This window comes from Grampus griseus (genome assembly GCF_964374135.1).
Source record: "Grampus griseus genome assembly, chromosome: 19".
NCBI lineage: Eukaryota > Metazoa > Chordata > Mammalia > Artiodactyla > Delphinidae > Grampus > Grampus griseus.
In genome coordinates this window covers 38,871,959-38,942,988 of record NC_139013.1, presented here as the reverse complement: position 1 = coordinate 38,942,988, position 71,030 = coordinate 38,871,959, and the positions used below count along the sequence as shown (strand labels likewise).

The 71,030-nt window shown below is 49.4% G+C and overlaps 1 protein-coding gene across 1 annotated transcript; it reads right to left on the bottom strand.

Annotated features, from left to right (window-relative positions):
- Positions 1–17,698: 17,698 nt before the first annotated feature.
- CDH5 (cadherin 5) lies at positions 17,699–54,391 on the bottom strand. The gene is made up of 12 exons (XM_082677018.1): positions 54,293–54,391; positions 42,706–42,919; positions 35,571–35,859; positions 34,487–34,603; positions 33,364–33,528; positions 32,341–32,528; positions 30,384–30,634; positions 26,831–26,973; positions 25,201–25,325; positions 24,735–24,843; positions 22,441–22,686; positions 17,699–19,775 (listed from the first exon to the last, which is right to left on the bottom strand). Exons 2-12 carry the CDS (start codon positions 42,898–42,900, stop codon positions 19,261–19,263), a joined length of 2,343 nt encoding a protein of 780 aa, XP_082533144.1. The 5' UTR covers positions 42,901–42,919; positions 54,293–54,391; the 3' UTR covers positions 17,699–19,260.
- Between the last annotated feature and the right edge of the window lie 16,639 nt (positions 54,392–71,030).

The following is a 71,030-nucleotide window of genomic DNA, read 5'->3' as shown; positions in this document are numbered from 1 at the left end:
TTACAATTGTTATATCTTCTTCTTGGAGTGATCCTTGGATCATTATGTAATGTCCTTCTTTGTCCCTTGTTACAGTCTTTGTTTTAAAGTATATTTTGTCTGATATAAATATTGCTACCCTGGCTTTCTTTTGATTTACATTTGCACGGAATACCTTTTTTCATTCTCTCACTTTGTCTGTGTGTATCTTTAGATCTGAAGTGAGTCTCTTATAAGCAGCATATATATGGGTCTTGTTTTTGTATCCGTCCACCCAACCTGTGTCTTTTGATTAGAGCATTTAGCCCATTTACATTTAAAGTAATTATTGATGAGTATATTCTTACTGCCATTTTGTTCACTGTTTTGGGCTTGTTTTTATAGTTCTTTTTTGTTCCTTTTTTCTTCTTTTGTTCTCTTTCCTTGTGATTTGACGCCTACCTGTAGTGTTATGTTTGGATTCCTTTCTCTTTTTTGTGTATGTATCTATTATAGACTTTTGGTTTGTGGTTACTGTGAGGTCAGGCTGTCTATCTATCTGTCTATCTATCTATGATTATTTTAAGTGGCTGATCTCTTAATTTCAAACACATTTTAACAACCCTGAAGCTTTACTGCCCTCCCCTCATGATCACTGTTTTTGACATATTTTCCATCCTTTTGTCTTGTGTTTCCTTCAGCTGATTATTGTGGATATAGGTGATTTTACTGCTTTTGTCTTTTAACCTTCCTACTAGCTTTGTGCATATGGTTGATTTACTACCTTTACTGTATATTTGCCTTTACCACTGAGCTTTTTCCTTTTATAATTTCCATGTTTCTGGCTGTGGCCTTTTCTTTTTTGCTTAGAGAAGTCCCTTTAACATTTCTTGTAAAGCTGGTTTGGTGGTGCTGAACTCTTTTAGCTTTTGCTTGTAGGTAAAACTTTTGATCTCTCCCTCATATCTGAATGAAAGCTGTGCTGGGTAGAGTATTCTTGGTTGTAGGTTTTTCCCGTTTCATCACTTTAAATATATCATGCCACTCCCTTCTGGCCTTCAAAGTTTCTGCTGAAAAGTCAGCTGATAGCCTCATGGGAGGCCCCTTGTATGTAACTTGTTGCTTTTCCCTTGCTGCTTTTAATATTCTCTCTTTTTAAAATTTTTTTTGCCATTTTAATTACAATGTGTCTTGTTGTGGTCTTCTTTGGGTTGGCCCTGTTTGGGATGCTGTGCTTCCTGGACTTGGACGTCTGTTTCCTTTCCTACATTAGGGAAGTTTCCAGCTATTATGTCTTCAAATATGTTCCCTGCACCTTTCTCTCTCTCTTCTCTTTCGGGACTCCGTAATGAGAGTGTTAGCATGCTTTATGTTGTCCCAGAGGTCTCTTAAACTGTCCTTATTTATTTTTATTCTTTTTTCTGTTCAGCGTCAGCGATTTCCACCACTCTGTCTTCCAGCTAACTGATCTATTCTTCTGTATCATTTAATCTACTGTTGATTCCTACTAGTGTATTTTTCATTTTAGCTGTTATATTCTTCATTTCTATTTGGTTCTTCTTTATATTTTCTAATTCTTTGTTATAAACTTCTAGCTTCTCACTCTGTTTATCCATTCTTCTCCTGAGTTCTTTGATCATCTTTATGATCATGACTTTGAACTCTTTATTGGGTAGGTTGCCTATTTCCACTCCACTTGGTTCTTCTTTTGAGGTTTTATTTTGTTCCTTCATTTGGAACATGATCCTCTGTCACCTCGTGTTGCCTCATTTGCTGTTTTTATTTCTGTGTATCTCGTAGTTGGTTACATCTCCTGACCTTGGAGAAGTGGCCTTTTGTACCACACATCCTGTGCATCCCAGCAGCACACTCCCCTCCAGTCCCCAGAGCTCTATGCTCTAGTTGTGCCCCTATTTGTATAGTGTGGGTCCTTCTGTTGTGGCAGGCTGACAACTGTGGGTGGTCTGGTAGGCACGGCTGATCCCCAGGCTGGTTGGTTGCCAGGCCCTGTCTTAAGCAGGGGGTAATTTTCAGAGAAAGTGGGGACCTGTGAGGTGGGCAACACCCCCAAAGTGGTCTCCTATGTTATCTCAGGTTTGTTGAGAAGACTGAATAGGATAATGAATATAAACATTTGGCACAGTTTCTGGTGTATACTTTGGGCTCTATAAATGGTATCTGCTATTATTCATTCATTGACTTATTTAATAAGCACTTTTTTTTTAAATTTCAAGCATGGACGTGTTACTTTTTTAAAAAAATTAATTAATTAATTTTTGGCTGCCTTGTGTCTTTGTTGCTACTCACGGGCTTTCTCTAGTTGCAGTGAGTGGGGGCCACTCTTCGTCACCGTGTGTGGGCTTCTCATTGCAGTGGCTTCTCTTATTGCAGAGCACGGGCTCTGGGCGCGTGGGCTTCAGTAGCTGTGGCTCACGGGCTCTAGAGCGCAGGCTCAGCAGTTGTGGCGCACAGACTTAGTCGCTCGGAGGCATGTGGGATCCTTCCAGATCAGGGCTCAAACCCGTGTCCCCTGCATTGACAGGCGGATTCCTAACCACTGTGCCACCAGGGAAGCCCCTTATAAGCACTTTTTAGTGTATGGTTTGTATTAGATCCTACACTAGGTGCTGAGGGCAAAGCTGTAAGTTGTTGCTGGGGTTTTTGTCAGGATTGAAAGAAATAGTACATACAAAGTGTTTAGTACCGTTCCTGACACAGAATAAAGTTTCAGTAAATGTTGTCTGTAAATGTTGAATGTCTAATTGCAAAAGAGTGAAAAAAATTCTTTTTTTTTTCTATATGTTTTTTGGTCCCTTGGCCGTAGGACTAAGACATGTTTCATGACAAAAATGGATTTTAGTGATCAAAGTAATGTCAGCTGCCAGACTGACAGTTTTCAGATGCTGTGTTTAAGTCAAATTTAGGAAAAGTTTAGGAAAATGACATTGGCATCTTCCAAACTCAAGCACTTAAACAAATCATTAAGAGTTAACTCAGTTAAAAATACCCATGTGCAACCTGTGATTGTCTTTATCTTCCTGACCAAGGATGGATGGACCTGCCCATCTGCAGGAGACTAAATTGTGGTATAACCACACGACAGAATTCAGCAATGAAGATGAACATACTATGGCCACAAGCAATGTATGGGCAACTCACAAACACAGGGTTGAGCAAAGGAAGCCAGACACTGAATGATTCTATTTATGTAACTTTCCGAAACAGGAAAAGCACATCTATGGTATTAGAAGTCTGGGCAGTGTTTGCCCTTGGCAAGGTGTTGGCTGGGAGGGGCCTTTAGGCTATGTTGGTAATGTTGTTTCTTGATCTGAGTGCTGGGTACACAGGTGTATTTTGTAAAATCTTACTGAACAGCACACTTAATGTGCATTTTAATGTATATATGATCTAGTTTGATAAAGTTTTAAAAACAGAAGAAAGAGTGCCTCATCTTTATGCACCTGCCCAGCCGAGGCAGGTGAGGCAGGCTCCCCACTTGGTGACTGAGAAGGAATTAGATTTCTAGGCAGAGGGGGCAAAGGGAAAGGAGCTCATATTTATTCAGTCCATGGGAGAACCTGGTTTCGAGGCTCAGTAACAAACATAGTTTCACTTCTTCTGAACAATAATTTTTTCCTTTTTACTTATTTCAACATATCTCTTGAATATTCTGTAGAGGGTGCTTCCCTCTACAGTGGCTGCTACTGAAAGTCAGTTTTGGACTCCACCTCTTACAAGTGCAGGAATTGTATCTTTCATTGTCATCCTGAGATTTTTCTTTTATTTCCTATCTTTATTTTTCCTTTGTCCCAATTCATTTACTTATTTTAAAAAAGTTGAGATGAGATGTGTGTATGTTTCCTTTGCCCCTAGTTACTCACTTATCAGAGAAAACATGATAGTATGTGTGTGTCTTTAAGTGGCTTTGATTCTTTTTGGAGGAACATGGTGTACGAATAAACAAAACAGTGCAGAAAACATTTATAGCAGCCTTACGTGTGTTGGGTATTTCCACCATTTATTTCAGGGGATGTTACAGGGGAAGGGTGTGGTTTGGAGGGGCTGGCCTGGTACACAGTAGGTGCCCAATGCACTTGTGGGGCATTGGCCAGTGAGGGATGGGGATGGAACACAGAGGACCGCATGAGGGCTCTGCTTTCTCCAAGTACCAGAAAGCAGAGAGAAATTCACTCTGGTCTGGGTCAGGAGCTTTGGGCTTGGAGGCAGAAAATCTGGGTTCAATTCTCCTCTTTTTCACCTGCTGTGAGTCCTGGGGTGAATCCCTTGTCCTTTAAGAACCTTAGTCCAGCAGAAGGGTCTCCATCAGGTACCACCTGGGGCCTGGGTCTTCTGTCCAGCATCTTCAGACTGTGGCCCCCTCCCCTGGAGCATCTGTTGAGTGTGAAGGGGACTCTTTTTTTAAATTGAAGTATAGTTGATTTACCAAGTTGTGTTAATTACTGATATATATATATATATATTCAGTTATACATATGTATGATTCAGTTATACACATATATATAGTGGTTCAGTTATATATATATGTAAAGTGGCTCAGTTATACATATATATCTTCTGTTTTTAATATTCTTTTCCATTATGGTTTATTATAAGATATTGAAGATAGTTCTCGGTGCCTTGTTGTTTATCTATTCTATATATAAAAGCTTATATCTGCTAACCTCAACACTCCCCCAACTCCACTCCCCCTTGGCAACCACCAGTCTCTTCTCTGTGCCTGTAATTCTGTTTCTGTTTCATAGATAGGTTAATTTGTGTCATATTTTAGATTCCACATATAAGTGATATCATATGGTACTTGTCTTTCTCTTACTTCACTTAGTATGATAATCTCCAGTTGAATCCATATTGCTGCAAATGGCATTATTTCATTCCTTTTTATGGCTGAGTAGTATTCCATTGTATATATGTACCACATCTTCTTTATCCATTCATCTGTCAACAAACTTTTAGGTTGTTTCCATTTCTTTAAAGAAATTTTTTTTCTTTTTTGGCTGTGTTGGGTTTTCGTTGCTGCATGCGGCCTTTCTCTAGTTGCGTTGAGCAGGGGCTACTCTTCATTGTGGTGTGTGGGCTTCTCATTGCGGTGGCTTCTCTTGTTTCAGAACACGGGCTCTAGGTGCATTGGCTTCAGTAGTTGTGGCACACGGGCTTAGTTGCTCTGCGGCATGTGGGATCTTCCCGGACCAGGGGTCGAACCTGTGTCCCCTGCATTGGCAGGCGGATTCTTAACCACTGTGCCACCAGGGAAGTCCCTCCATGTCTTGATTATTGTGAATAGTGCTGCTGTGAACACAGTGGTGCATGTATCTTTTTGAATTAGAGTTTTGTCCAGGTATATTGCCCAGGAGTGGGATTGCTGGATCATATGGTAATTCTTTTTTTTCCCCAAGATTTATTTATTTATTATTTATTTATTTAATTTATTTTTGGCTGCGTCAGGTCTTAGTTGCAGCACGCGGGATCTTTGTTGAGGCATGCGGGATCTTTCGTTGTGGCATGAGGGCTCTTCGTTGTTGCACGTGGGCTTCTCTCTAGTTGTGGCACGTGGGCTCCAGGGCGTGTGGACTCTGTAGTTTGCAGCACGTGAGCTCTCTCGTTGAGGCGCACGAGCTCAGTAGTTGTGGCATGCGGGCTTAGTTGCCTGGCGGCATGTGGGATCTCAGTTCCCTGACCAGGGATCGAATCCGTGTCCCCTGCATTGTAAGGCAGATTCTTTACCACTGGACCACCAGGGAAGTCCCTGGTAATTCTTATTTTTAGTTTTTTAAGGAACCTCCATACTGTTTTAGTTTTTTAAGGAACCTCCATACTGTTTTAGTTTTTTAAGGAACCTCCATACTGTTTTCCACAGTGGCTGCACCAACGTACATTCCCGTCAACAGTGTAGGAGGGTTCTGAAGGGGACTCTTAACCCTGCCTCTCCTTTCTGTCCTGGTCCTCTCCACCAGAGTTTCTGGGGACTCTTGGTAACTCGGGAACATCCTCATGCCACCTGCTCACATCCACAAATTTCAAAAGAACAGGAAATCCCAGAACCCGACAAGATGGCTGTGGGGAGTTTCACTGCCCCCTGCATCTGCTCCTCTTAAAGTAGGCTTAGCAGCTCAGGAACCTAGGAGAGCTGGAAACAGGACTGGCAGAGACAGATGGGCCCCTTTTTTGCCATCCCTTAGGAGGCAGTCTGTCTGCTGTTTGTTTTGAGCTGACCAGGGTGGACTTGAAATGCTGCTGGGAGAACTTGTCCCTGATAAGTATGTTAATCATGTCTCCCGAATGCAGTACAGAACAGTTTACACCCCCAGCCTGGAGTAGCTGAGCCTTTGCACTTGGGAAGAGGCAGCGCAGCGGTCCTGCAGAGTCTTGTGAATTTGACCCTGTGGGGAATAAGCTGTTTCTCAGCATCTCTGTTTGGACTGTCACCTTGTTCATTTTCACTGGCATACAACGTGCTACAAGCATCCCGCTCCCCCTAGAGCACGGCACAGGCTGCCCTCAATGTAACCTTTTCTCAGCTCCGTCTGGAAGAAAGGACACCCTTCCACTGCAGCCTTGGCACTGCCTTAAATCAAGCCACACCCTTGCTTAAGCCCTTTAATAGTTACCCGTTGCTACACGGTCAGGTCCACACTGGAAAGGACAGTCAGGGTCCTTTCTGATCTGGTCCCTGCCCACCTCTCTAGGTTCTATTCCAGTCACTCTCCCCCTCACCCCTTGGGCTCCAGCCATCTCTAACATCCAAATGCCCCCTTCTTCAGCCGCTTCTCTGACCTTGTTTTCCCTTAGGTTGAATTAATATCTCCTTCATCTGGGACCCCATGATACACTTCACATGTCATAATGATAGAAATTGCATAAGATTTTTCTGTGTGTTTGTGCATACATGCCTCCCTATTTGTGAGCCTTTGGAGGGGAAGAACAGAATCTTATTCATCACTGTGGGCCCAGCTCAGGGTCTGGCACAGGGCTCCATAAACATTTGTTGCACCAGTGGAGTTAGATCATAAAGACACCAGCGACTGTGCTGGAACAGGGGGCTGCCTCTGGAGGGCCCCATCTGCCCTTGTGGTGTTCTAGTTCTTTCTCCCTCCCTGCCCCTTCTCAGTGTGTTACTTCTAGCTGTCCTCCTCCTTCCATTTGATACTTATACGCTTCACAGAAGAACTGTAGGTTTCTTGAGAGAACAGTATCCATGGTTGCTAAATAAATAAGCTACATTCACTGACAATTCAGCAAAACCACGTTTGGTGAGAATGACTGACTGCATTCTTACCAGGACACTGCTGGCTGCATAGCAGTCCTTGAGAAGACAAAACACTCTTTTTATTTTAAAAGAATTTTAGAAGAATTGCAAAAATGGAGCTCACGTATATCCTTCACCCAGCCTCCCCTAATGATAGCGACTTATATAACCGTAGTACAATGATCAAAACCAGGAAATTAACAGTTGGTACAATATTGTTATTGTATCCTATGTGAAGTTCACTAGTTTTTACCTAATGTTCCTTTTCTGTTTCAAGATCTGCTTTAGGATCCCACCTTGCTTATGGTTGTGTCTCCTCAGATTCTTCCAGTCTGTAACAGTTCCTGATTCTTTCCTTGCTTTTGTGAACTTGACATCTCTGATGAGCATTGCTCAGTTACATAGAAGTTTTTTATTTGCTTCTGGTTCCTGGTTGGTTTCCAGGTGACTGAGGTTCCTGGAGGTGTTGTCTTTAGGGTTAGTTCTGGATAACTGCTTCTTCTTCCTTTCCCTTCTCATTCTGCTTGATTCCCTTGGGATTCTCTGGAGCAGGAGTCAGAGGAGGGCGGCATTCTGTGGAGGTGATTAGCGTCACAGTCAGCGCTCCCGATCACATCTGCAGTCAGTTATACAATTAGCCGAGCACAGTGACCTTGCGATGGTCCAGATTCCTTCTTGCTTCTCCTCCTTTTCTGCATATCTTACTTTGCTCCTCCCCTCTCCCAGTTGTCCCTTGTTGGTAATCGATTAGAGGACGCTTCAGGACTGGCACCCCAGTGCACACACTTTCCTGGAGTTACACTCTCTGGGACATCTCTGCCAGGTCTGCTGGGGGAACTGGGTGGTGTATTTGGGAAGTGGGACCATGTGCTGGGTCTTATGGCCCCCCTGCACTCACCAGTGATGGGGTCACGTGGCCCTTGAGGTTAGGGACAGGAGCAGAGGCCTGGGAGAGGAGTCAGCTGTGGTAACAAAGTGTCAGTCAGCTCAGCCCCATTACATTCAGTCACTCATCCTCTGATGGGAAGCCTGGGCTTTCTGAGGGATGATGTAAGAACATGCTAGAACCCAGTCCCTTAATTCATTCACTCAGCTATTCATTCACCCGTTTATTTGACCAGAGTAAGGCCTGGTTGGTTATTATTATTGTTTTTGTTGTTGCTGTCATTATTATTAAGTCCTAGGAATGAGACTTCCCTGGTGGTCCAGTGCTTAAGACTCTGCACTTCCACTACAGGGGGCACGGGTTCGATCCCTGGTTGGAGAACTAAGATCCTGTATGCTGCATGGCGCGGCCAAAAAGAAAAAAAAAGTCCTAGGTACGAGGACATAGAGATGAATGTGACTCAAGCCCAGCCCTCAGAGTGCTCAGAGAGAGAGAGAGAGTGAGAGAGAGAGCGAGCGAGCGAGCTTGGAAGACCTCAGCACCATGTGACAAGGGCTCTGTTGAAGGGATGTGTTAAGTCTGTGGGAGCAAGGGAGAGGGAGTGACTTAATTGTGACAGGGATGTGCAGGGGATGGGGCAGCTGATGCTGAAGGATTTGGAACAGTTAGGCCGGCAAACTGGGAAGGGGCTGATGTTCCAGGTAGGGAACTGTTTGCCTGTGCAAAGGCCTGGAGTGCGGAAAGTCTGTGGCTAGCTGAAGGGATAGAAAACTCTCCACACCTTTACTCCTTCATTTATTCGTCCACTCATTTGTTCTGGGCCAGGCTCTGCTGGGAACAGGGCCACCAAGGTGAGGCAGACCTGGCCCTGCCTAAGGGTCTCATGGTGGGGGGGAGTCATACAATTATTATGAGAGCAGAAATATACGTAGATGCCTTAGGGAGGATAGAGAGGTGGGCAGGCAAGCTTTCTTTGAGGAGGATATCTCTGAGGTTTGATTTGAGGAGTAGCTGGGCAAGTGAAGAAGCAGAGGTGGTCATTTTTTACAGAGAGAGAGTAGCATGTGCAAAGGCCCAGGGGTCATCTGTTTTTTCATTCACTTATTTGTTCATTCTACAGATATGTATTGAGTGCCAGCCCTGTGTCTGTACTATGCATAGAGGTTACAAAGTGAACAATTATGAAGCTTACATGGAGAGTTTTAGTCACCTTAGGCTAAATTATGCTTTGGTGACAACCTGAAAATCTCAGTGGCTTACAACAGTGAAGGTTTATTTTTCACTCAAGTTATGTGTTCATCGCTGGTGGCAGGGAGAAGAGAGGTAGTGGAACCATGAGCTGGCTCTTAAAGTTTCGGCTCCAAAGTGGCAAGTGTCTCTTGCATTCGTATTTTATTTGAGAAAGTGCATCACCTGGCCAAGTTTGACATCAGTGGGTGAGGGAATGTGTAATCCTCCCACAGAGAAGGGCAGTGCATATTTTGACCAGTAAGACAACCTACCAAATGTCTGAGGAAAGGTAGCTTAATATGACTGGAGGCTGGAGACAGGAAGAGCAATTGGGAAATTTTGGAAATACCATAGTAGAGAGAATGAAGAGGGCCCCAACTAAGGTTGGAACAGTAAGAGGAGAGGAGGAGAGGGCTTCAAGAAATGGCAGGAGTAGAATGAAGGGAATTTGGCACATTGTTCAACAGATAACTTAGAGAGAAAGAAGGAACGAGTAAGTGTGTGTGCCTGGACCTTGCACACCAGTGAAGTAACCAATAAATCGATCACTTATAAAGTGAGACAGACCTTGATCAAATATCTCTCCATTAAAAAAATTGTTGATAATTAAAAAAATTTGGGGGGGCTTCCCTGGTGGTGCAGTGGTTGGGAGTCTGCCTGCTGATGCAGGGGACACGGGTTCGTGTCCCGGTCTGGGAAGATCCCACATGCCACGGAGCAGCTAGGCCTGTGAGCCATGGCCGCTGAGCCTGCGCGTCCGGAGCCTGTGCTCCGCAACAGGAGAGGCCACAACAGTGAGAGGCCCGTGTACCGCAAAAAAAAAAAAAAATAAAATAAAATAAAATATTTGCATACAGTAACATTCACTTTTTTGGAGTATAGTTCTATGATTTTGACAAATGCACATTGTGTAGCCGCTACCACAATTAAGATACTGAAAAGTCTCTCTCATGCAGCTTCTCTTTGTTAATCAAACCATCCCTCCTCCCCAACTCCTGGAAACCCTGATCTATTTTCTGCTGCTGTAGTTTTGCCTTTTTCAGAATGTTGTATAAATGGAATCATACAGTATGTAGTCTTTTAAATCTATTCTCTTCCACTTAGTGTAATGCATTTGAGATTCACTCAAGTTGTTGCATGTATCAGTGTTTCTATTACTCAATAGTATTTAATTGTATGGCTGTACCATGTGCATGGTTTAAAAAAAAAGCCCCTGGTCACATTTTGTTATTCTCTACACTCTGCAAAATGTTGGCTGCTTTATGTGATGCCCCAGGCAGGGTTTTTTCTGTTTCTTGCCGAGCACCCTATGCCTGTAGGTCTCCCTCTGCTCAGTCAGGAAAAGCCTTCTCTGGTTCCCTGGGCTCAAAGGTAGAATTTCATTTTCTTCCTTTGATGTAAAGACTCACTTCCTGCTCAGAGTCCCATATGAAAACAAAACCCCTTTGCGCAGCTTCCTGTGTAACATCATCAAACATCCCACCAGCAGCCGTTACTCAGGAGCATCAGAGGTTAACAGCACTTCCTACACCTTATGCTACAAAAGCACATTGCAAAGTTCTGTGAAGTCCCTGAGAGTTGGTGGACACTCAGCTTTCCGAGACATCCCCAGGTGGTCTCTGGATGGACTATGGGAAATTGGTCTCCGCTTTTTCTCTTATATGTTTGAGTAATGTAGTATAAGAGTAATGTAGGATATTTCTCTTTTTAAAATTAATTAATTAATTTTGGCTGCATTAGGTCTTTGTTGCTGAGCACGGGCTTTTCTCTAGTCGTGGTGAGTGGGGGCTACTCTTCGTTGTGGTGCATGGGCCTCTCATTGCAGTGACTTCTCTTGTTGCAGAGCACAGGCTCTAGGCGTGTGGGCTTCAGTAGTTGTGGCACGTGGCCTCAGTAGTTGTGGCTCGTGGGCTCTAGAGCACAGGTTCAGTAGTTGTGATGTATGGGCGGGCTTAGTTGTTCCATGGCATGTGGGATCTTCCCTGACCAGGGCTCGAACTCGTGTCTGCTGCATTGGCAGGTGGATTCTTAACTACTGCGCCACCAGGGAAGTCCCTAGGATATTTCTGTGCATTGTAGAATCCTGTGGGGTCACTTGGCTGGAAAACCAGGTTTTCCTCATCCCATGGACTATAATAGTTCTGATCCAGAAAGTTGCTGGAAATCTGAGGTTAAAAAACTCCAAAGGCTAAGAGATGAAGATCCCACAGGACCAAGTTCAAAGGAATGATTTTAAAAAAAAATCAACAACTTGTTTTGCTGGGTTCAAAAGCAATTAGTTAATTTAAAAAAAGTATCTGTTGCATTAATAGATAGTAAACCAAAAACCTTTTTTTTAAAAAAACAAAAACTTTAAATGATATGTGGGGACAAATTTTGCTTATCAAATTTACTGTTTTTCAATGAGAAGGAAGTGTTTACAAGTTAACATTAAAATAACATTCTTTTCTGATTATAAACATAATGCATGCTGATTATTGAAAATTTGGGAAACACAGAATTAAAAAGAAAAATTATTCATAATTCCCAAGCCTGGAGATGGATATCTGCTAGAAAAAGTTGAGATCTGACTGTAAATAATGCATTGAGTTCAGCTTTTTTGTTTGACCTTGAGATCAACTCAAGGTCACCATGTCACAACTTAATGGCTGCCAGTGTTGTTTTATGGATCCTGCCGTATTTTACCTACGAGTCTTTTATTATTGGGCATTTCTGTTGTTTCCTATTTTTTGATTTGTATATACCTGAAATTAACACTGTGGCAGATACGTGCTGTACTTGTCTCTTAGGCTATGTCCTTAGGAGGGGAATTGCTGGGTGGTCTGGAGTTTTGGTTTTGAAGATCAGAGATTCAACCTATCATTTCGAGGACAGTAGAATTTATGGTAAGGATTCTTGACCTGGGCGATGCCTGGAACCAGGGTGCTCAAGGATGGCGGCTCTTTCTGGCCCAGAGCCGATGCTCCAGGATTGGCTTGGCGAAAGCAGGCTGTAGCAGAGCAGGAGGGCTGAGTGTGGACACTGAGGCAGGGGACCCTGGTGCAGGAAAGGATAATGGGGTGCACATGCCCAGGGATCCCACAGCCAGGGCCAGCTGCTCCCTCTAGTTGAGATTCTGTTGTCATCAGTGCTGCTGGAGACCACAGGTACCTATGGGGAACTAGGTACCTGCCTTTCTTTTCCCCATCAGAGACTGGCAGGAGGGGAGGTGCAGAGTGAGTTGTGGGGCCAGACCCCATGGTTGCCTCTCTGATCTGGGTTCTGCCAAGGTCCAGGCCCCTTGGAACCTGAGGTCTGTGTCAGGATACCGTGGTGTTCCATCCCCGGGACGCTATCGAGTCCTGAGCACGTGTTGAGGCCGCGCACCCCCTAGTGGTCATTTTCTCCATGACTAGCACAATGGGCGTGGAAGATGTTTCTTGGTCCAGCCTCCAAGCCCCCAGGTCTGAGGAGGTCTCCCGCAGATCCACATTTTCCTGGGAGCCAGGAGGCGGGTGCTACTCCCAACTCTCTCTTTAACTCGCTGTGTGGCTCTGGCCACTTTTTATTGCACAGAGCCTCAAGGTCAGCCAGAGAAGAGAGCTTAGGGCCTTCCCAGAAAGGCAGAGTTCCAGAAAGATCCCTTTCTGGGTCTCACTTTAGTCATCTGTGAAATGAGGAAGGTCATGCTGGCTTCATAGGTTTGAACTGGGGAAGGGCTCAGAGCCTTTGCGGCTCCTGCCCACTTTGGCCAGGTGGGGGGCCCATGGACCGAGCAGGTATGTGCAGTGTGGTAAGCAGATTCCAGGGAGCACTGGGTTTGTGCCCTTTCCTGCTGTCCACTAAAGGTTCCAAACTGAGAGGTGAGCCCTTAGCTGTCATGAGGATCACTCTTCCCACCTCAGGGTAAAAAGGAGTCAGAGAAGATGTGGCCAGGGTGGCGAAGTGCTCAGAGCTGGGCCCCTCTGGGAGGGTTGGAGGGAGAGGGACTGCCTGATTTGGGACCGCCTGGGAGGCTTCTTGGAGGAGAAAGTAGTGAAGAGATCCCATGGGCTTCAGGGATTGGAAAACTGTGAGTTCAGAGGGCAGGCACTTCAGACAAGTAGGAAAATAGAACACAAAAACCATCCTGAGGGGGTGACATCAGCAGAAATGGAAGAATAAGGAAATCCTCTCTTCCATAAAAGCAATGAGAACACTGGAAAAAAAATATCAAAATCAACTTTTTCAGAACTCTGGAAATTAAGCAAAGGCTTGAAACAATCCAAGGAGTATTCATTAGAAACAATCAGCTAAATCTTGGTAAGAATAGTGAACTTTGTAGTGTTTTAACTTTCCATAGTCCCATTCCCCTCTCTCCAGTCCTGTAGTAGCCTTGAAACCCAGTAGCTCCACAATTAACAGTGAAAACCAGCAGCCTGGAAGCCATTGGAAGGGGCAGAACAGAATTGCAACTCCTCCAAAGCTCAATTTCCCAGGTAACTGTCCTCATTTGACCCATCTGGTGGTTCCCTAGATGACCTCCCTTGAAAGGTTGTGTTTATTTGACCTGGCTTGAAGCTTGCTTAATGCAAGCAAGCCTTTTTTCCTGGGGGCATTTGTTGAAAATAATGGCAATCATTTAACATCACAGTTGCCTGAGGCAATGATAACAACTAGGGCAAACAAGGAGCTAACCAAAAGTCTTAAAGGAAGAGTTAGGGCATGAGCTGTCCACAGAGGGCTTTGAAAAACTTTGGCATATTCCTGGGAATCTAAAAGGCCACTCACGTGTGCAGGGATGTGCACATTCTCAGAGAAGACCTGGGAAGGCCCTAAGCTCTCACCTCTGACTGACCTGGAGGCTCTGTGCAACAAAAAGTTAAGGCTAAGGCAGATTTGTAGACTGCCTGCCTGAGTATCAGAGGAGTTCCCCAAAATACAGAACTCCTTGGCAAATGCTGAGAGACTTATTCATTCCAGGCATTTAAGGGACTCTGTCCAATTGCTAACTGACCACTACCAAACAGAGACTTCAGTGACCGCACACAACAGAGAGTACAAACTTTACAGCATTAGTTTAGGAAAGTCACTAAACAAACTGCAGAAGCAACAAAACCCAGCCACAACAGACTCTGGGGGTCAGGGATCTGGTTTCTGCAGTTGCCATATTGTATTATTGAAATATCCAATTTTCTATAGAAATTACGAGACATGCCAAGAAATAAGAAAGAATGGCCCATTCACAAGAAAACAAGCATTCAATAGAAATTATCCCTAAAGAAACCCAAAGGTTGGACTTACTAGACAAATACTTTAAGCCAGTTATTCAAAATCTTTTCAAAGAACTAAAGGAAACCATGTCTAAAGAATGAAAGAGAAGTATGAGAGTGGTGTGTCAACAAATAGAGAATATCAATAAAGAGGTATAAAAAAGAACCAAATAGAAATTCTGGAGTTGAAAGTACAATAAGTGAAAGGAAAATACACTAGAAGACCTCAACAGCAAATGTGAGTTAGCTGAAGAAAGGGTCAGCAAACTTGAAGATAGGTTAATTGAGATAATCTAGTCTGAGGAGCAGAAAAAAGAAAATTAATAGAGCCTTAGATACCCATTGGACATTAGCAAGCATCCTAATACATGCATAATGAGAGTCCCAGAGGAAAGGAGAGAGAGAAAGAGACAGAATATTTGAAGAAATAATGGTCCCAAACTTCCCAAATTTGATAAAAATATTAATCTACACATCTAAAAAGTTCAATGAACTCCTAAGATCAACTCTAGACACATCATAATGAGACTGTTGAAAATCACAGACAGAGGGAATATTGACAGCAGCAAGAGAGAAACAGCTTATCACATAAAACGTTTCCTCAATAAGATTAACACTGAGTTTCTCATCAGAAGCCAGGGAGGCCAGAAGGCAGTGGGATGACATGCAAAGGGCTGAAAGAAAAAGCCTATCAACCAGTAATTCCATACCTAGCAAAACTATCCTGCAAAAAATAAAGGTGAAATCAAGACTTCCCAGATAAAACAGATTCCTCACTAGCAGACCTTCCCTACAAAATATACTAAAGGGATCATTCAGGCTGAAATGAAAGAAAATAGACAGTAACTTGAATCCACATGAAGAAATAAAGATCAGCGATAAAGGTAACTGTATAAGTAAATATAAAAGACAGTATAGGGCTCCCCTGGTGGTGCAGTGGTTAAGAATCTGCCTGCCAATGCAGGGGACATGGGTTTGTTTGAGCCCTGGTCCAGGAAGATCCCACATGCCGTGGAGCAACTAAGCCCGTGCACCACAACTACTGAGCCCGTGCTCTAGAGCCTGCGAGCCACAACTACTGAAGCTCGCGCGCCTAGAGCCCGTGCTCCGCAACAAGAGAAGCCACCACAGTGAGAAGCCCGCGCACTGCAATGAAGAAGAGCCCCTACTTGCCGCAACTAGAGAAAGCACACACGCAGCAACGAAGACCCAATGCAGCCAAAAATAAATAAAATAAATACATTTATAGAAAAAAAGGCAGTATATATATAGTTTGTAACTCTTTTTTCCCTCCTATATGATTTAAAAGACAACTGCGTAATGCAATAATTATAAATCTATGTTGATGGGCATACGATGTATAAAAATGTAGTATGTACAACAGCGATAGCACAAAGGAGCGGGGAGGGAGTGGATCTATTAGGGGCAAAGTTTTGTACACTACTTAAATTAAGTTGGTACAAATTCTAACTGGATTGTTATAAGTTAAGATTTTAAATATAATCCTTAGGAGAACCACTAAGAAAAAAACATAAAATATAGTCAAAGAAACGTCAAGAGAATTAAAATGGTACACTATAAAATATCTATTTAACATAAACACGGCAATAATGGGGTAATAGAGGAACAAAAAAGACATAAGCCAAAGAATACAGATAGGAAAGTGACAGGCATAAACCCTACCTTGTTGGTAATTACATTAAATGTAAAAGGATTAAACATTGCAATCAAAGAGAGATTGGTAGAATGGATAAACTGCCCTGATCCAACTATATTTTGTTCACAGAAGACACACTTTCTATTAAAAGACACAAATAGCTTGAAAAGAAAAGGATAGAAAAAGATATACCATGTAAACAGTAACCAAAAGAGAGCTGGAGTGACTATACTAATATCAGACAAAATAGACTTTAAGATAAAAATTGTGACTAGATGTAAAGAGGTACGTTTGATAATGCTCAAAGGGTCAATCCTTCAAGAAGATATAACAATTATAAGATTATATGCCCGTAACAACAGAGACTCAAAATATATGAAGCAAAATCTGACAGGAGTTGAAGGGAGGAATATACAATTCAACAGTAATAGCTGGAGATTTTAGCATTAGACTTTCAATAATTGATAGACTCACTAGACAGAAGATCAGTGTGGAAATAAAAGTCTTGAACAACACTAACATACCACTATAGAACACTCCATCACAACAGTAGAATACATATTCCTCTCTAGTGCACATGGAACATTCTTCAGGATAAAACATATGTTAGGGTATAAAACTAGTATCAGTAAAATTACAAGGATTTAAATCATAAAACGTATGTTCTCTGACCACAGTGGAACGAAATTAGAGATCAATAATGGAAGGAAATTGGGAAAATTCACAGATGTTTGGAAATTAATACATTTCAAATAACCAATGGATCAAAAAAGAAATCCCAATGAAATTAGAGCAAAATTGGAATTAAGACAAATTGCCCCCTGAGAGCTCCAGGAACGTGTGCATCCAGAGCACAGTTTGCAAAATCTCATCCCTGGGAGACACGCTGCCCAGGAAATCCTGCAGGAAGTGAAGGAGCGGGGGCCTTGCTGCAGTGAGCTTCATCTCCCACCTACCCAATTCAAGTCCCAAGTCTGGCAAAGAGGCTTCCTGTTCTCATTTTCGATCGTGAGGTTTTCCAGGCAGGACCCCAATGTTGGGGTCCACACACCCCACTAAATGCCAGCCGTTAAATCACTGTTGTCAACCAGCTAATTAGACTGATTTCCTCCCTCACTGCTGATGTGTATCACTCGTCTGGTTCATTTCTCAGTTGGAAAAGGTGTGGCAGCTCCAGCTTCCAGAGGCCCTGCCTGCTGTGTAGAGTCGGGGTGGGATTGGGGGCCACGTACAGAGGCTGAGGGAAGGCATGGGGCTCTGAGAGGAGACCGGGATGGACTAGGTGTCCCTCTGCTGCAATCACTTTCCTGCAGTGTGTTTCTGAAATCCTGACTGCAAATGTCGCCTTGCACCCTGGGTTCCTCTGATGGTGGTGGTGGTGTATGTGCTTGTGTTTCACATGAGCTCGCTCAGCTCTAGAAAGAGAAGTATTTCAAGATTTTTCTTTATTTAGTTATAAAAAAATACAGTATGTCCCATGCACCAGTGTAGCCAATATATATATAGTCATTATCACTAGAGCAATTACTACAATGATAGGAAATAGAAGGTTACAGGAATTTGTTTATCCAACTAAAAAACCTGAATTAAAATTGTTAACCTAAATAGCAACCTGCTTATTATGCATAAACCCTTATTCTATATGTTTGTGAGAGCTAGAAATGTATAAGTATTATTAGTAAAAAAAAAAAATATGAAAAACTCGTTATTGGTTAAAAATAAAAAGTCAGTGTTATCTACAGTCCCCTGAATTGAGGGGCCTTGCCCAGAGCAGGAAACTTGGTCCATGACAAATGGTGAGTCAGAGAGTTTGCCTCCTTCCCCGCACCCCCGTTGAGTGATGCCACTTCCCTAAGGTGTGTTTGCAGTGGAAAGTTCCGTACGTGGCTGAAAGTGGAAGAGGAACAGGTGACCACTGGGCCTGAGCAGGGGCCTTGCCTTCTGTAGGGATGGGGCCCTGCTGGGGTTCCCTGAGATGTGGCAACAACGAGGTGTAAAGGCAAATGGCACAGCTGTGTTGTGCAGTCATGTTTGGGTTTGGACTTTGGCCAGAGTTGATGTGGGTCACACCTTAAGTGCCTCTAAGTCGAGAGATCAAGAGTAGATGGAGAGAAAGAAAAAAGAAAGAGCATGAATGAGGGACCGGGCGAGGCAGGGAGAGGTCTTCTGCTCCGGGAACATCTGCCCTGCTTCCCAGGCAAAACTGGAGGGGTGTCGTGAGTGTCAAATTGGGGTCACAGCGACTCCTGGCCCTCTCTGGATAGAGTGGGTGTGGAGGTGGCCCTCACCCTATGATCTGTGGTCTCGTTTGGTCTGCACTGTCCCTCCAGGATGAATTCACAGTTGCTTTAAAGTTCAACGAGCCATTTCCCTGACCTTGGATGAATTTTCAGTACCCAGTACAGCATAGTTACAGGCATGGCAGGCCAGCGAGGTCACCTCAAGACCCAAGGTCAGGAGATGTCAAGAGGCCCTTCCTCCCTTTTGACAGGCCTGGAGAGAGGCTGCAGAATGCTGGGGGTCTTGGGAGGGTGTGAGGAAGCTAAAGCAGGGCAGGCCTGGGGGGCGGGCCCAGTCTCCTGGGGGACCGGGCTACAGAGAGTCTCGCCCCACAGTCATGCCATCCAGCCCCTTGCCTCCAGGTGACAGGCACCAGGACCCCCCCCACCAGCCGCCCCCCGCTAGGGGTTCAGGGACCTCAGGGGAAGACCTCCCCCTGGCAGTTGAGCATAATCTGCTTTGAGAAGACTGAGAAAGTCTTTGAGTTGAACCCGTAGTCGCAGGTGACAGGGTTATGTGGCTGTCTCAGCCCAGACAGAACACCAGCCTGGTGTTTTCCAGCGTTTTGGGAGTAGCCATCACTGAAGTACGTTCCTGGACATTTCAGGGACTTGGATTTTGCCATCCAAGGTGGTGAGGTCTCTGGGACCCATGAGGAAGGGCTGTTAGGCTGGGACGTGAGTGCTGTGATTGGAGGGCTCAGTGCCCGTGTCCGACTAGCCTGAGCTACCCAGGCCCAGAGGCCCACGGTCCCCTAATACACCAGCTCCTCCCGGGGGTCCGAGCCATACAGCTCGGCCAGCATCTTGAACCTGGGCCCCCAGTCATTGAGAAAGTCATAATCGATGTCCGAGTCAGATGAATCGGTGCCCAGGGAGCTGAGGGACTCGGCGATGGACTCGGCGCCCTCGTAGCCGTAGATGTGCAGCGTGTCGTAGGGTGGGCCGCCGCCGTCGTGGTCCGCCTCGTCCTTCTTCACCTCGATCATTGCGGCCATCTCCCCGGGCCCGTGCGCCCCGGGCGCGTGCCGCGGCGGCTTCTGCACCTGTGCGTAGAGGGACGGCCGCGTGTCCAGCGCCGGCCGCGGGGGCTTGGTCCCACCGTGGCGCACCGAGTTGAGCACCGACACGTCGTAGCTGGTGGTGTCCATCTCGCCGCCGCCCTCCTCGTCGTAGGTGACCAGCTGCTCGTGGATCTCCGGCACGCTCTTGCCGTGGGCGCGGGCCTGCTTCCGGAGCCGCCGCCGCAGGATGATGAGGAGGGTGATCACTGCGAACAAGCGAGCCAGAGCTGGTCAGCCATGGCCCAGCGGACCGGGGGACTCCCCCCCCACCCCCCCACCCCCACACACACCCCCGCCTTGAGGTTTACCTGCACCCTCCCCTCCTCCCTGGGAATCCCTGGGCCAGCCCAGCTCCCAGTGACAGCTGGGCCAACGCAGAAGTTTTGGTTTGGTCTAGATATCTGGTGGGTCCACCCTCACTCCCACTCCAGAGTCATCTCCACCCCACCCCCACCCAGGATCCATCCTTGCTGGTGTCCTGGCCACAGTAGGGCGGGGGGGGAGAGCAACAGAGCGGGCCTCCCTCAAGTTCATTCTCTCCTGCCACTCTCCTCCCCATCTACCCGCATCCTCAATTCCTCCCTCCTCTTAACCACTGTGGCAAATCCTTCTGTGTCTTGTCCAAAGGCCAGGAGGCCAGAGGTTGGGGCAGAGGTGGGGAAAGGGATGGAGTTGGAATTTGGAGTGCAAAGATTCTGAGCCGTGATGATGATGATGATGACGATGATGATGGTGATGATGATGGTGATCATGATGGTGATGATGATGATGGTGAAGATGATGATGGTGAAGAAGATGATGGTGATGATGATGATGATGGTGATGATGATGATGATGGTGATGATGGTGATGATGGTGATGATGATGATGATGGTGATGATGATGATGATGGTGATGATGATGATGATGATGATGATGACGGTGATGGTGATGATGATGATGGTGAAGAAGATGATGGTGATGATGATGGTGATGATGGTGATGGTGATGATGGTGATGATGGTGATGATGATGATGGTGATGATGATGATGATGGTGATGATGATGGTGATGACGATGATGATGATGACGGTGATGATGGTGAAGATGATGATGGTGAAGAAGATGATGGTGATGATGATGGTGATGATGGTGATCATGATGATGATGGTGATGATGATGATGGTGATGGTGATATGATGATGATGATGATGATGATGATGATGGTGATGGTGATGATGATGATGATGATGGTGATGGTGATGATGGTGATGATGATTATGATGATGATGGGTCATGGTGGTGCTGGTAGACATGGCACCCGTTGCAGTAGCAGCAGCTACTCTTGAGCACCTACTGTGTACATGCTGGCATGGTATTGGCACATTTTCATGTTCTTTTACTCAAAGTAGGTATTAATATCCCATTTTACATGAGCAAACCGAGCTCAGAGCAGCTGAGTGACATGCCCAGAGTCCCATGATCAGGCAGCGGTGTGATGTTGGCCCTGCTCAAAGCTCTGAGGTGTGTGACTGCATGACGGTTGCCAACCCCTAGGAGGGGTGGACCACGTGGGGCAGAGAGCTCCTAGAAGTAGGCTCAGAGCATTCCTAGACTCTGTCGTTCTAGCCTCGAGTGACTTAACAAACTGTTCCATACATAAGAAAAGCCAGGATGCCCTCTCTGAGCCTCTGTTTCCTTGCCTATAAAATGGAAGTGATGACTCCTCTGATCTGTTTATATTTGATAAGGTGGCTATGAGGTTAAGTGCAATTCTGTGTGTGGTGGTGATGCCAGTATATCATTATTACTAATTTTTATTGAGAGGAAAATCTGGGTCTGGACTCTTTGCCACAGAAGCCCCAGAAGTGGGGGCACTGCCAGGGGGCCTCTCAGGGAAGCCACTGGCAGAAAAGGCCTGGAGCAGATGATGTGGGTCCCTCACTGTGTCCCCCGGTCAGTCCTGTCATTGTAGTGCACAGAGTGACCTCTAACCACCCAAGGGCTTCCTCTGTAGGGCCAGCCCCTGCCCCAGGTGAAACGCAGAACTTACACCTCTGGGAGGAGCCCCACCATCAGCTGGTGGGCATCGTTGGAAAAACATGGGCTGTGAGTGCCGCCACCCAGTCTCCAGTGAGAAGAAGCTCCAGTGTCCCATGGTGGCAGCTTGTGTGACAGCTTGCCCTTGATTGGCTGCCTACCTTTCCAGTCTCACTCCCCCTCTTCCTTCTGGGGCTTCTTGGGAGTGCCTCTCAAATAAACCATGTGCACCCCAATCCTGGTCCCAGGGTCTCCTAACTGGGGAGCCCAAAGTAAGGCAAGGCCTAAAATGCTCCTAAAATTTCTGAGGCCCAAACAAGAGGAAAAGAGATGTCAAGCCTGGAGAAATCCTAAAAATAGAAAGAAATCCACTGGCGATAATCTAAACTAGAAATTTTAAACTTTCCGTTTCTCTCCAAAAGAAGAACTGGATCCTCTTCTTTCAAAGCAGGTGCGACTTGTGGGATCTTAGTTCCCTGACCAGGGATTGAACCCGGCCCCTTTGCAGTGAGAGCGAAGAGTCCTAACCATTGGACCGCCAGCGAATTCCCTCGGAAGAGGTTTTATATAAATAAATGCCTAGAACAGTGCCTGGCACACAATAAGTGCTCAAAATACGTCAGTTGAATGAGTGAATGTTATATATAAAGTATTTTAAACTGGGGAAGGAGACTTGAGTCCCCCCCTTCTTCCCCCCCCCCATCCCCACAGTTAGGCACCCAAGGAGGTGAAGCTTACACCTAGCACAGGCCTGCACTAGGGCCTGGAGGCAGGGCTGGGCCTGGATCCCTGGCCTCTTCCTTCTCCTGTGTAGCCCCCTCAATGTCCCCTCCCATCCTCCTGGGCACTGACCTGTGATGGTGAGGATGCAGAGGAAGATAGCTACCAGCGCCTGGATGCTGACGCCCACCTGGGCGGCCACCTCCTCACACAAGGTGAACTCGCCGCGTTCGTTGCACTTGCACACGGTCACATCCAGCATGCTGGTGCCTGTGAGGCTTGGCCTCCCGTTGTCCGAGATGAGCACGGGCAGGTGGTGGACCTTGGCGCGCTCTCGGTCAAAATACCCATACTTGACTGTGATGTTGGCCGTGTTATCTGGAAACACCAAGTCCTCGGAGTCAGGCTCTGCTGCCTGGAGTGCCCATCCTCTCATCCACACTGCCTGCCACCTCCAGGAAGCCCTTGGTAACTGCACCAGCCCACGTGCTGCCTGGGCTGTGTCTCTGCCCTTGGCACCCCCTGCCTCAGGTTTTAGCCATTTGAGCGCAGGTCTGTTCCTCCAGAGAGGGGATGTTTTGGGCAGCTGCTTCGACCTAGCCTCTAAGAAGGACTTGGCCAGAATGTAAAACCCTTGCTTTCTGTTTCTGTGGGCGAATGATATGCCTGACCCCTAACTCTACTTCAATAAAAGGTGACTGTCAGCGAATTAACGCATTGTTTCAAGCTTTGATGAGCAATCAGGGGGAAATAAAGTCTTAAAAAGTCTTTTAGCATCGGGCTAACTTCTAAGGCTGTTTTTGCTATCCCTGAAAATCCATTAGAAAGTAAAAACAATGCACAGTTCCCTGGGGCACTGAGGGAATGATTGCATATGTAATTGAGGATTCCCCGGTCAGGCTGGAATTGAGAATGTGCTTTGGCCCAAACATAGGCTCTCCCTCTCAGCTCCAATCAATCCTTGTACAGAATTCCCCAGGGAGATTTTTTAACATGCTGGTTTTTCAGAACCGCCCCCCTCCACTCCTCCTTCCTTTTCCCCCTCCCCTCTCCCGCCTTTCTGATTCAGTGGCTGGATAATCTGCCCTTTGTTGTCTCCTAGGAGATGATGATGGTTAGAGGGTCCAGGGACTCCCTGTTCCAGGGTTTACCTAGCCGTGCGGGGTTGGTACACTCAGAAAGCCAAAGGCAAAGGAGGCCATCTTTTAGATTTCAAATGGAAGCCAATTACATTTCATTATTAAGTAGCCATGTCTATTATAATTGAAAATAATAACAATATGGCCACTGACACTGTATGAGGAAAATTAGAGATTTCTCACTATACTCGTTTAATATTGTAGCAGGACATTCATGTTCTAAGTGAATCTGAGATCAACAAGCTAGTCTCCTGGTCACATATGGGGTGTCTTTGGGTTGCTGTTTAAGCTTTCTTCTCCACAGCAGCCCTCCTCTGAGGCAGGATTGAGGTGGGCACTGGGGATGGGGTGACACATATTTTTTCCATATTATTTACTACTAAAGACAGCGGAACGTTGAATGGTCTGTCATTGACTGTCCGCGCATCGTAGCCACCATCCCCATCCCATAGGAGGCTCCTTAAGGACAAGTCTGTGGCTGATCCCCTGGGTCTGCCTCTCGCTCTCAGGGACCCCACTCCCTGACCTTCCTCAGAGGTGGCAATGGCTGTTTCTATACAGGAATCCTCACCAACCACAGTGTTGCCAGTTAGGGATGGGCAGGGATTCCACCCCATTCTGAGTGAAGGATTGTTCTGTTTAGACCCAAGGGGGATTTTTTTGTGTTTTTCTCAGGAAGGTGCAGAAGCCATGGAAGCCTGTCTGCTTTTGGCTGGAATTCAGTCAACTCAGCACTGACACTCTCGGAAGCACATACTCATGAGAAACTCTGATTGGCCGCTACTGACATCACAGGGCTCTCTAGGCTGTGATTGGTGGACCAGATCCTGCCCGAGGACACCTGCTGGTAAGTAGTCATTGTAGCCAAATTAAAACACTGTATCCTTGGCATTTCGGGTTCCAAATGTCCAGTTTTGCCTCTTTGGAAGCAACCTCAAAGTTCTATGTCATAGAGCAATTTGCAGCTGTGCTGAGCGCAGGAAGGAGTCTTTGGCTAGTTTGTGAACCGAGCTGTCTACACCGCATATCTGTTCTGTGCTCCTCAGTAACCTGAGCATCTTATGGGGAAGGGCAGGCCATGTGGACTTAGCAGTGTGCCAGGGTGGCTCTGACCATTGCACAGACCAGTTAGGTATGTGGTGGGAATTGTACAAAACCTCCTGTAACTTGAAAGCCCCACTGAGGGCCTGCCCCCAGTTCACTGGCTTGGTCCTTGACCCTGGCTTTTCAAGACTCAACCCCGTCCCTGAGCCCCGCAAGAGCCAGCCTGACTGCCTTGAGGCGCACCGTGATTATCCGTGAGGGTGAAGTTGCTGTCCTCAGTGCTCAGGGAAAACTTGAACTTCACATCTCGTGGTGTTATATCCTTGTCTATTGCCGAGATTTGCACGACCAGCTAGAGGGTGGAAGATGGGGGCCAGTCATTAGCGGTGTTGGGTTGGCCGGGGTTTCAGTGATGGGGAGGGACTTTGGGTTTAGACCTGACCGTGGCTGCCTCTCACCTGTAACACTAACCTAAATGGTCTCCACAGAGCCACTCTTTCTACCACCACCTCCCCGCCAATCTACTCACTACACATTCTGTCTGAGCCTCAGTTTCACCCCCTGTGGGGATAATGTCACCTTTCCTCAAGGTTGTTGTACAAGTTACATTAAACTTAGTGAAATGCCGGCTGACCGTGCCTGGGAGGTGCTGCCCCTCGGCCTGCCCCAGGCGGACGCTGCCTTACCCTCCCACCTGAGTTAGACTCACCTTGCCCTGGGCAGCGTTCTCACACACTTTGGGCTCGTAGGGCTTGGCAAACTCTGGGGCATTGTCGTTCTCATCCAAAACTTCGATGTGGACCTGCACGATGGATTCTTTGCCCGTGGGGGTCCCTGCAGGGGAAAGGACTCATCACTACAGTGCGTTCAGCAGGTACCAGCCCTGGGATTAGAATGTGTATGGATGGGAGTCCTGGAGGGGTGCTCTTTTTGCAGGAAGAGGGGGTTATGGACATCTGGAAGGGAGGCCAGGGATGGCCTTCTGGTCGAAGGGAGTGGAAGAGGAAGGGGGTAAAGCTTCAAGCACAAGGATATTTGCTAAAGAATTAGTTGTAAGAATTGAAAAGGTGAACAACAGAAGTGTATTTTTAAAGGTTTTAATTAAATCAATTAAGTAATTATTAAATCAATTCAGCAATTTAAGCAATCAAACTAATTTAAATAAATTAATTATGAAATAATTGAAAAGGTAAACCATCTAAGTGAGATTGCATTAATAAATTACGTCAGTTTAAAAGAATGGACTATGTGGCTGTTTGCAATGCCCGGGTAAATTACATTTTAAAAATTACAGTCTTTTTAAAAAAGATATTTTAGTACCATGAGAAAATGAGTCTGGAATAAGGTTAAGTAAAAATGCAGGATATGATATTTATACAAGTATTATGATCTCACTTGTATAAAAATACATATCGTAAAAAGACCAGAGGGAATACGCTACGGTGCTGACAGTAATTATCTGTGTGCGGTGGGAATATGAGGGTATAATTTTCTTCTCCTTTTTTGCATTTTCCGTATTTTAAAATGGGCAGCAAACTATTACTATAAGATTTAAAAATTGTATGAATGAGATTAGATGGGGAAGAAAGGGGCAAAGACTGATCTGGACAGTACGCAGGAGTCCATTGAAGCTGACCTGGCTGCCAGGTGGGGCACGTGCTGCCAGCAGGAAGCAGGGGCCCTTCAGGGTAGCACCGGTGGGGCCCTGGCCAAGTCACCCCCTTTCTGGGCCCTTGTGGCCTCTGTGTGAGGTGGGAATATTGATCCTTCTCCCAGAGGACAGTTGTGATTTTCTCATAGAGGCTAAGGGTAAGTTCTGGAGAATCTCACAGTCTTGGAGTTGGAAACTGCTTCAGATTTTGAATTCAGCCCACTGACTGGCCCATAAACACCCTCCAAAGCAGCCTTTTCCAAACGACCACTATAATAAGAATCACACGGCGCTCGTTCAGTGCACACTCCTTGGCCCCATTTCTGACGCACTGGACCAAAACCTCCAGGGAGGCATCTGAGAAGCTCTGTGGTTTAGAGGTGCCTCAGGTGATTCTCATCACAGGGACATCTGGCAGCCTGTTTTGGAACAGTGCTTCTTAAACTGTAGTGTGCATGAGATTCTGATGCAGTCTGGGGTTGGGGCCTGATGTTTTGCTCGTCTAACAAAGTCTCAGATGATGTGGATGCAGCTGGTCCATCCACACTTGGGGATGGAGGTGCTATAGCATCCCAACCAAGTGGTGCATCAGCAGGTGCTTATAGGACCTCTGGAGACCCTAAATGATAGATTTTGACGATTTGAAAAGGAGAGGAGCCCAGGTCCCCTGGCAAATGGGGCCACTCACCACTAGAATCCAGCTCTTTGGCCTCCACTGTCAGGTTACACCAGGGGTAGACTTCTCTGTCCAGCTCCTTCTCATTGTAAATATTCCCCTGCTTGGTTATTCCGAAGAACTGGCCCTTGTCACTTGTCCTGCGGATGGAGTATCTGCCCACGGGAGAGAGTTTCAAGGTTTTCCGTTGTTCTTTGCTGAGTCCAAACTCCCCAGCAGGACAGATGAGACCCTTCAGGATCTGTCCCTTGCATCCATCCCCCATCTTCCTCTCACTGCTCATTGCACTTGACCACCCAGAGGGAGTCAGAGTAGTGAGATAATCCCTTTGAGGTTGGCAGTGTTGCCATCACTGGGCTGAGGGTGGTACCTGAGACTCCATCAACAGCACTTTCACAGTTGAGGCAGGTGGCACTGTAATCAGCTGTACCACAGCTTGGATCGGATTTTGTGATTAATGAAAAGATAGTTGGGCAAGAGCCAGGAAGAAGTAAAAAAAGGGGCTGGAAGAGGTACGAAGTGATTGAAAGGAAATTAAATTTGTGAAGTAAAAATTGGAAAAGTTCTTAAGGAAAAAGGCATGAAGAGAAGAAAAGAGAGATGAAAATATATAACGTTCTAAATATATATTTTTCTAATACTGAGGAAAATTCCAGAACAAAGAGAAGAGAAGAAATAACAAAAGATATAATAGAAGAAAACTTCCTGATCTGAAGCAAGGCCCAAGTTTATAGAAGAGTCATGATATCAGGTGTAATTTTAAAAAGAGATCAATATTTAGCTATATCCTGATGACACTTTTGAATTTCAGAGCTATATAAAGAAACCAAAAAGAGTCCAGACAGAAAAGATACGTCCTTATAAAGAAAGAGAAATCAGACTCACCCCAGACACTCTCACAAAGTTAAATGCTAGGACACATTGATAATATTTTTGATTTGTAAATATGCAAGGATTCAGGAAGTATATCATCCACAAGATGGGTCCTGAAAAAAGTTTTTTTGAAAACTCACTTCATCTAACAAGTGTCTCAAAATAAAGTAAAAAAAAAATCTGGTTTGGGAGGAATTAAAATTAAACTATTGATATCTTTATCATATATAGGAAGGCAATGGTGTGTGTGTGTGTGTGTGTGTGTGTGTGTGTGTGTGTGTGTGTGTGTGTGTGTGTGTGTGTGTGTGTGTGTGTGTGTGAGAGAGAGACAGAGACAGAGAGAGAGAGAGAGAGACAGAGATTTTTAACTAGAAAATATTGGTCCAGGAAAACATTTAAAATTTTACAGATAGAAGTAAATCTCACTGGTAGAAATAAAAATGCATGTACTCCATCCAAATATCTACGAGAAAATAACATGAAAAAATAGACTCTACAACAAAGATGGAGGAAGAGAAAAAAGTAATTAAGTTTGAGAAATAGCAAATGTAAAACAAAATAAAAGAAGTAAGATCAAACATATCATTTACAATGAAAAATGTAAATAGGTTAAACACAAAGCATCTCAGTTTAGATTAAAAAGCAAAGCCATGAGGACACGGGGGGGAAGGGGAAGCTGGGATGAAGAGAGAGTAGCATGGACATATATACACTACCAAATGTAAAATGGATAGCTAGTGGGAAGCTGCTGCATAGCACAGGGAGATCAGCTCGATGCTTTGTGACCACCTAGAGGCGTGGGATAGGCGGGGTGAGAGGGAGGCTCAAGAGGGAGGGGATATGGGGATATATGTATACGTATAGCTGATTCACTTTGTTGTACAGCAGAAACTAACACAACATCGTAAAGCAATTATACTCCAGTAAAGATGGAAAAAAAAAAAAGCAAAGCCAATTACATTCCAGTTTCAAGAGACAACTTACTGCCCATGACCTAGAAAAAATTAAAAGTAAAGGTCGGAAAATTTATTTCAGGCAAATATGAGTAACATGAAAACAGGACAAACTTTACATCAGGCAACATGGAATTGACAAAATGTTTAAGCTGAACAAACTGGGTAATGTCATAAGGATGAAAGTGACAAGTCATAATGAAGGTAAAATAGTTATAAACCTTTGTTAACTGAATAGAAAAATTAAAATACATAAAGCAAAAGCTTAGATATTCCAGAAAAAAATGGACAGAAAGACACACAAAGACAATTGCATTACATCACAGAACAAGTTAAAGCAAAGCCAAAAATGCCCGACTTTATTTAAGAGACTTTATTTAAGTCTCTTAAATAAACCATTGGATCAATGGAGAAGTAAAAATTATCATTATAGACCATTTAGAATAGAATGGCCATGAGGACAGCTGTCCTAAAACTTCTGAGATGTGATCAAAATGGAGGCACACATTTGTCTTTAACAGGAAGACCTGATAACAGAGAAACATTAACTCTCCCCAAATTGATATATAAACACAATTCTCATTAGAATTCTGATGCTTTTTTATTTTTTTTTTATTTTTTATTTTTATTTTTATTTTTTTTATTTATTTTTTTTTTGCGGTACACAGGCCTCTCACTGTTGTGGCCTCTCTCGTTGCGGAGCAGAGGCTCCGGACACGCAGGCTCAGCGGCCATGGCTCACGGGCCCAGCCGCTCCGCGGCATGTGGGATCTTCCCGGACCGGGGCACGAACCTGCGTCCCCTGCATCGGCAGGCGGACTCTCAACCACTGCGCCACCAGGGAAGCCCCTGATGCTTTTTTAAAAATGGAAGAATTTTATGGTTCACATGGAAGAATGAATGTTTGAGAATGCATTAAAGCTATATAAAGTGGAAAAACACTTGAGGGAGGGACTTGCCGTATACATACCAAGTTTTAGTATCAAGCTGCTACAGTAAAACAGAATGGCTTTGCCACAGAACATAGGATTCAGAAGTAGATTCAGGGATATACAGGAGCTTGGAACTACATGTTTTGTCACAGAGGGTAGAGGAGAGGAGTCTAGTTCAGATAGAAGAACAAGTAGTGATGAAATGGGTATAGTGTGATCCAAAAAATTTTTAAAACAATCAAATCCCCCAAACAAACAAAGGACAAATCCACCATAAATCTATGTAGATGTTTGTGTGGTCACGAAGAAAGGCATGATAGGACCACAGCACACCATGAACGTGAGTTGTCTGGAAATCAGGGTTATGATGTTTTCTTTATAGATCCTTGTGTTGTTTGATTGTGTGAAATAAACACTGTTTCCTTTTGTGGTTTTGGGAAGACAAATGTAATAAATCGTGTTTCGCGAAGGGGTTTCACGGGTGTCAAGTTGGCTGCTCTCTTGACTGTCGCATCTCCCCAGACGGGACCTGTGGGAGCCCGTACCTTCCCTTCAAGGTAGAGCAGACAACGGGAAGCTCTGATGGCCAGGACCACGCTGGCCTGGGCAGAGCAAGATTCCACCTGGCCACATGGGTTAGTGGAAGAGCTTGGGCTTCTTGTCGTGCCTCTGTGCATGTCCCATGTACCTTCCGGGAGAAGCCAGTTTCCCCCTCTGAGTCCTGGGCTCAGTCCAGCAGGCCTAAGAGGCTCAGTGCCTGGGTGGTGTCGTGATCACCACCATCGTCACGCCTTCCACCCGCCTTACCTGATGCTCCGCTTAGCGGCATCGGGGTCCACGGCCAGCACTGAGCCAATCAAAGGTTTCTTCTGGTTCTCCCGCAGTTGGAAGTGGTAAAAGGGCTGCTGGAAGGTGGGGGGCTCGTCCACATCTGTGACGTTGATGATGACACGGGCGATGTTCTTGGTGGAGGTGCTGCTCAGGTAGCGGAGGTCGATGGTGGGGTCCGTGGCCTCGATGGTGAAGCTGTATTGCCGGATGCGTTCATAGTCCAGGGGCTGCGAAGGGAAAACTATGGTGAGCACTTGCTCTGAGCCAAGCACGGGGTTGTGATTTTCACAGCAACCCTGCGAGATCATACTGAGATGACCCCTTTTTACAGATGAGGGGCCTGTGGCCTGGCTGTCTTCAGCTCTCTCCCGTGTATCCTGACCGTGGCTCAGTTCCAGGTATTGAGGACAACCAGTGGGTCAGCCACAGTCTTGCTGTCAAGGGGACCACAGACTAGTGGTTCTATCCCCAGCTCCTTAAAGACATTGCTTTTCTTTGTGCCTTTGCTCAAGTCTCTTCTCCTGCCCTTGCCCGCTTGGCACACTCCTATTCACCCCTCAGGAAGCCAATCTGAAGGTAATCAGATGCCCTCTCAGAACCCATTCCTGCCCCTCCCAACACAGGTAATTGCTCCCTGCCTGGGTACCCTTTATGTCTGTGTGTCTGTCCTCCCTACTGGCTGAGAGCTTTGGTACCGTGGAGGCCGTCTGACTCCCCTGGGTATACCTAGTCCCCAGCACAGGGCTGGACCAGAGAAGGACTCAGGAGAGGTCTGCTGGAGGAATGGCCTGGCTCAGGCAGAGGGGTTCTGGAGTGTCCCCTTTGAGGCAGGTCATCACTGGCCTTGGCCTCCCAGTCCTCTGCATGGCCATTCTGAAGCAGTTTGTGCCCCTGTCAGACCTTCCCTCCTCTTCTAGATTCAGCCAGTCCAACTGCTTTCTCAGCAGCAGCCACGGCCAGTGGCCACCCCCTCCCCACGGCATTCACTATTTCCTTACATGCTGATGGCTTTCACTGCAAGCACTTGTACTCTTCCAGGGCTTTCCTGGCCCGAGCCCAGGGCAGATCAGAAAGTGCCAGGGAGGGGACTTCCCTGCTGGTCCAGTGGTTACGAATCCGCCTTCCAATGCAGGGGACGCAGGTTCGATCCCCGGTCAGGGAACTAAGCTCCCACATGCCACGGGGCAACTAAGCCCACGTGCCACAACTACTGACCTCCCGCTCTTCAACTAGAGAGACTGTGTGCCGCAAACTACAGAGCCCACGCACTTAGGAACCCTCGCGCCACAGCTACAGAGCCCACGCGCCCTGGAGCCTGCACGCCACAACTAGAGAAGAGAAAACCCACACACCACAACTAGAGAGAAGCCCGCGGGCCACAATGAAGAGTCTGCATGCTGCAACTAAGACCTGATGTGGCCAAAAATAAATTAAATAAATAAATAAATCTTTAAAAAAAAAAAGAGGAAGGAAGTGCTGGGGAGTGGGCCCCCAGGAGCCCTCAATCAGCCCACAGCGGCTGCGACTCTGAGGCATGTTCCACACTGTCCCCCAGATGTCCCCAGCGGGACTGCACCCCACTCGCCCATGGTGTTCACCTGCTCATTGAGGAGCCTGTATTAGCTTTCCTCCTTTTCACATCTCACTGCTCCGGGGGCTTCCTGAGATCACTCCCCAAGTAAACTATTTACACCCAAATCCTTGCCTCAAGGTCTGCTTCCGGGGTAGCCCAGCCTAAGGCACTGACCCTTCTGTCCTGGCTCCCCTTCCCAGCGCCAGGGTCAGAGTGTCCACGAGCACACAGCCAGCTCCAAACCGACCCAGAACGTGCACCTTTGGTGGCCTCTGATCCGGGAGCAACCCCTGGCTGAGTCCTGAGGAAGCCAGGAGCCCCCAACCCCGCATCTGATGTCACTGCCACGGGTCTGCGAACCTTCATGGGCTTGATGATGCCCTCGTTGCGGCTGGGGTCAGGCTCGATGGTGAAGGTGTCCCTGTACTCGCCCTGCACGATGCTGTACTTTGTCTTCCGGTTCTGGGGCTCGTCTGGGTCCTCCACAAACAGAGAGCCCAGGGGGCTGCCCACACGGATGTCTTCGGGCACAGAAAATATGTACCTGGCTGATGCAAAGAGGCGCCCCAAAGGGCACTGGGTTAATGAGATAGATGAGGCGATCGTCCCCATACTAGCCCAATACATTTTGTTACAGGAAACGGGCACAATAAAATAGTAGTAGTAGTATTAATTCCTCTGGAACTTTGTGTCCCAAGGCAGAGAGGTTGTGCTCTGTCCTTCCATCCACCTGACAGGTAGTTATTAAGCATCTGCTGTGTGTCAGGCACCTTGCTGGGGGACCTGTTCATTGACAACTGAGAGAATCTCTGCCTTCAGGGGGCTTGTGCCATACACACGGAGGCCACTTCAGGAAAACCCGCCTGTCCTTGGGGTGGCTGAGCCTCTGCGTGAGCCGTCAGCATTGGAGTCGCAAGTGAAGAGTCAGCTGACTTCCTCCCCAGCCCACCCAGGGCGTGTCAGAAGGGGAGAATCAGTCTGTGGATGGGTCAGAGCCCAGCCCTGGCTCTGGCTCTGGCGCTTTGCCGAACCCCTGTTCCCCAGCTCATGGGGATTTTCTAGCTGGGGTCTGGGTTTTCCTGAGCTCATGGGATCTGGGTGAAAGTGGTCCTGTCTGGTAGTGGGACTCTGGGCACACGGTGGCACACAGCAGGGAGTGTGACTCCCTGCTGGCCTGTGAGGGCTCCGTGGCAGGGGTAGTTGAACAGCCTTGGGAACGTGTTCATAGATGGGGAACACCGGAAAGACGCCCCTGACGTAGGCCCGCCCTGGGTTGGAGAGAGAGGTAGACAGTTGCCAGGATCCTCTCTGAGAGCTCCCGGGTCACCGAGCCTGGAGTATCCCAACCCTTGCCCTGCCTGGGGCCCTAGGGGAGGGGCTCACACTGTGTGAAGATGGGGAAGTTGTCGTTGACATCCTGCAGAGAGATCAGCACGGTGGCCGTGCCCGATTCCCCCCGGAGGCCCTGGGCATCTCGTGCTTCCACCACGATCTCATACTTGGCCTGCTTCTCTCGGTCCAGGTTTTTGTTCGCTGTGACAATTAGTCCTGCAAAAAGTGTCACATCAGGAGCCGTGTTACTTGGGGAGCTTTTAAAAAATAGTGATGCCTGGCCGCTACCCATAGGGCACCTGGCTTCAGAGCTCCCCAGGTGATTTCACTGTGCAGCCAGGACTGAGGGCCAGGGGTGAACCACCTTCCACCTCCATGCCCTGCACTGCTAGGCCAAACGCTTTGGTCCAGTATTGGTCCCAGCCACCTGGAGCACTGGGTTGAGCAAGAACCTGAGGCCACATCTAGGCTCAGAGTGGGAAGAGTGCTGTGCTGGGTTAGCGATGGCTGCCTTGGGGCCGCGTAGGTTGTGCTGTGTGTTTGCTGTCACTCTGAAAGATGGCTTGCCTCAGGCATGACCACCTGGACTGTGCTGTGTGTTTGTGTTGTGCTGTGTGTTTGCCGTCACTCTGAAAGATGGCTTGCCTCAGGCATGACCACCTGCTCCCAAGACTCAGTCCTTACAGTTTTTTGGGTCACGTGGAGTGGATAATGACGATGGGCCACGTGCTCATTAGACATTACCTAATTCAGACTTCACACCTACCGTACAAGGTGAATATAAGCTTCCCCAGTTTTGAGATTAGGGCCCTAGCTCTCACAGAAGTCAGTTGACTTGCCCAAGGTCTTTAGAAGCAGTGAGGAGCAGAAATGGGTTCTGAAACCAGATCCATTTGATTCCATAGCTGGAGCTGCTAACCGGCATTCTCTTCCACCTCTCGTGTCAGTGCTTGGGTCCTGACTCTGTCCCCTGGACTTGAGTTCACGTCTCGGGCACCTGTCTGCCTCCTTCTGCCCTCACCAGCCACCTTGTCTTGACGTAGGGTACCGACTGCCTCCAAAGGGTGGTGTAGGTCAGTGGTCAGTGACACCTGGCAGACTGGGCTTCCCTCGGTGCCTGCACCTCCACCCCCTCCAAGCCAGTGCCGCCCCTCGGGGGGTTAGTCACACAGACCGGAACCACGGATGCTGAAATGTTCTTCTCCCTTCAGGAGTTGGTACACGACAGAGGCGTGGTCTGCCACAGTGGGGTCATCTGCATCCATTGCTGTCAGCTGGATGACCGAGGTCCCTGTGGGGAGAGAACCCAGGGTTGCTGCTTTGCGATGGCTAGCCCCTCACCCCATTCCCGGATGAGGGCCGATGGGGCTCAGGCTGTTCCCTGAACCCCCCTCCCCCGGGTCCTGAGGGAGAAAAGGCTGCTTTGTTTTCTGAGGAGCCTGCCTGGGGGCAAAGTGCTGGCAGTGGTGGAGGCCCCGCTCCCTCAAACATGAAGGGCAAAGAGAACAGGTGGTTTTCATTTATGGGGGAAATGAGGGAAGAGGGGAGTGGCTGAGGTCATGGGGAGAAGCAGTAAGGGCTGCTTCTTCCTTCTGGAAGCATGAGAACAAGAGAATAGGAAGGGCCCCCAAAGGGCTGGGTTCACATCTCTTTCCCCTTGAGCTCCAGGCTCCCCATACTTGACAGGAAGGTCTGGTCCCGAGACCTGGCGAGAGAGCCTGGACTAAGGGCTGGGGAAGGGAGCCCTTTTCTGGCACCCCCTGGAGGCTGGGGGTAGAATTGAGGAAGGAATAGTCTCCTCTGGAGGCCTGGGGTCCAGGCTGCTGACACACCTTGGGATGAGGTGTGTCCCTCTCCCGCCCCCCTCCACTCCTGTATGGACCCCAAAGGTGACTCCTTGTCTTGGTGGAAGAGTTGGCCTCCTTCATGTGCAAAGGCTGCGCTCTTGGCATGCCAGCCCTGAGAGTCAGAGCAGTGGGTGGCGTTGGCTCCAAAGAGTAACAAGACGCGCGCGCGCGTGCGTGTGCGTGTGTGTGTGTGTGTGTGTGACGGTCAGGACTCCGTCTGGGGCCAGGTCAGAGCTTAGTCTTTAGGGACCAGAGTTCCTTTCGAGTCATATAAAGTGGCAACATGGGCATCCCCATAGCGGCCCGGAACTCACTGAATCCTGCCCCAGGCAGTGAAGCTGCCAATGGGAGAGGGGCCTCCATGCCAGGGATGAGCGAGGGGAGAGGGAGACAGACAGACCGGGTGCGTACCTATCCCTGACATCTCGGGCACGGAGGCATTGAACACCCGGTGCGTGAACACAGGCCAGTTGTCATTGATATCGTGAACTTTGATGGTGAAGCTGGAAGGAGACTCCAGGTTCTTCTCAGTGTTCTTGTCCACCACGAGGGCGATGAGGTGGTACTCAGAGATCTTCTCCCTGTCCAGCCTCTCAAAGGCATACACGTCCCCTGTGCTCTCATCAACCTGGAAGACCTTGCCGGCAGACTCTCCTTTGAGCTGGTACTTGGTGTTCTTGCGGTTCACGCTTGATTTAATCTAGGAAAGGAGAGGCGCCGTGAACTGGAAATAGCAGTGGTGGCTGTGTGCATGTGAGTGTGTGCCCGTGTGAGTGTGCCGGGGCATGGCATTATTAAAAAAAATCAATTATATAAACTTACAATTAAATGAATCATATTAAAAACAGAGGTAGGGGCTTCCCTGGTGGCGCAGTGGTTGAGAGTCCGCCTGCCGATGCAGGGGACGTGGGTTCGTGCCCCGGTCCGGGAAGATCCCACATGCCGCGGAGCGGCTGGGCCCGTGAGCCATGGCCGCTGAGCCTGCGCGTCCGGAGCCTGTGCTCCGCAACGGGAGAGGCCACAACAAGTGAGAGGCCCGCGTACCGCAAAAACAAACAAACAAAGGTAACGTACTATAAATCTATTGCTTCCTAATACTGTAATTTTACTACATTTTACTATGTTCTCTTGAGTTTTTTAAAAAACTTTATTTTTTACATCTTTATTGGAGTACAATTGCTTTACAGTGATGTGTTAGTTTCTGCTTTATATCGAACTGAATCAGCTATACATATACATATATCCCCATATCTCCTCCCTCTTGTGTCTCCCTCCCACCCTCCGTATCCCACCCCTGTTCTTGAGTTTTTATGTTGATCGTATTGAATGATGGAAATATTGGATAATGCTGTGTTAATGCAATCTGTTCCCAACTCTGCCTTCAGTGGCATCGAGTTGGTAGCTTGCAACAGACATGGTGAAAATGTTTATACCAAGGAAATTGGCAAATGCTACAAACAGGATCTTTTCCCCTCAAAAGCCAGTTGTCAACTATTTATCAGCACATCACTGGTCTCAGTCATTTAGTTTTGGAATGGTGCATAAAATGTTCTCTTTTTGGAGATTTACAACATATAGTTCTGCAGGAAAGAACTCTACTGAGCTTTGTTTAACTCAGAATTTCCTATACTTGTTAGACCACTGAATCCTTTTCCTTTGTTACACATACTATTAGTGTTCTTAGGAATAAGACTTGGAAAATAATGTGTGTAAAGCAATTTCTACAGGCTCTCAATAAATGCTAGTTGTTATTCACACTAGATGCCTACATTAAAGGATATTAGAAGTTTAGAATTGCTGAACATTTCATTTATGGAATCTTGGAAACAGAGGCTATTAGGAACATAAGCTAATCATATTTCATACATGTCTAATGGTCCTCCCATAGGTGGTTAGGATGTTCAAAAAATAGAGTTCAATAAAGTAAAAGAAAAAAATCAGATGCCTACAAGGTGCCAGCCTGGGAGCATAAAGGTAGTCCAGACCCCATTCTTTCTCTCAGGGCCTGGTTTGAAGCAGCAGAGGCTGAGATTATGAGGAACGGCAGCATTTAAGGGTCAGTTGGAACAAGAGCCTTGAGTGAAGGTGTTGCATCAGAAAGGCTGGAGGAGAACCCGAGAGAGAGTGGGGTCTCAGGACAGAAGAGGGAGCATCAAGATGGGTGTGGTCAGATCCCACGAGGTCTGGAAAGCATCCCTAGGCTTAGTAGCGGTGCAGTCATCGGAGCCCTTGGTGAGAGCAGCGTTAGGGGTGGTGGATCGAGAAGCCGGATGACAGGGATGATTTATTATTATTATTATTATTATTATTATTTTGCGGTACGCGGGCCTCTCACTGTTGTGGCCTCTTCCGTTGCGGAGCACAGGCTCTGGACGCGCAGGCTCTGCGGCCATGGCTCACGGGCCCAGCCGCTCCGCGGCATGTGGGATCTTGCCGGACCGGGGCACGAACCCGCATCCCCTGCATCGGCAGGCGGACTCTCAACCACTGCGCCACCAGGGAAGCTCCCGGGTAACAGGGCTTTAGAGAAGAGTCTGGGAGGTGAGGAAGTGGGGACAGGGAGTGAGGCTCCTCCCCCTTGGTGGGCGGGGCGGGAGAGAGGTGAGGCTGTAGCTGGAGGTAGTGAAGAAGCGTCCTGGAGCAGGGCTGCGGGTGTGCAGGGGCAGATGGTTCGTGGGGAGGTCCCGAAGCCCAGTGGCCGGGACATACGATGAACAGATGGGCAGGAGGCAAGAAGTGATGCGCCAGCGCCGGAACCTGTGACTTGGGCGGGAGGACAGTGGGGGTCAAGAAGGAGGGACAGTCTGGGGCCCTGTATGAGTTACTCAGGGTTAGGGTAGGATGGTCATTCCAAACCTGGTTCTGGTGGGTGCATTAGGATTCGTGTGGGCAGGGGTAGCAAGGGGGCGTGGGTCAGCTTTGATCTGTTACTGGAATTCTGTCTGAGATTGCATTTGACTCACACCTAAACATCTTTGATAATTTCTCAGTATTATCAAATAAATAGTGTTAAGAAGACTTCATTTGGATATGAGTTTCTGTTTTCCTTCCCTCCAACTTTTCTCAAATAGACTTTATATTTTAGAACTGTTCCAGATTTATAGAAAAATTGAGGTGATAGTACAGAGAGTTCCCATACATCCTGTGCCCAATTTCCCTGTTATTAACATCTTACATTAGTATGGTACATTTGTTGTAATTAATGCACCAATATTGATATATTATTATTAACTAAAGTTCATATTTTGTGCAAATTTCCGTAGTTTTTACCTAATGTCCTTTTTCTGTTTGAGGATCCCACCCAGGATACCACATTACCTCTAGTTGTCATGTTCCTTTAAGTTACTCTTGGCTGGGACAGTTTCTCAGATTCTCCATGGTTCTTTTTTTTTTTTAATTGAAATATACTTTATTTACAATGTTGTGTTAGTTTCAAGTGTACAGCAAAGTGATTCAGTTATATATATATATATATACAAATATACATATATATTCTTTTTCAGATTCTTTTCCATTATAAATTATTGCAAGATACTGAGTATAGTTCTCTGTGATGTATGGTAGGTCCTTGTTGTTTGCCTGGTTTATATATAGTAGTGTGTAGATGTTAATCCCACTCCCCCCACTATCCTCGTTGGTAACCATAAGTTTGTTTTCTTTGTCGGTGAGGCTCTGCTTGTTTTCGACGACCGTGAGAGTTTTGAGGAGTGCTGGTTGGGTGTTTTGTAGGATGCCCCCTATTGGAATTTGTCGATGTTTTCCTCACGATTAGACAGACTGAGGTTATAGGTTTGGGGGGGGCCTCCCCTTTTTAACTTATCCCTGTATTTGGATATAACATCTTAATGCCAGAAGCTCTTCTGACCCCTGTCTGTGGATTCAGAAGGCCACTCCGCTCCCATTGTCCAGCAAACAGCTCTGTAAACAAAGGCTCCTGGCTCTGATCTTGGTAAACAGGGACTTCCTTCCCTCCGATGACGTCTTCGGAGCCAGGAGCTGATCCTTGGAGCCCTGTCCTTGCCTCTCCCAGACACCATGCTTCTTCCCAGGGTGGGGACTGCACGGGACCCTCTGTCCCCACGCCAGGTGCCAAGTGCACGCTGTTGGCAGGGGACGGCAGGCCCGAGGCTCTTCGTGCTGCGCAGAGGCCTTCGGGCGAGCCGTCCGAGGCCCGCCGTGTCCGGGCTGGGCGGCACGCCGGCGGCCCTGCTTGCTCACTGTCCCTGACTCAGCCCGTGGGTATTCGTTGGGGGGCAGCCGTTCTCTCTGGAGGTTGATTCACGGCACACTCACCCCCTTGGGAAGGAGTAGATGGGCCGATGGCATTTTCCTCTAGGGCACGGAGTTCACATCGGTGTTGGGAGTCAGGAACCCTGTGCTTTCCTAGGGCTCTATCCTGGTTTCACTGTGTGACCCTGGGCAAGCGCCTTCCCCTCTGAGTGGCCAGACTGAAGGATCTGAATTTCCCAGCCATTCTTGGTGGCCAGAGGAGGCCTGGGCACAGTGAGCAGTGGAGAGGGCCGTGGGCAGGGCTGTGAGTGTAGATTCCCCAGCTGGCTCCACCGCCAGCTGCCATGGCATTTCTGGTGCTGAGGCCAGACTTGACCCTTCCCCATCTAGGGGTCCTTTCTGGCCTGATTCTCTATGACCATAGGGCTCCCCCATCTCCAGCATGTGTGGGGTTCTTTGTCTGATACATGCTGCCCTTCTAGACCAGGGTGGGCAAACTGTTTCTGTAAAGGGCCAGATAGTAAAAATTTTTGACTTTGTGGATCATATGGTCTTTGGGACAATTACTCAAATCTGCTATTGTAGCATGAAAGCAACCACGACCATTTGTTAAGTGCACGGCGTGGCTCTGTTCCAATAAAACTTTATTTACGAAACCGCATGGCGGGGCAGTTCTACCAGCCCCTATTTATGTATTTATTTATTTAATTGAAGTATAGTTGATTTACAGTGTTGTGTTAGTTTCTTGTGTACAGCAAAGTGATGTGTATGTGTGTGTGTGTATACATCTTTTCCATTATAGGTTATTACAACCTACGGAATATAGATCCCTGTGCTATGCAGTAGGTCCTTGTTGATTATCTGTTTTATATATAGTAGTATGTATACGTTAATCCCAAACTCCTAATTTATCCCTCCCCTGCTTTCCCCTTTGATAATCGTAAGTTTGTTTTCTATGTCTGTGAGTCTGTTTCTGTTTTGTAAATAAGTTCATTTGTATCATGTTTTTAGATTTGACATATAAGAGGTATCATATGATATTTGTCTTTCTCTTTCTGACTTACTTCACTTAGTATGATAACCTCTGGGTCCATCCATGTTGCTCTAAATGGCAAGATTTCATTCTTTTTTATGGCTGAGTAATATTCCATTATTTATAGGTACCACACCTTCTTTACGCATTCATCTGTTGGTGGACACTTAGGTTGCTTCCACGTCTTGGCTATTGTAAATAGTGCTGCTATGAACATTGGGGTTCGTGTATCTTTTTGAATTAGAATTTTCATATTTTCTGGATATATGCCCAGGAGTGGGATTGCTGGCTCATATTGTAACTCTACTTTTAGTTTTTTAAGGAACCTCCATACTGTTCTCCATAGTGGCTGCACAAATTTACATTCCCACCGACAGTGTAGGAGGGTTCCCTTTTTTCCACTCCCTCTCCAGCATTTATTATTTGTAGACTTTTTGATGACAGCCATTCTGACTGCTGTGAGGTGATACCTCATTGTGGTTTTGATCTGCATTTCTCTAATAGCGGTGTGGAGCATCTTTTCATGTGCTTGTTGGCCATCTGTATGGCTTCTTTGGAGAAATGTTTGTTTAGGTCTTCTGCCCATTTTTGATTGGGTGGGTTGTTTTCTTGATACTGAGCTATATGAGCTGTTCATATATTTTGGAAATTAAGCCCTCGTCAGTCACATCATCTGCAGATATTTTCTCCCAGTCTATAGGTTGTCTTTTTCTTTGGTTTATGGTTTCCTTTGCTGTGCAAAAGCTTATAAGTTTGATTAGGTCCCGTTTGTTTATTTTTGCTTTTATTTCTTTTGCCTTGGGAGACTGACCTAAGAAAACATTGCTGTGATTAATGTCAGAGAATGTTTTGCCTATGTTCTCTTCTAGGAGTTTTATGGTATCATGTCTTATATTTAAGTCTTTAAACCATTTTGAGTTTGTTTTTGTGTATGGTGTGAGGGAGTGTTCTAACCTCACTGATTTACATGTGGCCAGCCTCTGTTTTAGACCACAAGCTCCATGAGGGTGTGGACCATGTCTGTCTTTGCCCCCTGACCATGTCCCAGAGCCCAGCCTTGTGCTTGGGACCATAATTCCTCTCACCGGTACACTGATCTTTCTTTAGCTGACCCTGCTTAGCTTCCAAGAAACTGACGTGGTGAGATTTTAAAGCACTGGAAAGGAATTTTTCTCCTCACTGAAAACTCTTGAAATACCTAATCCCCTAATCCATCTCCCTGTTGTGTGTGAAATTCCACCACTAGAGCCATTCCTTTCTTTTTTTTTTTTTTTTTTGTGTTACGCGGGCCTCTCACTGTTGTGGCCTCTCCCGTTGCGGGGCACAGGCTCCAGACGCGCAGGCTCAGCGGCCATGGCTCACGGGCCCAGCCGCTCCGCGGCATGTGGGATCTTCCCGGACCGGGGCACGAACCTGTGTCCCCTGCCTGCATTGGCAGGCGGACTCTCAACCACTGCGCCACCAGGGAAGCCCCTAGAGCCATTCCTTTCAATTAGAGTGTACGATTTTGACCTCAGCAACCTTCTGACACAGGAAGATAGTTCATTAGTCCCTCAGATTAGCTCCAAGCTCTAGGAAGGTGACTGAGGATGGACACGTTTTAATTGGGATGAAATGAGGGTTTAGAGTCATAGGCACCGCCCTGGAGGGCAGGCTTGGGTCAAATGCCTTGTTATGGGTGTCCTAGGATCTGGAGCTCATAACGCCCTAGACTCTAGGGCAAAACACCCTGAGAGACAGGGCTTCCTGAAGAGGTTCAAAGGCCTCGACTAGAGATGGCAAACCGTGGCCTGGATGATGAGCCGTGTCGCCAGCACAGCTCTGTAGAAGTCTGCTCAGGTCTTCCAGACCTCTCAGATGCGCACAGTTAATGGCAGCCTTGGCTGGTCCTGCCCTGAGCCCTGAGCCCCCACGCTAGGCTGCCCGCCTTAGCTTGTGCACGGGGTGGCCCTTCTGCCAGTGATACTCACTCCATAGGCCAAAGTCTGCGAGAAAGATGAACCATTGTGCTCACCATTACTTCCACCACCACCACCACCACCTCCACCTCCACGATCATCATCGTCATCACCACCACCACTGCTATTACCACCACCACCTTCTCCTTGGCTATCACCATAGTCACCACCACCATGACATCTGCCACCTCCACCATCTCTCCCACTATTACCATCACCCTCGCAACGATCATCCCCATCCCTGCAACCACCACAGCACCTGTCACTGTCTTTATCATCACCACCACCACGGCACGCCTCTCCCGCTCTGGGGCCTGAGCCTTACCTTGCCCACATAGTGGGGCAGTGAGCCGTTTTTCTCTTCATCGATGTGCATCTGGTTCCAGATCCAGTCTCTCTTCTGGCGCCGGTGAATGGGCAGCGAGCTGGGGGGGTTGGGTTGGTCAGGTTTGACGGCCGCTGCAGCTAGCAGGCCCAGGCAGGTGCCCCCTGCAGCCAGCAGCATCACGAACACCTGCATCTTCCCGGGACGGACGGCTCTGAGGGACGAGGAGAGAGACCATCAGGGAATGTGGGGTGCGAGCATCTCCTGGGGAGCACTGAACTGTTTAACCCTTCATCCTTCACTCTCTGCTCAGACTAGCAGAACCACACCCTCTTCCCCCGTGGAGCTCCTAGTCTGGGAGGGGAAGCCAGACACAGAAACAATTCCTACTTAAGGGTCACATGTGCTATTGGGCAAGCAAGCATGGACGACAGGGGAGGCTAGAGGAGAGCTGTAGGGAAGGTTTCCTGGAGGAGAGAGCAATGCTGATGTGGATGGTAGCTCCCAAAGCCTTGTGCGGTGGACACCCAGCTTGGATTTTACAGACGGGGAAACTGAGGCACAGAGAAGTTAAGTTCATGGTGGAGTAAATGGTGAGGCTGAGAATACAGCCCAGGTGTCTGACCTCAGCAGCTGACATTTATCAATAAGTGTCATCAATAAGTATAATAAGTACCAAAAAATAAACATCAATAACTATTGAATGCCTGACACTCTTCCAAGCACTTTATCTGTGTTATCGCACTTAATCCTCCCAGTCAGCCAGAAGGTGGGTATAACTGTGGCCCTCACTTTATAGATGAGCAGAAGAAGAGAGAGATCACCCAGACGGGAAGCCTCAGAGTCAAACTCAAACCAAGTCGGCCTGGCCCCAAAGTTCATGCTTCTTCCTACTGCCCTCTCTTGACCTAGCAGCTGCTGCGTGGTGGGATTTAAAGACTCCTCTGAACAAACATGCCCCCGGGCTAGTCCGAGAGCCCCTGGGGCAGCGTTGCTTTGATGTTGTCTTCAGAAGGCTCTTAAGAAACCCAAATGTGGTGACCGAGAGGGCCAGGCCCTCACCAGACGCAGCGCTCACAGTTGGTGATTAGCTTAGGAGCTGTCACGAGAACAGGGGTGGGATGGGGTGCTGGGTAGAGAGGCTGGGCTCGCAGGACCAGCTTCGTAGTTTGTGGGGCGTAGTATAGAATGGAAACATGGGGTCCTTTTCTCAAAAGTTACTAAGAATTTCAGGACAGAGACGGAAGAACGTGAAACCCAGCACGGGGTCCTTTTAAGCACAAGACCCCATGTGATTGCCCCCATGAAAGCAGCCCTTGGGACATGGGATCAACCTGGATGGGGATCTGGGGTCACCCAGAGATCAGGGCCCGGCTTCATCCTGAATTCCAGAAGGAAGAGGGCTTGTCTCACTGCCCCAGGGTGGGTAGAGGCTGTGACCTCGGCTGTCACTATGCCCTCTCAGCCCTTGACCCCATCAGTCTACCCTTGCTGGTCCCTGTGTCACTGACCTGTGGCTCCTGGGATGGTTCAGAGGAAGAAGGCTGGTGGGTGGGAGTGGGAGTCAGAATCGGGGCTCCTGCCTGGAGAGAGGCAAGGGCCCACTGGGTGCTGGGTGGGAGGCCACCTCCCTGGCTGTCGCCCGCCCTGGCCGCAGGGAGAAGCTGGATTCTGCACAGCACAGGAGGTTTCTAAACTCTAGTAACATTTCCTCTGAGACACTGGCGCCAGGCTGTCCTCAGTGAGGGCCGGGGGTGTGTGTGCAGACTGGCCTCTGGGCCTGCTGAGCTTAGCATCCAGCATCCCTGTGGCCCCCAGCTGCTGGCCCAGGCAGAAGTGGGCTCGCAGGGTTTGGCCGGGACAGAGCATTAGCCGGGCCTGGAACGCAGGTGCCATGTGCCTGGGAAGGCTTCCGGTCCCAGTTCCCTCAGTCCTCAATGAGGTGGTCAGACTGGAGGAGACCTGGTGCCCTTTGAGGTGGGCTGTGAAAAGGGCAGCTGCTCTGGGCCGGAGGAAGGCAGTGAACAAAGGCTCAGGGAGCTGAGAGTTCTGCCAGGAAGCTGGTCCTGACTCAGGGGAGGTGGCAGCTGTGACCCCTGGCCAGCCTCGCTGGGCTCAGGCCCGCTGGGTCATTTCCTTCTTTGCCTCGAAAGGAACTGCATGTCTTGCTCCCTTCTTCCTCCCTCAAGTGAGAAGTGACTCAAAAAATGAAAAAGTAAAACAAATAGAAGTGAAACTGAGAAATGGGGAGAGAGAAGTTCTCAAGCCCCTGGGCAGGACAAGATAGGAGGCCGCACCCTGAGCGGATGCGTATTGAGCATCTGCTGTGTGCTAGGCTTTGGGGTGCAGCAGTGAGCGGGACAGACAGGACCTGTCCCCGGGGAGTGCACGCTGTCGTGGGAACCCCAGGAAAATAAGTACATGGGGAAAAGCATCAGGTGCTGATCAGAGGCTCTCAGGGAATTACACTGGGGGACACAGCAGAGGGCGAGGGGGCAGCTGGCTGAGACTTCAAGGCCAGGGGAGGCCTTTCAGAGAGATGATACTCATGCCAACATCGGAGTGTCAGCCCTAGAAATGCCAGGGGAAGGGAGGGTATTCCAGGCAGAAGGATCGGCAAGTGCAAAGTCCCTGAGGTAGAAAAATGGTTTGTTTGTTTGAAGAGCCAAAAGAAGGCCCTTGGGTCAGATGAGCAATGGGGGCTCCAGAAGAGGGGACCAGGTCGGGGTGGTAGGCTGAGTGACAGCCCCCCAAAGGTGTCCACGTCTTCACCCCTGGAACCTGTGAATATTACCTTCCCTGGCAAAGGACTTTCAGCAGATAGAATTAAGTTAAGGATCTTGAAACAGGGAGATTATCCTGGACTATGTGGATAGACCCAGTACAATCACAGCGTCCTTAAAAGATGAAGGCAGGAGGGTCAGAATCAGGAGAAAGGAGACGTGATGATGGAAACAGAGGTTGGGGTGCTGCGGGGCCCCAGGCCAAGGAACGGGGGCGGCCTCTGGAAGTCAAAAAAGGCACGGAAATAGATTCTCCCCTAGAGGCTCTAGAAGGAAACAGTCCTGATTCTCACCCACCGAAACCCATTTCAGACTTCAGACCTCCAGAACTATAATAAATAACTAAATTGGTGGTGTTTCACGCCAGCCACCTTTGGGGTGGTTTGTTACAGCAGCTGGAGGAAACTAATGCAGTTGGGTTGTACAGGGCAGCCTAGAGAGAGCTTTTTCCTAAGCACGAGGGAAGGTGACATGATCTGATTTGAAGAGATCCCTGGCTGAGGTGAGGAGACGGGCTGGGAGAGAGGGGAGACCAGCAGGGGAGGTCACTGTCATCCAGGCGAGAGTTGATGGTGGCCCAGACCAGGTGTAGAGGTGCGTGGCCATGGGATGTGTTTTCGAGGTGGAGTTAACAGGACTTGCTGTGAATGGAATGTAGGGGGTGAGGGATGGAGAGGAATCTAGGATGGCTCTCGAGTCTTTGGCCTGAGCAGTTGGCGGGGGCAGGGCTTTGCTGAGGTTCGGAAGACGGGTAGTGGTACCAAAAGGTCTGTGTGGGCTGCGTCAGGTTGGAGTTGCTATGAAACGTCTCTGTGGCCATGGCCAGCAGCTGCCGGAGACCTGGCCTGGAGTGCGGGAGAAGGTGGGGCTGGGGCAGCTTACAGACGGTCCCTTCCCAGGGCTGGTGCTCAAACTGTGAGGCTGGAACATGAAGGAGGGCAGGTAGCGAGGGAGGAGAAGTGGCCCAGGACAGCCCCATAGGTCTTTCCTCTTTCTCTGTCTCACGAACTTGTCATCCAGGATTAAGCCCAAATGTCCTCCTCTGGGGAGACATCCCTGGTCCTCACCTTGCACCTCATGCATCCCTGGGCATCTTCCACTGCAGCACTGCCTGGGGCTGGTCCCAGGGTTGACACCCAGGTCCCATTGCTGGGCTCAAATCACAGCTTCCTTCCCTTCCTGGAGAATGGCTTTCTCCCTGCCCTGTCTACATCTTCCCTTTTCCCCAAGGCCCAGCCACACCTGACACATGGCTCTCTCCTCTTTGGGTTCACACAGAGCAGGGTGATGGCTGTGATTGCAGGGTCTGTGGTTTAGAGAACGTCAGTTGTGCTGCTTTGCCGCTCTGTGACTGTGCGCGAGACTCTTCACCTCTCTGAGCCTCAGTCTCATCATCTGTACAATGGGAACACTAGTGTCTACCTCTCAGGGTTGTTTTCAGGCCTGAATTAAAAAAAACATTTGTAACATGGCCAAAAAAGTAGCTAAGAATAAAACCAAGCATGTATGAATCCTCGCCGACACTCTGTTTTGCTCTACTGAGTAGTTAGCTTACCATTCTTGTTCCTGAACACCCAACCATTTGGTTGGGGGATTTGCAGGTCCCCACCCTGCTGAATCTACTCCCCCACCCCTCCCCTGACCTCTGCTCTGTATCAAAGGGACTGACCCTTGGCCTGCAGGCGCGGGGTTCTGGTGTTTGGCCAATGGGGGCTCTAGCAGGCATCTGAGGATGGGAGGAGAAAAGTCGGGGTACGTCCTCCCTGCTGCTGTCTGCTCTGGTTCATTTGTACTGCTGTGGCTGCACCTCTCCATCCCGGTAGCTTCTGTGGCTCCCATCCGTCCCTCACTGGGTTCGGGAAACACCCTTCCCTCCTCTTTGTCCCTTTGGTCCTGCGGTGGTCTGCTGCTGGTTTCTGCAGGACTCAGCATCCCGTTTGTTCCCTTGACTGAGCTCACAGCTCTGTAAGTGTTTCCTTCATAAAGTCTCTTCTTTGAAACGCCTCCTCAGTGGCACACTGAAACCTTATCTCACTTAAATCTTGCAAACTGCCAGGTAGTTGTCAGTGATCCCATTTTGCAGATGAGGCTCAGAGAGGTGGAGTGAGCCCTGCTGGGTCACACAGTGGCGAGTGGTTGAGCCAGGATTTGAACTTAGGCTGCCTTTCACCCCGAATAGTGCCTTTCCATCATGCCACTCTCTCTCTATTTCTGCGGTGACATTAACATGTAATAATAATAATAATGGTAGTAATAATAGTAATGATAAGCAGCTGTTCTCCATGTTTGGCTTGCATAGATGAAATCTCATTTAGTTTTCACACGTCCTCAGGATGTAGGAATTATCGTCCCCCTTTCACAGAGGAAGAAACTGAGGCTCAGACACAAACACCTCGTAAGTGGTAGATCTGGAACCCTCACCCAGATTTATCTTTTTCTAAATCCTGGGCTCCTTCTACACCCAATCTCAGAGGGTCCTGAGGGACTTTTCCATCTGAAAAGCCATGTTTATTTGTGTCTTTTGCCTTTTGTGTTAGAAATTTGTCCACGTAAATGGGGGCCAAGAGGAAGGGTTTTATCGAAAAATCGTTCCTCCTCCTCCTGCTGTTGGAGAGGAAGTCAGCCGGCAGGATTTGCTGGACCCACAGCTGGAAACAGAATTTCCCTTGGCCACACCTCTGGAGGTGTGGTCAGAGCACAGCTGGGGTCAGGTTTATTTTAGCCCTTTACTTTCCTATAAGTAGGAGTCACGTCTCTTGGTTGCTCTCACCACGTTTTTGGAGAGATCAGGCCGCTGCCGGGTGGGTTTGCGGTACCACAGATGTGTAGTGGGCCTGAGGATCTTGGAATTGATTTCTGTGCTCAGAAATGCCCAGCTGAGTAGCCCCGGGGCCTTTCCTGACAGCAGACATGAGGGAGAGGGGATTCGCTCGGCAGCTCAGACGTGCCTGCGGGGCACCCGGAGGCCAGGTGCTGGCCCGTGTCCCTGTTACCCAGGATCTGTGATGATGCTCGGTTCCTGGAGCTGTGTTAGAGGCTTTCGGGACAGCTCCAAAGGGACGGATGGATGAGGGTGGGCCCTCTGTGCCCTCGGTCAGTCTGGGAAGGTCCAGGGGGCCCAAAATGAGAGGACAGAGTGTGGCCCAGGCCCCTGGTAATGGGCATGGAGCCCAGGAGAAGGGACAGAGGAACCTCGGAGCATCTGGGGGATGGCTGGGCTCAGTCATGCCCGGATCAGAGGGCAAGGCCTTGGAGAACTCCTGGGTTTGGGTCTGTGTCTACAGTGGGTGGGACCACTGAGCTCAGAACTAGATGCCTGGGTTGGGCCTGAGGACTGGCTCTGAAAGCTGAGCCAAGTTGGCGGGGGCTGGAGAGGTTGTGTGCCTCTGCTCCTCTCCAGTTCCCTGTCTGGGTCTCAAGGGTGCGGTCCAGGGGTTGGGACTCCGCGCTTCCACTGCAGGGGGCGCCGGTTCAGTCCCTGGTTGGGGGAACTAGGATCTCGCATGCTGCGCAGTGCAGCCAAAATAAATAAAGACATTTAAAAATTAAAAAAAAAGGGGGGCTGTTGCTTGGTGAGCCTCGAAGAGGAGCCCCAGCCTGTGGGATGGTAACACCCACCAGGCCTGGTCACAGCTTCTGGCCTTTGCACTTGCCGTTCTCTCACCTCTGCCTGGACTTAGGTCACATGTCACCACTTCTCTGAAGCCCTCTCTAGAGCCTGGAGGTTATACAGTCATTCAACAAACATTTATTGAGCACCTACTATGTGCCAGGTAGTGAACTACAAGTGGGGAGCCTACACAGGCTGCACCCTTGTGTAGAGACATTAACCACTTGATAAAAAACAGTTTCAAATTGTGGTGCTTTGATGGAGGCGTAGAGGAAGATGTGAGAGGGCAGAGAGGGGAGGACCCTGATTTCTCGGAGGGTCTCAGCCCAGCAGTGAATCCTGCCTCTCTCTGATCTGCTGTGAGACAGTTGGCAAAACTCCCTTTGGTCTGTTTCTCAGGACCCCCTGTGTCACTGGTGTTTGGCCTTTTCAAAGGGGCTGTGAGGTCCGCTCAGCTCTGTGCTCTTTAAAAGAAGGAGCCAGGGGGACCCAGAGGGAGATGGAAGGTGGGCGGGTTGGGGCTCCTCCTTTTGTAGTTAAATAGACCCTCGGAAGCCTGGACCAGCTGGGAGCTGCTCAGCGGGCAGCGTGGCAAACGCCCCCGGCCGGCCGGGATGGTTCTGCCCCGACCCTGTTCAAGCCTTAGGTTTCAGGGGCTAAGTCTGAGCGTTTATTGAGCAGACTGGAGGGCCCTTGGGGGTGGGGTAGAGGAAGACTCCAGGTCAGGGATACACACATGACATCCTCAGGCCACACGGACACACAAACGTGCTGCCTACACAAGCACACACCCCTGTCCCCCGAAGAGTCTCCTCTCTGCGGGACTGGCCCCTCTCCCGCCCAGCACGCCCGCCAGCAGCTAGGACAAGACCTGGCAGCAGAGCCCAGCCCCAGGCAAAGCCGTGGAGGGTGGACTGGACGCTCAGTCCCAGCCCAGCCTCCTGCAGACTCTGGGCTGCAGCCCAGAGGCCTTGAGTCAGGGATGAGGGGCCAGGAGGTGGGAGGAGAGGCCCAGAACCTGCAGGGGTGGGGGTGAGGGCGCTAGAGCCCCTGCCCCCTGTGTGGCCCTGGGCGGCTCTCCCACCGCCCTCCCACTCCACACCTCGAGCCTCAGTCTGGGGTCGAGGTTGGAGCCAGTGACCCCCAAACTCATTCAGGAATCACCGGCATTGGGAGGATCAAGGGTGAGTCCCCAGGAGCTGTGGGGCCGGGCAGCTATGAGCTGGCCCCTTGGGGCTTTTTCCTGGTTTGGGGCTCAGTTCAGCCCTGTGACCTGCTCTTGCGGGTCCCAGACCCGATCCTCTCCCCTCGGGTTCTGCCAACAGCCTCCCTCCCTCGGCTCCCCTCAGAGCTGCCCACGCTGCTCCCCTGCTGACCGCTCCTCCCTGGCTCCCCACACCCTGCAGGGTGAAGCCTAGCTCCTGAGCCAGCATTCAAGACCCAGCACGGAGTGTCCCTGCCCACCCCTCTGGCTCTCCTCTCCCTCACCTCCCTGCCCCACCCAGCCTCGAGGAGAACTGGACGTTTATGGAATACCCAGGCTGTTCCCTCTGCCCGAATGCCCTTCCTTGCTGTGGTCCCTGGGTGAATGCTCTGCTCCTTTTCAAGCCCCAGTCCGTACCCCCCACAAGGTCTTCTGATTGGCTCCCGCTCCAGCGCAGCCTCTGCCTGCTGGCGTGAGTGCCTCTGACCAGGCATCCACTTCATCCCGGCAACCAGCGGCGTGAACTCAAGGCCCAGAGGACCTTGAGGTGTCGGTGTCCCTACTGCTGTCTGTCAGCCTGCCTCGGTCTCCAGCTCTGATCTTGCACTCCTTCCCTCCTTCCTCAGAGGATTTAAAACAAATCTGCACAGATCTGCCTACAACACCTTGGGTGGTCAGAGCACATACAGTGGTTGATAGAACTCAGAGAAGCTCCTCCTGTCACCATACAGCATCTCTAATGGCCCATCACTTTGTCAGGCACACCACCATTAGGATTTTGATCCTTTGAGGACAGTCAGATTATCCTTCTTATGGGTCCCTGATGAACATACACCCATGTGCACGGGGCTTCCGAAGGTAGGGCTGACAAAACAGAGATCACGGGTTGCCATTCACATACTCACGGCAGACATCACTAATCAGTTACAGTGTTCGTTTCCCACCGAACTTGAACTCAGCCCCTGAATCCTCAATACAGTCTTTGAGCTAGATACAACCAATTCACCAGACCTAGTGTACGATTCGAAACAAATTTGTCCTGGGGTCTCTGGGTCATTCCCTTATCTCCTAATGGGGCAGCTCAAAGCTTGAAGGAGAGAAAACCCACCCTTGGGAGAGCCTTTTCCAGCCTCCTCTGGGCTTTCTGACTTGGCCTGGGGCTCTGAGGCAGTCATTGGCGGCCACAAGTCTCACACACTTGCCTGTTTGCTCATGAGCTGTGTGGCCTTAGGCCCATTCCTTGCCCTCTCTGAGCTCTAGCTTCCTCATCTCTGATGGAGGATCGAATGAGATCATGGGTACAAAGCCCAGCACACAGTAGGTGCTTAGTAAATGTGTGGGTGTCTCAACCCTCACCTACCCACTCAGCCGGGCCTGGCAGCTGTGGGCTTGACTGGCCGACTCACACCTGACCTCATTTCCTGGTTCTGCCCTGGGCCCACCTCCTGCTCCTGTCTGTTCTCCTCTAGAAGGAAATCTCATTCACTGCCTTCCTGACCCAGCCCCATGGGCCCTCCTTCCCCCTCCTCCCAGTGTCTGCACCTGCCAGAATCTGATCGTTATGCTGTGGCAGACAATCTGGAGGTCCCTGAATGAGTTTAGAGACTATGTGGTCCATCCCTTGCCCTAGAGAAATTAGAAGACTGAAGCTCAGAGAGCAGACCCAAGACCTCCCAGCATCCTCTGGGGCTCCTGCTCTTCCTCCAGGGAGTCTTCTGTGATTTCTCCACCCAACATCAGCTTGGATCTGGGTTACGATGGGCTTGTCAGTATCTCTCCAGCCAGAAGCCAAGCTACTGAGGGCAGCAGTTGTCTCCTAGAACATTCCTCCCCCAGGATCATTGGGCTCCTGGCTCATCCTGGTGCCTGCTTCTGTGGCTTGAACTGTCAGGTTCAGTCCTCCCTGGCTTCTCCCCTCTCCAGGCTTCCCTATGGAGTGTGACAGGGCAGTGGGGTCAGAAGGGGCTGGCCTCATTCATATCCTCCTTTCACCTCATAGTAACTGTGTGACCTTGGACTGGCTGCTCAGCTTCTCTCAGACTCTGTGGTCGTGTCTGTCAAATGGGAATTCTTTTAGTAGCTTCAAGGATGCCGAGGGGGTGCAGAGAGGTGATGGAAGTAGTAAGGGATGGATCCCATGGGCAAGGGGCTCAAGATTTTTTTCCCTGAGCTAGTGGCCAGTGTGTCCACTGTGTATCCCCGAGGCAGCAGCAGAGCTGTGAGTCATCCAGCTATGGGAGAAAATAAGCATGGCCCCTCCAGCTTCCTGCTCCCATGTCCGGCCCTTGTTCAGCAGCACAATCGCTCAGGTCTAGACTGCAGGGTGGGCAGCTTAACCCCTGCAAGGCCAGTGGGCCCCTCGCCTACCCCCTCACCACTGGAAGCCAGAATTAGCAGGGCTGCCTGGGGGCGCAGAAGCTCCTGGGCCCCTCGATCACCTCCAGGCTGGCACCTACACATGGCTGGACTCAGGCCAGATGGGAGGGTCCCGCTGTTCCCCATCACCTGAAGATGAACCAAAATTCTCGGTCCTGCTACTTACTCATGGCCTTCTGCATCACTGGCCCTCCTGCCACTCCCTGCTCTGAAAACCTTCTGGCTGCACTGGCCTCTCCAGGTCCAATGAGCTGCCCAGGCTCCCTGCCTCCCCTGGAATGCCCTTCGTCTCCTGTCAGGATCCTGTCTGCCCACCACCCATGGCAGAAATGTCCATGGGGTGGGGGTGAGGAACAAGCACAGTGCTTGGCGTGGAGTAGTTGCCCAGAGCGCTCGCTGGAGGATGAGCTGATGCATCTCTCACCTACTGGGGACGGACCGACCTCAGGGGTCAAAACCTTTGTGACCCTCAAGCCATGGTCAGCTCTGGGTGGCAGGTAAATTCAGCTGTGATTTCTTAAAGCTCCCCTCCTACGATCCGTTCCTGGTACCAAGTGTGTATATCGCTTCCTTTAATTGCCTCATGAAAAGACCCTTTCTTCCAGTTTACAGATGAGGAGGCCGGCACATGAGAAGCTGCATGGTTCTGGAAAGAGCCTGGGCTTTGGGGTACGAGTTCTTGCTCCAAATCTCAGTTGCCTCAACTGGGAAATGGAGAAAGGCTGTATGTAATTCATCGGCTTGCTGGTAATATAAAGTACTGAGCTCCAGTGCTTCAGAGCCTTCTGTAGACATCATTTCCAGCTCTCAAGATGAACCGCAAAAAGAATCGCTATCTCCGTTGTTCAGAGAAGCAAACTGAGTTTGGGAGACACTGAGTAATTTTCCCGAAGTCACGCTGGAAGCGAGTGGTAGAGCTGGGATTTGTATCCAGGACGGCTCTCACCCTAGACCGCCTGCCTCCAAGTCTCTGGGGGGAACTTCTCTAAAATTATGAGGGCTGCTGGGTCCCTTGGACCCCAATCTACGGGTACCTCGGTTTGGGGGGAGAAAAACTACAGCTTCCGCAGCTCGTACCCGGCCCCTACGGTGTCTGGGGAAGGAGGGGAGGGGATTCCACAGGTAGGGCCTCAGGTGCCCAGAGTCAAGCCTCAGCTTGCCTGTACTGAAAATGGGGGCAGTGGCTGACAGGGAGGGGCGAGGCTCCAAGCTCCCCTTCCAGGGCTCCTCTCCCAATCCCAGCACAGAGCCTTCGAGGGGATGGGATGATGTCATCCGTGGTAAATCCTCTCTCGTGGGGCAAGGGGCACCACTCGGGTGCCAGTCCTCTGCCCCTGGCATGCTGGGCGACTCAGGCGGAATCCTGCCTTCTTAGCATCTGAGCCCAGCACCCACAGAAGCCAGTGGGCCCTTGAGTCTGGGAGTCTACCTGTGGGAGAGCCGAGCTTGCCCCTTCCCTGAGAACATCCCTTCGTGTCCGCGGCACCAGCCCTGGGCGCACCTTTCCCAGCTCTGTTGTGAGCCAGGAGACCCAGTCTACCCCAAGGAGTGGCGTTTCCCTGGGAGCCGATGATGACCATTCTACGCATGGGGAAGTCAGGGACCCTCACTCACCTTGCCTGTGGGCTGAGAGGTGTGTCCGTTCCGTCTGGCTGTCCGGCCGGGGCTGATCGTGCCGTGGAACTGTGCAGAGCTCGGCCAACAGCCTCTGGAGGGGAGCCCCACCCGGCGGTGAGGGAGGCCTGGCCGCCGCCCCTTCAGGTTTTCCAGCTGGCCCTGGCCCATGTGCACCCCCCCACCCCCACCAAGGATGGTTTCCTGTTATTGTTCGTTTGTGAGGGCCGGGCTGGCTGCAGAGAGGCAGGCCCCGTGGTGGGCGGCCTCCTCGGCCCAGCTGGGCTGTCCCCATGGAGGCCTAGCCCTGGACTTGGCTGGGACGCTTAACTCGGGCCCCAAGCCCAGGCCTCAGCTCTGGGGCTTTGAGCCCAACACCTGCCGAGGGGCTTCGTTCATCTTCCTTGTGACCCCGAGGGCAGGTGCCGTCACCCCCACTTTATAGCTCATGACACTGAAACTCAGCAAGTTTAAGGTGCTTGTCTACTCAGCTGGGGCGTAGCACAGCCAGAAATCCAGCCTGGGTCGCCCCGGGCCCAGAGCCAGATTTTCCCAGGTGACTCCATGACATGCTGGGGGAGGGGCAGACTTTGCAGTGGCTGGGGAGGCCTCAGGGCCCTGCGGTGGGGTGGGTAGGAGATGGGAACAGGCTGCAGCTCCTGGGTCTGTGAACTGGATTGACTTCCGCTGGGCGTAGGCCTGGGTTCCAGCTGTAAGGTGCCAGCCTGGGTGTTGGGGGTTAGGGGTGCGCCGTCTGGGTTTAGGAATGTCAGGCGGAGCCAGGTGCCTGATGGGCCAGTCATGCACTTCCACCCCAGCCTCAGTTTCCTCTTCTGTAAAATGGGGATAATATAACCTCAGCCTCACATGGCTGTTGAGATAGACAAGAGTCCAAGAGGGGTGTGGAAGATGGGGAAGCTGAAGGCAGGACCAGGGACCGTTAGAGCCAAGAAGCTGTGGGCAGAAGCCGCTCAGATTCTGTGAATCACGAGAGTTACAAGAGGAGGTTTTACAAACTGCAGATACCGGGGCCCCGCCCCAGTCCAGCTGATTGGGAATCTCCCAGGGCAGGTAGTGGAAATCTTTGACTAGTTGCCCCTGTTTTTCCATGGATGGATGAATGGCTGGGAAGTCCCGAACTGGTTCTCTTATACAGCTGGGCAAACAGAGACCTGAGAGGGAGAGAGCCTTGCCCAGGGGCACTAAGTCAGTGGACGCTGGTGTGGAGATGGGGAACGGAGTGGGAGGGTATTTTGGGGGGAGGGGAAGATAAAGATTTCCCTGTTCCAGGCATGTTGAGTTTGAGATGGCTTTTAGACACCCAAGTGGCCATGTCAGATTGGCAGCTGGAGATGGAGGTAGATAGTTGGATATAGGTGGATACGGTTGGGGACGGGGGTGGATTTAGTGGAGACAGTTGGAGACAGTGGGAGACACTCAGCCTGGAGGTGAGCTTGGAAGCCCTGAGCGTATGGCTGGCACCTGAGGCCTTGGCAGCGGACGAGCTTACAGGGAGGGAGGCCCCGGGCCTCTGAGATTTGTAGCTTCCTTAGGAGAGAGCCCAGGGAGGAAGGAGGGAAGCCAGGGGTGTTGACTGGGTCAGCCTGGGAAAGGTGAGCACCGAGACTTGACCACTGGATCTGGAAGTCGGAGGTCATTGATGGCTGTGACCAGAGCACGTTAAAGGGAAAGGAGTAGACATGAGGGACTGAGGGGGGCGGCGGCTGGTGCAGGGGGATCAGGAAATAGAGGCGTGTGATCCCGGCTCCTTCCCTCAGACTTGCAGTGAATGGAGCAGAGAGATGGGCGGCTTTTAGGCTGTGTTTTAAAGCAGTGCCGGCATGTTTGTGTGCTGAGGGGACTCCAGCAGCAGGGAAGGCAGACGACGCTGGAGGGAGGATGGTCCTGAGGCGGGCCTCTGCGCGGGAAGCCGCACATCACTGGCTGTTCGTGGAATGAACAAACAAAAGCTCAGCACTTTTTTCTCCAACAGGATTAACTCTGCCTTCTCCTGCCAGGGGGTGGGGTGGCCACAGAGAAGCCAGGACCAGCTCAGGGCTCCGTCCCTCGTGCCTCAGCCTGACTTCTCACACCCGCCTGTGCCCACTGCCTGCCCTTGTGGTCTGTGTGCCTGTGAGGTTGGATCCAGGCCCGGGCATCGCTTCCTGATGGGTCTCAGACTCAGTCCTGGTGGCAGACAGGGATGGGGTTTGTCCTGGCACCATCCCTTTGTGATCTCAGTCTGGGAGGAAGTTGACTCTGCCCTGAAACCCCCCTGTTCCTGTCATTAGTAAACAAGGGGCTGGTCATCCGGGCGTGTGCCCCGGGGGTGGGGATGGGGCCTCCACAGAGAGGTAGTCCAGGCCACGGAGGGAAGCTCGTGGCCCTGAGGGTCCCCTCAGGGTCTCCTGCCCGATTTCTGCCACTGCCCAGCCCCGATTCCAACCCCTCTGGAGGCAGAGGAGGTGACGGGAGGACACAAGGCCAGGAAGGTACCATCAGGGGCAAAGGAGGCAGCCCGAGGGCCGGCAGGAAACGGGATGGTCTGCGGGACCTGATTAGTAGCTGGAGGGGGAAGTGACAATGGAGGCGGTGTGGGTGGGCTGGGGAGTGTGATAACAAGGCCTCTGCCAGGACATAAGTTGACCAGGGAGGGGGCCCTACGACATCTTGCTGGGAGGGGTTCAGGCTTGGGGGTGGACAGACCCGGTGCAGGTTCTATGCCGGCTTATCACTGGCTGTGTGACCTGGAGCCTGCCGCGCTGAGCCCCTTTCCTCACCTGTGAAATGAGTCACCAGTTCAGTCTTTGCAGGGCTGTCGGAGCAGCAGATGAGACAATGAAAATAAATGATCGTAACAGCACACATGCGTTGAACAGGTATTTCTCAAAGTGTGGTCCTCTGGCCGCCTGTCTCAGAATCATCTGGGGAGCGTGTGTTGAAATGCAGATTCCTAGGCCCCAGCAGGGCGGCAGAGGCAGAATGGCTGGCAGTGGAACCCTGAGACCTACACGTATGTAGCTCCTAGGCCATGTGTTTGCACGCTCACATTGGAGGACCCTGGCCTGGGAGCTCTCCCTCTGTGGGACACCCCTTTCAATCCTCAGGACAGCCCTGGGGGAGGGTTCTGTTGTTATTCCCATTATACAGTTGGGGAAACATAGCCTGAGAACTAAGTGCTCACAGAGCTTGTCAGTGGTGGACTGGAAATTCCCAGCCAGGCCTCTGTGTCCAGAGGCCACCTCCTCACCCACCAAGCTTTCCTGCCTGGCTCACAGCAGGGGCTTCTCAGCAAGCGATCCCGTTCCTTCTTCCCCACAGTGTGGGAGGCCTGAGGATGGCACAGGGAAGCCGGGCCGCCGGGTCTTTGCCCACAGTCTTCCGCTCACTGGGCTGCTTCCTCTGCCCCCCTCACCTGCCTGCAGGGCCCCCGTCCCCTGCTCCCCCCAGAGCTTGTCTCTTCCGCCCTCTCCTCTGCCATTCCGCTCCCTCCTCCGGGCCCCTGAAGCCTTTTACACAGACCCCCTTCACGGCCCACCACCTCGCTCATCTGCTTCTCTCTCTTCCCTGCACCTGGATTGTGTCTCCTTTGCGTGTCTGTTCCTGGCGGGCGCACAGCACGGGGGGAGCGCTCCATAAACGTGGACTTGAAACCGTGGGCTCCTAGAAGGGCAGCCAGCCCACTGTGGATCCGATCTGTAACTTCTGCAGGGGGTGTGTGGGTGTGTAGGGCTCTTCACCCCTGCGCGGGGTGGCCCCGCACCTGCAGGCAAAGCCCTGGCAGAGAGCGTGAGCACAGCACATAGTGTCCCAGAACACGCAGGGATGTTAAGTGAGGATGCTCCTGTGGAAGTGCCTGGGATATACTCCGTGGTTCTGTCCATAGCTTGATTTGGTGGCTGAAATATTTTTCATTTCCTTCCTCTTTTCTCCAGATAATTGGTCGAAACCTGCAGTTGATGAGGAGTGTGGGTACCTGAGGCTCAGACTTTCCCTGGGCTGGGGGGACAGAGGGGACAGTTGAGTGCCCTGGGCTCCCAGGCTGCCTGCTGGGGGCGGGCGTGGGGTGGGCAGGAGAGGGCTGTGTTACCCGTGAGCCTGAGTGCAGGGCGCTGTGTGAGTGCCTGCTGAGTTTTAGACGAAAGGAAAGCACTTTGGCCTTTGGTGCAGCGGGGATTTGGGGAAGGCCCCCTGGCTGTGGAGAGGGCAGTGAACACAACCTCCCGAGGAAACAGAAGGGGGGGGTCGGTGTAGGGTAGCCTGCAGGGGCTCAGGAGGGAGGAGGGGCAGGGGAGGAGTCTCACCTTCAGCTGTGGCTCCGCGAGGAGCAGGGAGCACTGCTCCAAGCAGGGGCTGGGCTGGGCTCACCTCTGGGCGCTCACAGCTGAGCTCAGGGTGGGCCCAGAGCCGTGGTCATTGAACGAATGAATGAGCGAATGAGAGCATGGATGAGTGGGTGCATGAGTCGCCGGCACGTTGAGACAGACCCGGGCGTGGGGCGAGTGTAGCTGTGGTCGGTGGTATATTCCAGCACATAGTGGGTCCTTTTCTCAGAGGCTTCAAGGAGGCACTGAATTAGTCAGTCAGCCTCTCAGCCCTGCTGGGGGCCCAACTCTGTGCCGGCTGGGGGTGGGGAGCCAGGGAGGTGAAAGAGGCTGTCCCTTGATAAACTCTGAGACTGGGGTGGACTTAATTACAGTCACCAATCTATTATGTGTCTTTCCTGGCCCAGGCTCTGAGCCTTATTTTTTTATTTTTAGTTTTTTTGCAGTACGCGGGCCTCTCACTGTTGTGGCTTCTCCCGTTGCGGAGCACAGGCTCTGGACGCGCAGGCTCAGCGGCCATGGCTCACGGGCCCAGCCGCTCCGCGGCATGTGGGATCTTCCCGGACCAGGGCACGAACCCGTGTCCCCAGCATCGGCAGGTGGACTCTCAACCACTGCGCCACCAGGGAAGCCGTGAGCCTTATTTTTAATACGCAGGGCGACCTTGAGGGGGCGTATGGCTCTGCCCCTTTTACAGCACTGAGTAGCTAGCCCAGGGCGGCACTGCCCACCTCAAGCCGGGGCTCCCGCGAACGTGCTGAGCCCTGCTGAACACCCCAGGCCCACCTTAGGCTGAGCTGCTGCAGCCGCCTGCCTCCGGGCCTTTGCCTGTGCTGTCCTTGTGAAACAGGAGGGAAGGGGCCAGGGCACAACCTTTGAAAGGATGACATAGCCCAAGGACACGACATAAACTGTTTAGAACCAAATAGGTCCAAGGTGGCGGACAAGTTGACTTCCACTGACCTTGAGCCCTCAGTATATGCTCGTTGTAACACACCCACAGGCGCCATGACAGTTCCGTCCAAGGCTGGCCATAAAGGTCAAAAAGTGGGCAGTGACCTAATTCCTGGAAATCCCCAACCCTTCCCCAAAATAGCTGCAATACTCCTCCCACTCCTTAACCTATGAAAGTACCCACCCCTATAAAAACTGAGATGGCCCACAGTCTGTCTGTGGAGCGTGTTTCTCTCTAAAGAAATCCACTTCTTACCTACCACTTTGTCTCTCACTGAATTCTTTCTGCAATGAGACATCAAGAACCTGAGCTTCATTAAGTCCTGAGACCAGGTGGCGTGTGATCTCAGTTCAAATAACATGGGTTCAAGTCCTAGTCTGGGTTTTGGCTGGGTTCGAGTCCTGGCCCTTGGGGCTCAAGTCCCAGCCTGAGTTGCACGATTTCCCTTGCACCCAGGATGCTCTTCCTTCCTACCTCTGTTAGCCCAACCCAGCACCACCCCTCCATCCAGCCCTGCTAAACTCCCATTCTGGAAAGCATCTTGCCCCTTGGAAAGATCCCATCTCACCTGTACCCCACTCATTCAGTTCCAAAGTCTACTGGGCTCCTCCCCTCTTATATAACGATTCCTCACTACAGCCCTGAGAAGTGTAGGTACTATTCATATTCCCATTTCCCTGATGAGGGAGCTGAGGCTCAGAGAAGCTGAGTAACTTGCCCAAGGTCACACAGCTCCTGAGCAGCGGAGCCAGGATTCCAACCCTCGTCTTCCAGTTCCCAGTTGAGTGCTCACTCTACATCAGCATCCTACTCCAGGCAACATGTCATTGTTTGATAGTGTTTTGTACTTGTTTATTGTTTAAAAAAATACATTTCATGATGTGCAGGCTTTGTCTAGCTCTGAGGTGGGCATGGGGGACGCAGAGGTGACCGGGCTGGGTCCCGGCTTTCGATGTGTCAGACCAGTGTAAGCAGCACTGGTGGAGCCAGGTTGGCGACAGAGGTGTGTGCCTTGTGCGGGGGGTGCTTGGAGGAGGTAGCCTGGGGAGCTGCCAGAAGATGGGCAGGGCAAGAGGAAGGACTGGCCAGGAAGAGAGAACAGCAAGGTCAGAGGCACAGAGGCCTGTTTGGGAAGGAGAGGCCATTCCCTGGGTGGAAGCGTTGAGCTCCTGGGAGGGGGAAATCAGGGACTGGCTGGAGTGAAGCCAGGCGGCCGGGGCCTTTCAAGCCACACGGGGGACCCCGGGGGACCTCTCACCGGGCGCGCCCCGAGGAGCCCTGAATTTTAGGTGATTCGCCCCGTCCAGTCTGGTGGTCTGTGGCCAGGCTGGGGAGCCACAAGCTGTGGCTGTTGAGTGTACAGTTGCTGGAGCTGGACTAAGTGAGGCCTTTCCTTGGCCAGGAAGGGACCGATTGAACAGGGATTGAATTCCCGACAGTGAGAACAATACCTTATCTGCACAGCACTTTCCCAGATGTTTCTCACTTTTCTCCCACCACATCCGGGCAGGCTGTTAGGAAGCGGTGTTGGAGCTCGGGGCTGAGGGGTACCCAGGAGCAGCCTGACGTGAGGGTTGAGATCCCGGGCACGCCTGCTGCTTACTGTCCCGCTGATCCTGGACGCACCTTTGGTGCCTCAGCTTCCCGTTCTGTAAAATGGGAGTGATTGCGCACCTTCCTCGTGGGGTTGCTGGAAGGAGTCATTGAGGAGGTTCAGGTAAAGTGCACAGAGCTGTCTCTGTCATACAGTAGCCACTCGATAAACGTGAGTCATGACAGTGACGCCACAGAGAGGTTGATGGTGGGGGGCGCACGTGTGAGGGTGTGAGCGCGGCCTCTGCATGTGTGCGGCGTTTGTTTGGCAGCCGTGTGGCGACACGTGCACGTGCCAGAGCTTGCGTGGACCATGTAAGACGCCCACATTGATGTGACCATGTATGTGTGTGGGTGCACAAGTGGGCTGAGGGGTGCAGCTGGGCCAGAGGAGGACCAGGCCTGGGGGCAGCCCCTTTCTCCTCCATCATCTGGAATCATCTGTCTCTGTTACCCTGTTGACCAAGCCTTGTGCACCCTCATCTCCTGCAGAAGCCCAGAGAGGTCAAGGCCTTGCTCCAGGGTGGCCCAGCGAGCCGGGAGTGGCAGGATGGGACCACGGGCCCTTCCTCCCTGATTGGAGGGCAAGCCTGAGTCTGGCAGAGAGCTTGCTGCACGGAAGCCAGGACTTCCTACCTCTGGGCCCCGCGTTGCTTGCGTCCTGCCTCGAGTGTCCCAGAGAACAATGGATCGGAGGCTTTGCCATCTGTGGGGCAGGAAGGTGGGTCAGGAGCCGCTTGATCCTGCCTCTTGATGGGGCAAACAGGGCTCTGGCCCTTCTCCAGGCCCCTCAGCTGTCTCCAGACCCTGCCCCCTGTGGCCTGTGAGGCAGATCTTCTGGGCACAGTCCAGCTCGGGGGTGGGGGTCTGAGCTGGTCTTGGGGAAGGAAGCTGCCAGGGAGAACTCAGGGCAGACTGGGGGGAACTGATCACAGCTGGTGGAGGTCTTGGGGGTCCCCCAGCTTCATCCACCTGCCATGCCACTGAGAACCAGGAGGGAAACGAGAGACTCTACCCGGCCCAAGTCAACCCTCCCCAGCCCCGGGGCTCACGCTCATAGGCACGGGGCTGTCTCTGAGCCTGTTAACTCAGTTTACGTACAGTTCTAACAAGCCTGTGGGCAGGGAGGGCAGGGTGGTGCTGTGGCAATCCTGCCAGGGGAGAGGAGGAAACTGGGGATCTATTTGTCTGTATGGACGGCTCTTCAAAGGCTTGGGCTGTTTCTGTACCCCCTTGTGTCTGAGAATCTGGCCATCATCAGGGATTCCCCTGCCTTGGGCTGAAGGACCACTTCGGAGAGCAGGTCCTCCCACTCTGTTTGTACTTCTGGGAAAGTTTCCTTCTGCTTTTGAGTCCTGGCTGTGGTCACTCACAGGAAACACATGGTGGTCGTTGGCTGGAGTGAGGGAAGACTGGGGTTAGGGTGGTGGGGTTTGGAGGGTTTAGACTCCTGGTGACAAGGGAGGCTCCCACCCTGTAGGCCAGTGCTGCAGGGCCTCAGCTCTGGGACTCCCTCACTCTGGGAGGGTCATGCATAGTCTCACCCCCCCACCCCGTGTTTTCACTAGTCTGCTGTTTGGTGCCAGTTCCTGCCTGATGACCAACATCTTTTGCTCTTTGGGACAAGGTCCAAGTTCCTCAGCTGGGTATTCAAGGCCCTGCTGCCCGCTGCAGTCCTGCTTCTCACCCTTCAGCTCCAGCTGTGCTGGGGGAGTGAGTTGCCTACACGCACAGGGCTCTGTCGGGCCACAGGGCCTTTGCATGTGCCATCCTACTGCCTGGAATTCCACCTCCCAAAGAAACTCTAGTCCTTCCAGCTTCCTGAAGTTCAATCCAAATATCATCTTCTCCGTGACAAACAACAACAATAGAGTTACCTCTCTTAAAAAAAAAAAAAAAGCTTTATTGAGCTTTATTTATTTTTTAAAAGTTTTATTGAGGCATAATTGGTATACAATAAATTGCATATGTTTAAGGTATACAGTTTGACAGTATTTGACATATATATACATTTGTGAAAACATCACCACAATCAAAATATTGAACATATTTATCACCCCCCAAACTTGTCTTATGCCCCTTTGTATCCCCTGCCTATCTCCCCTCCCCAGGCAACTGACAATCTGGATTCTGTCAGTATAGACTTGTTGGGATTTTTCTAGAATTTTATATATGTAAGAACCTTTATTTAGTTTCCTTTTTTTTTTTTAGTATATTCACAAAGTTGTGCATCAATCACCGTTATCTAATCCCAGTACATTTGCATCACCCCAAAAGAAACCCAGCACCCCATGAGCAGTCACTCCCGGTTCTCTTCCACCCCCAGCCCCTGGCAACCAGGAATCTTCTTTCTGTCTCTATGGATTTGCCTTTTCTGGACATCTTCTGTAAATGGAATCAAACAATATTTGGTCTTTTGTGACTGGATTCTGTCACTTAGCCTAATGTTTTCAAGGTTCATCCATGCTGTGTATCTATCAGTACTTCATTATTCTTTTATGGCTGAGTAATATTCTAATGTGTAGATATTCCACATTTGTTTATCCTTTCATCAGTTGATGGACATTTGGGTTGTTTCTGCTCTTTGGATATTATGAATAAGACTGCTTGAACACTTGTTACAAGCTTTTGTGTAAAGATTAAAAAAAATTGAAGTACAGTTGATTTGCAATATTGTGTTAGTTTCAGGTGTACAGCAAAGTGATTTGGAGATATATATATATATACACACACACACACACACCCCTTCTTTTTTTAATCTGTTAATCCCATACTCCTACTTTATCCTCCCCCCCTTCCCCTTTGGTAACCATAAATTTGTTTCCTATGTCTGTGAGTCTGTTTCTGTTTTGTAAATACGTTCATTTGTACCATTTTTTAGATTCCACATATAAGTGATATCATATAATATTTGTCTTTCTCTGTCTGACTTACTTTACTTAGTGTGATAATCTCTAGGTCCATCCATGTCACTGCAAATGGCATTTCATTCTTTTTTATGGCTGAGTAATATTCCACTGTATATATGTACCACATCTTCTTTATCCATCTATTGATGGACACTTAGGTTGCTTCCACGTCTTGGCTATTGTAAATAGTGCTGCTATGAACATTGGGGTGCATGTATCTTTTCAAGTTAGAGTTTTCATCTTTTTTGGATAAAGGAGTGGGATTGCTGGCTTATGTTGTAACTTTATTTTTAGTTTTTTGAGGAACCTCCATACTGTTTTCCATAGTGGCTGTACCAATTTACATTCCCACCAACAGTGTAGGAGGGTTCCCTTTTCTTCACACCCTCTCCAGCCTTTAGTACATGTAGACTTTTTGATGACGGCCATTCTGACAGGTGTGAGATGATACCTCATTGTAGTTTTGATTTGCACTTCTCTAATAATTAGCAATGTTGAGCATCTTTTCATATGCCTGTTGGCCATCTGTAAGGCTTCTTTGGAGAAATGTCTATTTAGATCTTCTGCTCATTTTTTGATTGGGTTGTTTGTTTTTTTGATATTGAGCTGTATGAGCTGTTTGTATATTTTGGAAATTAAGCCCTTGTCAGTTGCATTTTTTGCAGATATTTTCTCCCAGTCTGTGGGCTGTCTCTTCCTTTTGTTTATAGTTTCCTTTGCTGTGCAGAAGCTTATAAGTTTGATTAGGTCCTTGTGTGAAGATGTTTTTAATTCTCTTGGGGTATGTATTTGGGAGCAGGATTGTTGGGTCATATGGTAACTCTAGATTTAATCTTTGAGGAATTGTCAAACTGTTTTCCGGAGCCACTCTACCATTCTACATTTCCACCAGCCATATACAAGGGCTCTAATTTCTCCACATTCTCACCAACACTTGTCAATGTTTGTCCTTTTCATTCTAGCTATTACCGTGAGTGTGAAGTGGTATCTCGTTCTGGTTTTGATTTGCATTTCCCAAATGACTAATATTTATTTATTTATTTTATTATTATTATTTTTTTGCGGTACGCGGGCCTCTCACTGTGTGGCCTCTCCCGTTGCGGAGCACAGGCTCCGGACGCGCAGGCTCAGCGGCCATGGCTCACGGGCCCAGCCGCTCCGCGGCATGTGGGATCTTCCCGGACCGGGGCACGAACCTGTGTCCCCTGCATCAGCAGGCAGACTCTCAACCACTGCGCCACCAGGGAAGCCCCCAAATGACTAATATTGTTGAGCATCTTTTCATTGGCTATTTGTATATCTTCTTTGGACAAGTGTCTATTCAAATCATTTGCCCATTTTTATTTGGGTTATTTGTCCTTTTTTTTGCTTGTGTTGCAAGTTTTTTATATGTCTAGATATAAGTCCCTTATCAAATATGTGGTTTACAAATGTTCTATCCCATTCTCTGGGTTGTTTTTTTTACTTTCTTAATAGTGTCCTTTGAAATATAAAAGCTTTTAGTTATAATGAAGTCCAATTTATATATATATATATATATTTTTTTTTTCCATTTGTCCGTTGTGCTTTTGGTATCAAACCTCAGAAACCATTGCCTAATTCAAGGTCATGAAGATGAGCTGCCAGTTCTTGAGACTTACCCTGTGCCACGTATACATTACCTTCCCTCATCACATCCTGGCAAGGCAGGAATTTTCACTCCTATTGTACAGACGTGAAATTGAGGCTCAAATCATTCCTGGGCATATAGCGAGTAGATGGCAGGGTGTCTGACTTCAAAACTGGGCCCAGATTGGTGCCAGGGTGACCCACAGATAGCCTGGAAGCATGGCAGTGGGTTAAGGAAAAGAGTAACCAACATTCACTGAAGGTTTCCTTTGTGCCAGGCGCGGTACCTGGCGCTTTATATGCGTTAGCTGACTTTCTCTCTCTCGCCGTGGCAGAGGCTCTCAAAAGTATGTGACAAAGTGAAAGAGTGGCATGGACATATATACACTACCAAACGTAAGGTAGATAGCTAGTGGGAAGCAACTGCATGGCACAGGGAGATCAGCTCGGTGGTTTGTGACCACCTAGAGGGGTGGGATAGGGAGGGGGGAGGGGGGAGACGCAAGAGGGGAGAGATATGGGAACATATGTATAACTGATTCACTTTGTTACAAAGCAGAAACTAACACACCATTGTAAAGCAATTATACTCCAATAAAGATGTTAAAAAAAAAAAAGTATGGCTCTGACCTGCAACATCAGCCGATTCTTGGGCCCCACCCCAAACTTGCTAAATTAGGAACTCTGGGGGTAGGGCCCAGCAATCTGTGTTATTTAAGAGCATCGAGTGATTCTGATGCACGCAAGCGTGAGAACTGCCGCCCTAGAGCAGTGCTTCTCTCCAGGCTGCACACTGCAATTACCTGGGGAGCTTTTGTTTTGTTTTGCTTCTTTCCTAAGTGCTAGGTTGAGGAGAGGCACACATGGAGATTCTGATTTAACTGGCCTGCGTGGGGGCTAGACTTCGCTGGGTTTTAAAGCGCTCCAGGAGATCCGAATGTGCACCCGGGACTCTAATGACTGCCTTAGGAGAAGCTCCCACCACTAGCTCCATGTTATAGGTGCAGAAGCTCTGGGAGATGAATGGGCGTGTTCAAGGTTATATAGCCACGTAGCAGGAGGGGGAGCTGGAATTCAAAGTCCCTGCCTTTCCACTTCCTCTCCTTCCTCCCATTCTTTACTTTTTGCTTAATATAGATCCTGGGTGTTGTTTCCACAAGCTGCTCTCTTTCGGAAAGTAACTGAGGCACGATATTGCCATCTAGTGGCCATTGATGAGAACTGACGAGCAGCTTCAGGACTTCCTATGACTCTGTTCTCAGGGGACACAGGTGGGAGGAGAGAAGGTGACCATTCACGTTGCTTAGACAGACGTTTTTGGGAAACGTGGGCCCATGTTTCCAAAAGATGTCTTTTGAGAGAAGGAGAGTGGCATGATGGCAGGTTTCATGTTTAAGCTCTGCTGATTAGAGGTCATTCACAAACCCCAGGAGGGGCTGGAGAGAGAGTCTCTTCTTGATCAAACTTGACTCAGGGTCTGTAACTTTCTCCTGGACCCATCTGTGTACTTCCTTGAAAAATCTAGTTTTAGCAAGAATGCTGCTAAGTCAGTTTAACCAGAGCTTGAAATCCGATATGGTTTCTCACCCTCCAGCATCCTCCAGGTGATGTCTGAGCTCCCTGGCCTGTCTTCAGCAAGAATCCTATTAGGTCAATTTAGCCAGAATTCCCCTTACCCCTGATGTTTCCTCTTAGTAATTTTCCATCCACTGACCCCCACTCATCCTGATCCTTGGCTATAAATTCCCACTTGCTAATGCTGTTCTCAGAGTTGGGCCCAATCCCCCTACCCCCCACCCCAAATCTTCTTGCAGTGGTCCCTGTACCTATGGCAGTGGTCCTGAATACAGTCTGCCCTACCATCTTTAACAAGTACCATAAATATATTTTTCCTTTAACACTGGGGAGGCTGGGTCCTAGGCGGGGCTGGAAGGGGAGGCAGCAAGGAATCTGAAATGATGGATACTCATTTGGGCAGGAAAGCTCGGCTCACCTCCATGTGGGCATTGATTCATTCCACAGAGAGCCACTGTGGGTCAGGTCTGAGGTGGTGCTGGCTCTCAGACATCGGGGTGGGGGAAGCATAGAATATTTGGGGTACTCAGTCCCCTATGGTCCCATCAGGTCTGTTCTTGGCCCTGAGAGGGGCTCCAGTGGAGGCAGGTGGGGTGGGGCACCTGAGGCGGCTGTGCTGGGGGGCAGCCCCTTGAAGCTGGTGCCTGGGGTCTAAACAGGAGGAGCCCACAGAGATGAGTCAGACTTGATGGCAGCTGCGCGCTCTGCTCGCTCCTGTGGGATCAAACAAAGGGCCCCTAGGAAGTGCCTCAGAACCTCTTAGTTTCTGGAATGGCTGGGGTTCTCACCAGGGGCAGGGACGCTGAAAGAAATAAAGCATCCGAGGAAGGAGGGAGTGATTGGCTGTGGGGAGGGCACTCGTAGGAGGTACACATAACAGAAGATCTACCATCTTAACCGTTTTAAACTGTACAGTTCAGTGGCATTCAGTACATTCACACTGCTATGCATTCATCACCACCCATCCACAGAACTCTATCCATCTTGCAAAACCAAGCTCTGTACCCAGTAAACAGCAGCTCCCCATTCTCCCCTCACCCAGCCCCTGGCAGCCGCCATTCTACTGTCTGTCCTTTTGATTTTGACCTACTCCAGGACCTCATGTGAGTGGAATCAAACAGTATTTGTCTCTTCGTGACCAGCTTATTTCACTTAGCATAGTGTCCTCCAGGCTTATCCATGTTGCAGCATGTGTCAGAACTTCATTCCTCTTTAGGCTGAAAAATATCCCATTGTACGCACGCACCACATTTTCTTACCTGTTCATCTGTCGATAGACACTTGGGTTGATTCTACCTTTTGGCTATTGTGCGTAGTACTGCTATGAGCATGAGGGTACAAATATGTGTTTGAGTTTCTACTTTTAATTCTTTTGGGTATAAACTCAGAAGTGGAATTTCTGGATCATGTGGTAATTATATTTTTAATTTTTTAGGGACCACCATACTGTTTCCCATACTGGTAGCACCATTTTACATTCCTTCCAATAATACACAAGTCTTCCAATTTCTCCACGTTCTCAAAAATTTGTTACTTTCTGTTTTTTTTTTTATAGTAGCCATCTTAATGGGTATGCAGTGAGATATTTCATTGTGGTTTTGATTTACATATCTGAAATGACTAGTGACATTGCACATCTTTACACGTAGCTTGGAATTCTTTTATTTATGTATTTATTTTTAAAAACCAGCTGCCATTTTCTTTTTTTTTAAGTTTATTTATTTAATTTTTGGCTGTGTCGTGTCTTCATTGCTGCACGCGGGCTTTCTCTAGTGGTGGCGAGCGGGGGCTACTCTTCGTTGCGGTGCGCGGGCTTCTCACTGCAGTGGCTTCTCTTGTTGCAGAGCACGGGCTCTAGGCGCGCGGGCTCAGTAGTTGTGGCTCACGGGCTCTAGAGCACAGGCTCAGTAGTTGTGGCGCACGGGCTTAGTTGCTCCGCGGCATGTGGGATCTTCCTGGACCAGGGCTCGAACCTGTGTCCCCTGCATTGGCAGGCGGACTCTTAACCACTGCACTACCAGGGAATTCCTAGAGTTCTTTTATAAAATTAAATCTTAGTGGACAAAATGGATTTAAATACTACCTCCCATACTATTGGAAGGTAAACCATCTAGCCTGGAAGCTTACCATTAGATGTTATATATTTGCTTTTTCATGCAAATGCTGTTTTATTATCTGTGTGTATCAATTTCATCTGATAAAAGGCTCCTTTATTCCTAAACACACATTTGTATCTCATGGAAAATAAAGGTTCGGTGGAACACGATTTGGGAAACACCGACCTAGAGGAAGGTCTACAGTGGTAGGTCACAGGGCTCCATCCCAGGCCCATCTGGGTCAGCATTTTTTGTCAGTGACTTAGAAGAAGACATTGATTGTCTACTAATCAAAGCAGTGAGCTATTCAAACCCTGATGGGATGGAGAACGTGTTGGGTGATAGGGTCGGGAGCCAAAGACGTCTTAGGGTAAAGAAATGGTTCAAAATAACAATATGTGACGTTACAAAGATGAGTTCAAGGCCTCGCACCTGGGCTTAAAAAACAAATCAAGGGACTTCCCTCGTGGTCCATTGGCTAAGACTCCACCCTCCCAATGCAGGGGCCCCAGGTTCGATCCCTGGTCAGGGAACTAGATCCCACATGCCGCAACAAAGATCCTGCACGCGGCAGTGAAGATCCTGTGTGCTGCAGCTAAGAACTGGTGCAGCCAAATAAATAAATAAATATTAAAAAACAGAAAAACAAATCCAGAGCAGCTGCCCAAAGACAAGGGAGACACATATGAGAGAAACTGAGGACGCTCAGTCAATAGGATAATAATATTAAAAGTAATGCTAGCATGAATTACCTTATGTGGGCTTTATAACAATGTATGGTGTAGATACTATTAAATCATTCAGTGGGGAAACTGAGGCTCACAGAAGTGAAGTAGCTTACCTAGGGTCACACAGCTTGCTGGTGACAGAACATTAATCAAGGACAAGATCCTTGCTAGATACACCCTGCTTGGAGTGCTGTTCTTATTCCTTTCAAGCAACCATAGGATGCTGGGGAACAGCAAGGGAAGTGTAACCTACAGTAGATTAGGAGGCCATAGAGGTAGTGAGCTCCCCATCCCTGGGGGTGTTCAAGTGGAGGCTGGAAGACTCTGGCAATGCTGTTGTGATGGGGATCCCAGCATCAGATGGTAACTAGGATAAATAAAATTTAAGGTCCCTCCTTTCCCTGCTATAGCAACTCATTACTTTAAAGTCAAGTTTATGATATGAGAGAACTCTATTTTTTTATGCACTGAATGCGTGCATTATTTATAATACTTTAGGGTTTCTCCTGTGACAAATACGCATGCTGTATTTATTCCCAAGTTCTAGACTTGTGACAGATTTTACATGACCATTTAGGGTTTACATCTTGGCTGATTATTAAGACATTTACGGTTATTGTATGTTTATATTTATGATGCGGGGCTAGTCATATTTATGATGTATTGGATGCCCAGCCATTGATCAGGATCCCAAGCTGAATACCTTACATCATTCCTGCGGCGAAACGTGTCCTGCTTTATGACAATTCATTTTATGATGTGGTTTCAGAAACTCAGCAAATTTACTTTGGGGAAAAACCTCCCATCATCACTAGGTTCAGAGAAGGCTCATCTACTTAGAGGTAGACAAACCTAGTTTGCTGTGTGGCTTGGGTGAGTTTCTCAACACTTCTGTGCCTCAGTGGCCTCATTTAGGAATTGGAGGGGAGGAGACACGCCTTTCCCAGCA

Excerpts from the sequence above, each read along its gene's own strand:
- CDH5 (XM_082677018.1), bottom strand. The coding sequence starts at position 42,900 with ATGCAGGTGTTCGTGATGCTGCTGGCTGCAGGGGGCACCTGCCTGGGC. Across the intron at positions 26,974-30,383 it reads GCCGCTAAGCGGAGCATCAG|ATACTCCATCCGCAGGACAA; the intron begins GTAAGGCGGGTG and ends TCCCGTGGGCAG. Across the intron at positions 25,326-26,830 it reads CAAAGAGCTGGATTCTAGTG|GGACCCCCACGGGCAAAGAA; the intron begins GTGAGTGGCCCC and ends TTTCCCCTGCAG.